At 48.2% G+C, this 59,600-nt stretch overlaps 1 protein-coding gene and 1 non-coding gene across 5 annotated transcripts; both read right to left on the reverse strand.

Moving 5' to 3' along the window:
- Nucleotides 1–15,309: 15,309 nt before the first annotated feature.
- Nucleotides 15,310–15,437, reverse strand: LOC115063541. The gene has a single exon (XR_003843387.1). It is a non-coding gene; the product is annotated as a small nucleolar RNA SNORA17 (small nucleolar RNA).
- Nucleotides 15,438–19,683: 4,246 nt separating this feature from the next.
- On the reverse strand, nucleotides 19,684–50,778 carry Tmem40 (transmembrane protein 40). 4 transcript variants are annotated; one of them, XM_021191335.1, is made up of 12 exons: nucleotides 47,547–47,602; nucleotides 31,234–31,311; nucleotides 30,468–30,593; nucleotides 27,908–27,979; nucleotides 25,611–25,664; nucleotides 24,025–24,060; nucleotides 23,402–23,434; nucleotides 23,060–23,107; nucleotides 21,648–21,719; nucleotides 21,469–21,543; nucleotides 20,892–20,954; nucleotides 19,684–20,238 (listed from the first exon to the last, which is right to left on the reverse strand). In XM_021191335.1, the coding sequence occupies exons 1-12, from the start codon at nucleotides 47,563–47,565 to the stop codon at nucleotides 20,219–20,221; spliced, it is 696 nt and encodes a 231-aa protein (XP_021046994.1). In that variant the 5' UTR covers nucleotides 47,566–47,602; the 3' UTR covers nucleotides 19,684–20,218. The 4 variants fall into 4 exon arrangements, with proteins under 4 accessions (XP_021046994.1, XP_021046995.1, XP_021046996.1 ...); XM_021191336.1 differs by lacking the exon at nucleotides 47,547–47,602 and adding an exon at nucleotides 50,585–50,778 and having other exon boundaries at nucleotides 19,688–20,238; XM_021191337.1 differs by lacking the exons at nucleotides 27,908–27,979; nucleotides 47,547–47,602 and adding an exon at nucleotides 50,585–50,778 and having other exon boundaries at nucleotides 19,688–20,238.
- Between the last annotated feature and the right edge of the window lie 8,822 nt (nucleotides 50,779–59,600).

The raw sequence follows: 59,600 nt of genomic DNA on the forward strand, positions 1-59,600 counted from the left end.
GAAGAAGAAGAAGAAGAAGAAGAAGAAGAAGAAGAAGAAGAAGAAGAAGAAGAAGGAGAGGAGGAGGAGGAGGAGGAGGAAAAGGAAGAAGAGGAGGAAGAGGGGGAGGGGGAGGAAGAAGAGGAGGAAGAAGGGGAGGAGGGGAAAAGAGGGGGAGGGGAGGGGGAGGAAGAGGAGGAAGATAGAGAGAAAGAAACAAAGAGTGCTTGAAGGCCCATGAGTGGCTTGCGTGGGGGCTACATCTCAAGTCCTCTAGGCTGGTAGTTCCTGGGAAGAGTTCATGAGTCATATGCAGGCCAAAGGACCACCTCAGCTGCCTCAGGTATGCCATGATATTATCTGAGATCTAATTTTTAGATTGTACTAGTTTGGTCCTCTGTTTCAGTGAGAGAGAACAAAATCAACTTGGGGTGGTAAAGGTCCATTTAGCCTACACGTTCCAATCACAGTCCATCACTGAAGGAAAAGTTAGGACAGAGGCAGGAACCATGGAGGAACAACGTTAACCAACTTGTTCTCCATGGACCCCCTGCCCAGGAGTGTCACTGCCTACTGTGGCCTGGGCCCTCCCTCATCCATCATGAGTCAAGAAAATCCCCTACAGACATCCCCATAGGCCCATTTGATGGAGGCGACTCCCCAGTTAAAGTTCTCTCTTCCAAAGTGATTCTAGTTTGGAACCAGTTGACATAAACTGACCAGCACAGATTGACTGAGCCTCTGCATCCCGGAAAGGTAAACCCACACCCCAAATACACATCGGTCCGTGTCAAGACGACTTACTTATCCTTCTAGGCTAAGAAAGATCTCCCGTCATTACTTAGTCACCAAGCGCTGTGGTCTTCCTTGAAGGATGAAAGCCATACTGAGGGATCCATTTCAACCTTTGTTATTGGTAAATCAGACATCCCCACTGGCCGTACCGAGACATTTTAGTGAATTCAGAACCTCTAACCCTGCCGTGTGGTTCCTTTGTCCACGAGCCCACCAGTGTGGCTAGTGACAGAGGCCTGTCTGAGCACAGGTGGACTCACTAAGTCAGCTTGCTTAGGTGGTTCCAACCAGTGATGGATGCAATCACCTGAATTCAGGCTCCTGAGCTCGGCAGCAAGTGCCTTTACCTCCTGAGCCATCTTGCCCGAGTAACCCTGCCTGTTCTCATCACTGGCTCCCTCTCGTGCCCCGGAAGGATGTCTATGCACACCGCCCTGAAGCTGGGCCTGTTGGTAGATCATTCATTTTTGTCTTCATCAGTTACTTCAGTATCTTGTCTGGTCTCAGTTTGCACACACAAACCACACACACTCATCTGTGCGTCAAACGCGGCTGCCAGCGTGAGGAGCCCTGACTGTGGTCATGGTGACTGGAGGAGACAAACTGGCATGGTGCCGATCTGGGGGATGAGGCTACCCCGAGGGTCGTGGGAAGCTTTCTTGTGCCCCAAGACCCTGCTCAAGCCTGATCTCACCCGTACTGTCTTACTATGGAATACTGTAAGCCTGTGACAGTACTGGTCACTGGGACAGTTAAAACCTATGGTCAGATGTGTCCATGTCTCTGAGGTTCCAACACTAGGAGAAGTTTCCCTGTCTTTTTTTTTTTTTTTTCTTGAAGTCCCATTTATTCTTTATTTTTATGTGTTGGTGTCTGTGTGAGTTTATGTACATCACATATGCGCAGAGGCTAGAAGAGAAGGTGTCAGATCCCCTCGAACTGGAGATACATGCAGTTGGGAACTGCCACATGGGTGCTGGGAGCCTGGGTCCTCTGCAAGAGCAGCAAGCACTCCTAACTGCTGAGCATCTTCCCAGTGTCAAGAAGCTTCTCGACTGGCAATAATTTATGCCGCAGGCTGAATGGCCTTGCTCAGAACTCCAGAGATGTGGCCAGTGCCTGTCACCACAGATCTCACTGTGACAAGACAATGTGAGAGAAGAAAGATTTATCTTGGCTCACTGTTTTAGGGGGTTTCAGTCCATCACAGCTGGGAAGGGGATAAGGAACAGCTCAACGGTGGAGGGTGGGAGTGTGTGTCCAAGGCTGCTCACATCACCGTGGACCAGGAAAGAAAAGGCCACGTCAGGGCCAAAGGCTGGGCTAAACCCTTCAGAGGCAAAACTGATCTTCTACCAGTGAGGTCTCATGCCCTGTTGCTCCCACAACCTCCTAAAGTAGAACCTCAGAAACAAATGGGAGCTGTGAGTAGAGGGGGAATTTCAGGTTCACTGCAACCTTCTGAGAGCACCCGACCTTCCAGGTGACATAGAGAGCTGCTTATTCCGAAGCCTGGAGTGACCTCAGAGCTTTGGTTGGCTCTGGGATCATCTCAGACCCCTTATTGCTCAGAAAATTAATTATAGGATTAGACCACTTCTCAGTAGGTATGGACTGCTTCCAGGATTGCCAAGGAGGTCCAAGGCCACACTCGGTCAAGTTCATCCTATAAAAACAGAGCAGGGTTCCCATGTCACCTGGGCATATATTCTCATGTGCTTTAAACTTTTAGAGCAGTGGTTCTCAACTTTCCCTGTGCTGTGATCCAGTAATACAGTTCCTCATGTGATGCCCAACTATAAAATTATTATTTTTCATTGCTACTTTACAACTGTAGCTTTTCTATTGTTATGAATCATAATATAAATATATGTGGTTTTGGATGATCTTAGGAGACCTTGTGAAAGGGTTGTTCGACTCCTCAAAGGGGTAACAACCTACTGCTTTAGAAGATTATGTAATGCATCCAGTGTAAATGGCACATAAATAGTTATCATACTGGATTGTTTGGGCATTGGAATAGTGAAAAACGTGTACATGTTCTGTACAGACCGGGGTTAGCCTTGAACTCACCACAGTCCTGCTTCAGAGTCCTGAGTGCTGGAATTACTGGAATGAGCTGCCGCACCTGATCAGATGCAAACCTTGCCTTTCAATCTGTGGTTCATTGAATTCAGGAATGTGGAACTCACAGACGTAAAAGGTTGACTGAATTCCTGAGAATAGAACGTGCTGACTCTGGACCCTGAAGTTGTCCATGGGTATTGTGATTTCTTCCAAGGGAGGCATGGGAGTGGTCACTGGCCCAACCCTTCAGAGAGAAGAGCCTGTCAGCTCTCGTCCATACACATCTGTTATGCATTTTAATTTAATTTAATTATTTACCCATATATTTTGAGACAGGGTTTCTCTGTGTAGCTCTGGCTGTCTTGGAACTCTCTGTAGACCAGGCTGGCTTTGAACTCAGAGTTCTACCTGCCTCTGCTTTTTGAGCACTGGGGTTAAAGATGTGAGCCACTATACCTTGTTTGTACTTTAAGAAAACAAAGCTATTTTTATTTTATATGCCTACATGTGTGTAGTACCTGTAGAGGCCAGAAGGGGGCATTCGATCTCCCTGGAACTGGAGTTACAGGCAGCTGTGAGCCACCCCGTGGATGCTGGGACTTGAACTTAGGTTCCTTAGAAGAGCAGCCAGTGCTCTTAACTGCTAAAATCTCTCTCCAGCACCCTCAGCCTAACTCTTGAACGCAGTAACTCAGGAGTAGAGAGATGGCTCAGCAGTTAAGAGCACTCATGACTCTTCCAGAAGACCCAGGTTTGGTTCCCAGCACTCATTCGGGTGGCAGCTTTCAAGCCCTGTAGTACGTCTTCAGGGGCTCTGGCGCCCTCTTTTGGCCTCCATGGACACCTGCAGCACAGACAAATATAAATACAAATTAACAAATAGTCCCTAAAAGTGGGAATCAAAGTCAATGTAGAAAGTGTTAGCTTTTACTCCTGGAAGTGTTTGGACAGGCTCTCTCTCCCAGGCTATATGACAGTACATTCTGTCATTTGATTTGTTTCCAGGATTGTCCTGGAAAGGAGAAAGAGGAGGTCATCAAAGGGGCAGAACATAAGTTGTACCCAAAATGAAAACACCTACACCCCTCAAACCAGAGAGCATCCTGGGGCTTCTGGAGGCTTCTAAAAATAACATTTTTCCCTCACCCAGACAGGTTCTGTCTGTACATAGCCCAGATAAACATAGAACCTACTATGTAGCCCAGGCTAGACTTGCACTCCAAATCCTCCTGACTTGGCCTCTCCTGGCTGTAATCCTCTGCTGATATTATATGCAAGCATCCCCACCTTCAGTTCAGAGATGTAGAAATGCACCAGTGAGGGAGCAGTCACTAGCAATTCTTAGGCAAGTCACCTCCCAGGACTCAGTTTCCTCATCTGTCCAATGGGCATAATAATAATAGTACCTAACTCCTACATCTTGCTCAACCCTGAAACTCCAAAGTATTTGATATCATTTGATCAGTACAGACTGCATTAATTAATCAGTGGCTTTCGAGTATTAAATAAGATGACACATAGAGCCCACAGTGCGTGACACTTGTAGTCTAGGGACTAAAAACCATCCCTATCTCTCCCACCCCAACAAGGTCTCACTTATAAACCCAGACTGGCTTTGGAACTCACTGTGTAGCCCAGGCTGGCCTCAACTTGGCAGTAATCCTTGTACCCCAGCCTCCCCAGTGCTGGGCTCACAATAAGTGCCACCACACCCAGCTCATGCCTGTCTCCTGACTCAACAGCTCTCTACCTGTAGAATTGAAAACAATAGCAACCATTTAGGTAATTAAGGGAATAAATGAACAATTATGATAATCTTATTCAGGTGATTGGTAATTAAGGACACACCAACAATTTAGATGTAAGGGTGCCACTGGAAAGACAAGTGCCTATCTTTTGAGGGTGAGAAGTCTATGTGTGTAGCACACAGAAAATCACACATGTTGGGGGGGGGTGTGTGGTAAAGAGGCCTTATGTAGTCCAGGCTAGCCTCCAATCATATGTGACTGAGAATGACCCTAAACTCCTGATCCTCTGGCATCCATCTCCTGAGTGAAGGTGAATATCACCATCGCCATTGCCATCGCCATCTCCATCGCCATCACCATCACCACAGTTTTTATTCAGAGCTTCCTGAACACAAGCTACAAACTGGGCTACAACCTAAGCCCCCAGAGAGACTCTGTAGATGATGCACTAAGGAACCATCCATCCTCAAAGTGGATCTGAGAATAGCATTATCAATGAATGCTACTTGGGAATGTGTTAAACATGTAAATTGTTCACATTTTAAAAATATTTTTATGTCTAGTATATGTGCATGTACACGCTCATGAATGTGTCGCTTTGTGTGGAGGCCAGAAACTAGTGTCAAGTTTTCTCCTTGGAGATGGAGGTCTCTCACTGAGCCTGGAGCGCATTGATTCCTGTAGGCCGGGTAACCCGTGAGCCACCCTCCTGTTTCTGCAGCCTCAGTGCTGGGGTCACAGATAGCAACACCACGGCCATACCTGAAGGCTCCCGGCAGGCCTTGGCGTCTGCCTAGCAAGCACATTACTGACTGAGCCATCTCCTTACTGCCCTTAATTTGTCTTTGTTTCTTTTGAGAGAGGACCTCACTATTTAGCCCAGACTGGATGGCATACACAGTGTAGCTCAGGCTATCTCAGCCCTCTGATGTGGTTGGATACTAGACATAAGCCACCACTCCCAGTTCAAGACTTTCCTTTAGCCGGGCGTGGTGGCGCAGGCCTTTAATCCCAGCACTCGAGAGGCAGAGGCAGGCAAATTTCTGAGTTCTAGGCCAGCCTGGTCTACAGAGTGAGTTCCAGGACAGTCAAGGCTACACAGAGAAACCCTGTCTTGAAAAACAAAACAAAAAAAAACTCTTTTAGGGCAGGGAAGTTGTCCTCTTACCACTGAGCTGTGTGTGGCAAGTACACACACACACACACACACACACACACACACACACACCAGAAATGCACACATAAATAAATAAGCAGATAAATGGTTTATGTATGCTTTCTTTTAAAAAGGTGATTGTGATTGTGTCCAGATTCAAAGACCACAAGCCCTAGCCCTAACTAAGGTGCTTCTTAGAGTGTTTCCTTATCAAAGTAAATGTGGATTTTTTTAATTTTTTTTTTTTGCTTTGTTTTGTTCCTGGATTACAATAATGGTGCCAGTTTTATTTATGCTGTCCCCTGACCTGAAGCAGAGGCAGGGGGTGGGGGTAGGGAAGTGGGCTGCACAGTTCCAGGCTATGGGTGTGGTGCTCAGTGGTAAAAGGTGTTTACTGCTAAAGACCTGAGTGAGATCTCAGGACCCACACAGTGGAAGATGAGAACTGACTCCTTCAAGCTGTCCTTCAACACACGGACCCCAATTGAAAACACACGTAAAAAGTCACTTTGCCAGGCCCGTAAAGGTACAGCCTACTCTCCTGACTCTACCCCTTGGGTATACACTGCACCAGCTTGCCCCATCACAACCAGCTAGAAGCTGATTTTTTAAAAGATTAAAAACATGTTTTATAGTATAGAATAGAGTTTATTCAGGGCATGGGGAGGAGAGCTGAGAGAGGAGAGACAGAGAAAGGCAGAGAGAGAGAGAGAGAGAGAGAGAGAGAGAGAGAGAGAGAGAGAGAGAGAGAGAGAGAGAGAGAGAGAGAGAGAGAGAAGAGGCCAGTTATGAGCACCTGGAGAGAGAGGGGGGAAGGGCAAGAGCAGATTTTTAATTTTTTTTTAAAGAATTTTTTTGTGTGTGTATGAATGTTTTACCTGTGCCACATAAATTCTTGATGCCCACAGAGGTCAGAATAGAATGTCAGATCCCCTGGAGCTGGAGAGGTGGGGATGGCTGTGAGTTGCCACACGCACGGTGCTGGGTCAGGGGACATCATAAAGAAAACTGGCATCAATATTGTCATGTGGAGCTGGAGAGATGGCTCAGCGGTTAAGAGCACTGACTGCTCTTCCAGAGATCCTGAGTTCAATTCCCAGCAACCGCATGGTGGCTCACAACCATCTGTAATGGGATCTGATGCCCTCTTCTGGTGTGTCTAATGACAGCTACAGAGTACTTCTATATAATAAATAAATAAATCTTTTAAAATATATATTGTCCTGTGTACCTTTCGCCACATTTCCAATTATGTCTGAAGCACTGTCACTGAATCAGAGAAGGGTGTCTGGGGACAGGGTCTCCTGGACGTCCAGTGGACTTCAAACTTGATTTGATGCCAAGGGTAGCCTTGATCTTCTGCCTCTTGTCTACACCTACCAAGTGCTGGGATTACATGCACACACCACCACACTGTCTAGGAGAGACATTTTAGACATGTTATGGCTCCTGCTGAAAGACCCCTGTTCCCGGGGAGACCCTCGTTCAAGTCCCAGGATGAGACGATGCCCCAATAACTCAAGAGAAACCATTCTTGATGCAATATGCATGAGGTTTAATCAGGAAAAATCAACACGAAGCAGTTTCAATTGAGGGCTTTTAAAGGAAGGGGGGGCGGAGTTCACAAAGAATGAGAAGCTGAGTAAACATTTCAGCTCATCTCTTACTGAAGAGTTACAGGCTATCTTTGGTAAACATTCTTGGTGGGGATCTGAGTAAACATCATAAGAGTGGGGATAATGTATTACAGCCCATCTCCTACGGAAGGGTTGCTGTCTTATCTTTGGCAAACATTTTTAGTCCCTTACACAAAGAGGCGCCAGGGTGAGTTTAAGAAGAGCCAGTTCCAGAGGTCATCAGTAACTCAGGCTGAAGGCGAAAGAACAAAGAATTCTTTGCTGGGCTTTTTTTCTAGGGGTCTAAGAAACAAACTGAGTTGGGGTCTTACACTGCTAGTGGTAGCCAGACAGCTTTCTCAAAGTGAGGCCCCAATACAACTGCAAGTTCCTCCCTACCAACATGCTCTTGCTTAAAGTGGTTTTCTTCACTTGCTAAAGAAAATACTACCTCCCCAAAGTTTTAACATTAATGTATCTAGTTATTAGAGTCAACAAACAGCTTCACACCTTTAAAAATAAGCGTTTAAAATAATAAAAATAATGATAGGTTGAGCACACCTTTAATCCCAGCACTCAGTAGACAGAAGCAGGCAGGTCTCTGTGAATTCAAGGCCACCCTGGTCTACACAGTATGTCCCAAGTCAGTCAGAGCTACAAAGTAAGACCCTTTCAAAAAATAAAATAAATTAAAATATGGTTTTAAATATTTCTTTTATAAATTGGACTGGGGAAGAAATCTGCATGTCATCCTGTTTAGTCTCTGAGTCTCAGGTGGTTTTTTTTTTTTTCGCCTCTTTCTCTCTTACAGATTTGTTGTTAATTACATGTAGACTAACATGTAGGGAAGTGGAGACATGCATGTAGTGGTGATGTGTTTATAAAAAGATAAAGAGGGGGAATATGTTTTATGACTGTGTGGTGAGGTATGGGGGAAGGAGCCGACGCCCATGATGAGGCATCCCTTCCCCTTGAGGGACCAGCCATAGTACCATAGTGTAGAAAAGAGTTTATTCAGGATATGGGGTAGTAGAGGTGGAGAAAGGCAGAGAGAGAGGGCAGGGGAGGGGAGGGCAGGGAAGGGGAGAAGAGGGGAGGTGGGGAGGGGAGTAAAGGCCGGCCATGAGGAGGACTGAGCAGGAGCAGGAAGGCAAGAGCAAGAGAGAGAGGAGGGGGCAAGCAGCCCCCTTTATAGTAAGTCAGGCATACCTGGCTGTTGCCAGGTAACTGTGGGCGGAGCTTAGACAGAATGCTAACAGTGGGCATCCTAAAGGTCCCCTCAGAGGCCAGAACCGTGCATTGGATCTCTGGAGCCGGTGTTGCAGGCCGCTGTGAACTAACTGTACGGGGTGTGTGTGCTGGGAACCCTGTGCAGGAGTTTGACTGTGATCCGTCTCAGTTTCTTTCTCCATTTGTTAGCCAGATTTCTGCTACTTTGACAGTTCTGTAGAGAACCAAATTAAAAAGAGGAAAGCTTCGTTCTGGCTCATGGTTTCAGACATTTGGGTTTGTGGTGAGGACAAACATGGAAGCTGGAGCCAAAGGAGGCCGGTTGCAGAGCGGGTGCGAGAAGGGCAGGAGAGGGCTGGAACTGGGCGGCAGATTCCTCAGAATCCAAACTTTCCTTGCAGGGTCGGGGGCCCTTGGGAGATCACGGAGCTAAACAAGAGGTCACCTTCTGGGAAAGTGGAAACTTGCGAGACTCTGGAAGGCCCTTCTCCGGCTTTCCAGAAGGAATGAACAGCTGTCGGAGGAGACGCTGAGCAGCCCAGCTGCAGAGAGGAGACGCCGTGGATCTGTCAGCTGCCTGCACGGTGTACAGAGCGCTCCAGGGTTGCCGCTTTTGTGAGTCGTCGTCACCCTGCTGGGGCTTTTTTGGCGATGCAGCTGTTTTTGCGCCACACCTGGTGCTGTAAGTACCCCTCACCCACACTCCTGTTAGCCGACCAATAAAGCCTCATTAGTTTAACCAAATTGCACCTTGGCGTGGATGTTTCTTGATTCTGTCATGGGGTTGGTTCCCTTTCTAAGAGAATAGATGTGTGTGTGTGTGTTTGTGTGTGTGTGTGTGTGTGTGTGTGTGTGTGTGTGTGTGTGTGTGGTGTCTCCCCAGGAAAAGTCGGCCACACACAAGGCAAGGACTGGTCCAACCAGTCCCTTCGAGGCCGAGCACCTAATGATCTCACAGCTATCCAGGTAAGCCCCACCTCTTAAAGGTCCCAGCACCTCCTGCTAGTGCCACAGGGCCAGCCAAGATCCGGGCAGCAACGCCAGCACATTCAACCACGGAGCCCCAGCCCAGCAGCTTTACAGTGGATTCTTCCTGTGTTATTACTATTCCACAGGATTTACCTAATACTTATTTACCCAATACTTATCTGTTAAAATACAAACCTAAGAATGGCCATTGCAAACCAAATCTTTCTTTTTTTACAACCTGAAGTCTCAGCATGCTCCAGGCAAACTCCTTTCTTTCCATGCCTTAATTGCCTCTGCATTTGAGGGAAACACCAAGGGGTTTGGAGTCCTACAGAAAAGACCAGGGTAGAAAGGCGATCCGGGGCTCAGCACCCCAGCCCTGCCGACCTGACCTCATGTTTAGGAGAACTCCACTTTCCCACAAAAGGTCAAGGACGCTCAAGACTCAACAGAAGGCTCCCGGTGCCAGGAGCGAGCCTTGCTGCCCCAAGCAGGTGCAGAGCTGAAACCCATCGACGGAGTCTTAGAAACTTCCCCCTCAATGTTTTTCTCTGTTGCTAGGAAACCTGGTTTCCTTAGCTGGTCACTGGTTAGCACCCCCTCTTGTGTCCAGAAGAGCAAAAAGTTTATGGTTTCAAACTTCCTCCCTCCACTTCCCTCCTGTCTCTCTCTCTCTCTCTCTCTCTCTCTCTCTCTCTCTCTCTCTCTTCCCTCTCTCTCTCTCTCTCTCTCTCTCTCTCTCTCTCTCTCTCTTTCCTCCCTCTGTTTCTTACCTTCTCTGACTTTCCCTCTCTGTCTGTGTGTCTTTGTCATACACACACACATACAAGAGAGAGACAGTGACAGAGACAGAGAGACAGAGAGAGATTTAAATTTTTAATGCATGGTTTAAATATTTTTGGGTTTGGTACTGGGAATCCAACCCAGGAATCTATGTATGCTGGACAACAGCCTCAGCCGTTAATTTTTTTAAAGGCCCTCTTTTCACCACATGTATGTTTGTATCTGTGTGCTGTTACGTGTGCATGTGGATGCAGGTGGCCTCAGAGACCAGACATGTTGGGTCTCCTTGGAACTGGAGTTGTAGCTCATTGTGAGCTGCCCGATGTAGGTGTGGGGAACAGAACCCAGGTTCCCTGGAAGAGCAATATGCACACTTAGTCACTAACCCACCTCTCTACTTGCAGCCCTTAATTTTTATCATGGAATATATAGAAAAGTATCCAGAAGTCTGGCATGGCACATGCCTTTAATCCCAGCACTCAGGTTTCAGAGACAAGAGGATTTGAGTCTGAGGACAATCTGTGCTACCTGTAGATACTGTATCTTAAAAACCAAAGAAATGAGTAGGGCGTGGTGACCCTTGGGAGGCAGAGGTAGAGACAGGTGGGTCCCTGTGAGTTCAAGGGCAGCCTAGTCCAGGACAGCCAGGGCTTTGTTACACAGAGAAATGCTATCTAAACTAAACTAAACTAAACTAAACTAAACAAACAAACAAAACAAAACAAAACAAAAACACAAAGAAAGAGGTCTCTGCAATTACCTTATTCAACCAGACATTGACTGCCCAGGCAATCATACATCTCTCAGAACTGCAGGGCTGTGCCTGCATCTTTTTGTTTTGTGCTTAATTATCAGAATACATATCTTAAAAAATGGGAAGTTTGTATAAATAAAGTCACACATTTTCACTCAATATTATGCTTATGGGCACTGGAGAGAAGGCTCAGCCATTGAGAGTGATTACTGATCTTGCAGAGGCCCAGAGTTCAATCCCCAGCACTCACTGGGTGGTTGGCTCACTACTGCCAGGAACTCCAGCCCCAGAGGATCTGACACCCTCTTCTGGCTTCTGAAGGAACCGGGCACTCACATATACATACTCCCACGCAGACACACACATAATTCTAAAAAATTAAAATGATCTATCATTATGTTTGTGAGGTTTATCAATGTTATTGCATGAAAATGTGTTTCCTCATTTTCTTTTAAAATTAACTATTAGTGTGTAAGTGTATGATGTGGGGGTTCAGCTGTCCTCGCCACAGCGTCGACTTGGAGGTCAGAGGGCCATGCCGCAGAACTGGTTCTCTCCTTCCACTGTGTGGTTCCTGGGGATGGAATTCAGTTTGCTAGGCCTGGGTGCTAAGCTCTCTTACCTGCTAAGTCATCTCACTGGTCCTGATAATTTATTTGCATTGCTGCATAATATTTCAGTATATGACTATACAATACTTTCATTCTGCTCATGGACATTTGGACTACTTTCAGATTGGGGCTGTCTTGCACAGCACTGCTTCGAATCTTCTAACTGTCCCTCCTTATGCTCTGTTGCATGAAGTTGTGCCTCCCTCTCAGATACCGACGTGACAGTGTATCTCTGACTGTACTAGATAATGCCAGAGAGTTTTCCAGAGTGGCTGAACAAATGCCTGGCTGTTCCTGCCCAGCACACTGCTCCATTCAGCAACATTTTGTATCACCAGATAGTAATTGTCACCTATCTTGAGGGTGTGTAGTCCATGGTCATTTTAATGATTCCATATAATACAGTATACTAAGTGTGTATCTTCTAGTTTTATTGTTATGAAGAGACACCATGACCATGGCAATTGGGGTTGGCTTACAGTTTCAGAGGTTTAATCTATTACCATCATGGTGGGAAGCACGGCAGGGTGTATGCAGACATAGTGCTGGAGGAGCTGGAGAGTTCTACATTTTGATCTGAAGGCAGCAAAAAGACTGTCATCCACACTGGGCGGAGCTTGAAGATATATAACCTCAGAACCCCCGCCCCCACAGCGACATACTTCCTCCAACAAGGCTACACCTCCTGATAGTGCCACTCACTATGACCAAGCATTCAAATACATGAGTCTATAGGGGCCAAGCCTATTCAAACCTCCACAGCATGCCTTCACATGTTTGTCAGTTGCCTGACTTTCATCTGAACTGAAATGTCTATCAAGAGTTGGAAGTTTAGGGCTGGTGAGATGGCTCAGTGGGTAAGAGCACCCAACTGCTCTTCCAAAGGTCCGGAGTTCAAATCCCAGCAACCACATGGTAGCTCATAACCATCCGTAACAAGATCTGACGCCCTCTTCTGGAGTGTCTGAAGACAGCTACAGTGTAATTACATATAATAAATAAATAAATCTTTAAAAAAAAGAGTTGGAAGTTTAGCTCAGTGACAGAGCAATTGCCTAGCAAGTACAAGGACCTGGATTTAGTCACCAGCTCTGAAAAGAAAAGGCAAAATTACACACAAAAACAAATGAACGAGCAGAAACAACAAAAAATGAATCAAGGAACCTTGTTAAAGTTCATAAAAATTAATTTTCCCACTCTGTGGAGGCAGAGAGAAGCAGATGTCTGTGAGTTAGAGGCCAGCCTGGTGCACAGAGAAACCTAGTCTCATAAAAGGTGCTTATTAATTTTCACTGCTCTTCGAGGGGTTTTTGTTTGTTCCGTGTTTGGTTGGTTTGGTTTACACATGTGTGCTTGTGTGGTGGTACCTGTGTGTGCTGTATGTGCAGGCTAGAGGCAGGGCATCCTCTTCTCTTGCTTTCTACATTTTTAGTTTGTCTCTGACAGGGTCTCTCGATATAGCCGTGGAACTCACAAAGATCTGCCTGCCCCTGGCTTCCCAGAAATCCCAGGCCCGCACTGCCGTGCCAGTTTTAGTTTAAATTTTTTATTTGCTGTGTGCCTTAGGTTTCTAACCCCATGACAGAACACCATGACCAAAACCACCTCCCTGGAAAGGGCTTATTCAGCTTACACTTCCACATCACTGTGCATCACTGAAGGAAGTCAGGACAGGAACCTGGAGGCAGGAGCTGATGCAGAAGCCATGGAGGGTGCTGCTGACTGGGTTGCTCCCCATGGTTTACTCAGCCTTTCTTTCTTTCTTTCTTTCTTTCTTTCTTTCTTTCTTTCTTTCTTTCTTTCTTTCTTTCTTTCTTTCTTTCTTTCTTTCTTTCTTTTTGGTTTTTTTCGAGACAGGGTTTCTCTGTATCGTCCTGGCTGTCCTGGAACTCACTTTGTAGACCAGGCTGGCCTCGAACTCAGAAATCCACCTGCCTCTGCCTCCCAAGTGCGGTGGGTCATGCCTTTAATCCCAGCACTCAGGAGGCAGGTTGATCTCTTGAGTTCAAGAGCAGCGTGGTCTATATTGAGTTCCAGAACAGCTGAGCTACATATCAGAGAGACCCTGTCTTTCCTTCTTTCTCTTTCCCTTTCTCTCTCTTCCTTTCTTTAACTTTTTATTAGTTCTTCGGGAATTTTACATTATGCACCCCAATCCCACTCATCTTTCCCTCCCCTCATACCTGCCCTCCCCTCTCGCAACTTCCCCACCAACAGAGAAAAAGAAAAGTCTCCTCGTTGTGGAAGTTGAAGCGGGTCACAATGTGTCCCACAGTAAATCCTTCTGTCCACCCTGATAGCAAATGTTCATTGCAGTGAGCCACTGGTCTGGTATGAGGCCCCGGGCTTCTGCTACTTCAGCAATACTGGATCCTCACTGGGGCTCTTCTCCGACATCCTGTTGTTGCCGTGTCATGGAGAGCTGTAGTTTTGGTTCTGTAGGATTGGCTCCTTCACACACCTCAGCAGGGTAGATGTTGGGGTAGGCCCATTCAAAGCCCTGGATCTGGGCCAGGGCGGTATCTGAGCAACCTGTCGGCTCTCCTGCTGTCACACCCTCATCCCTACCCCTGCTACCAGGGTCACCTGGCTGCCCAGAGGTACAGGGCCTGCTCTCTTGAGTGCTGCCACTGGTGAGGGCCAAGGACTGCTCTCCAGCTTTCAAGACCCCAGGGATAGGTCTCCTCCTTGATGCTGAAGGTGGTGAAGGATGAGCGGGGAGGAGGTTATCTCTCCCACATCCACACCAGCACATGGGAGATGAGCGGTAGGGCCAGCTCTTCCACACTCACATTGGACTGGCTCACCCAAAACGCCTGCAGTGTGTGGAGCCCTTTCTCCCAAGCACTGCAGCTGGGTAGGGGCAGGTTCAGCTCTCCTGCTCTCGTGTCCCCAGGGTCAGCCCTCCCACAGTGCCCAAGTGAGAGGTAGGGCCAGTTCTGTACAGCTCAGACATCAGCATGGCCCTAGTGGCAGCCCAGCCCAGGGACATCCTCTTGACCTTTGATGAGTACAGATCCCTGCTGCTGCAGGTCGACAGACCAAGACAGGCATGGTCCCTGGTAGCTGCACAGGCAAGGACCCCACCGTGGTCCCAGGTGGCATCCCCAGCTACTCACACCAGGCTGTTCTTCTGTATCCTCGAGTCTCCAGTTCTGCCTCTCTTCAGTGGGCCCGCGTCCTTCTGGTTCTCTTTCTCCTCCGTTTCTCCACACTGACTTGCTTCTCTTAGTGGTACCCAGGATCTCTGAGTGTCAGTGTCAGTCATCTCAAGAGTGCTATGTGTGTTACGGTGCTGGGCAGGGGTCTCCTCAGACACGGTCTGCCCAAACCCAGGCCAGTGTGGTTCTGGACTGATGGTTATCTCAGGCTAGCTCCCTGACTGGACCCCCTGGCGCTGGTCCAGTAGTCATTTCAAGCCCACTCTTTGCCCCGCTTGCCTGAGTGGCCCCTTTTGAGAATTGTCTGTCTAGGGCCCATCCCTGCCGGGGGGCCTACAGTTGCAGGCTGGGTTCTTCTAGTCTCTGGCTTGCTCCCTGTCCTGGGAGCCCATCTGGGCCTGCCTAGCGCCAGAATGGTGGTTGTCTCAAACTTGATTTTTTTTTTCAGACATTCAGGTATTCATAGGTAGAGCACTGGGCATAGATATGGCCTCTCTCCTCTCTGCTACCTACTGATGACATGCATGTGACACAGCCGCCACACCTTACTTGCTGTGTCGTAAGCAATAGAAAAAGGGGAAAGACAGCTTACTCTGGTAGTCTGGATCCTTCTGGAAGCCAATGCCAGGGCAAGGTTAAATGGTCAGAGACTTGTTAAGGGAGAGTCTGGGTCTGAGAGGATGTAAGGAAGGAAGGGGAAGTTGGAAGGCTATCCCGGAAGTCCTCAGGTGGGGAGAGTGGGAGGGGGGGAGTATGTGGGAGAGGCCTCTGCTTGCCACCTAAGGTGGGTGTGTCCATCTGCCATATTAGGGAGCCCGTGAGCTAAAGGTGAGTGTCAGAGGTGTCTGTGTCTCCGGGCATGGGTCTGCCTCAGGATCCCTCTCGTGCTAGTGTGGCCAAGGCCGAGTGTGGCCTTGGTCAATTCTGATCCTGATCTCGGGGATCTGTCTACAGGACCAGGGTCTTGTTCACACAGCCTGAAGAGGATGGCTAGAGAGATCTTTCTAAAGCCATCTTGATATGCCATCCTCTACCCACTGATAGGCTCTGTAGGCTCCATTCTCTCAAGATTTCACCACTTCCCAGTAGTTCCACCAAGGGGACCAAGCATTCAACACTCAGCCTTGGAGAACAGGAACATGTGAACTTGGTCCCTTTCAGGAAACTGGGACAAACAGCTGTCATTGTTCTCCCGGGCTTGACCTTTTTCCCAGTGCTGGCTGACTTGCATGGTCTCAGCGCACACTCAGTGCTCCTTTGGCCTGTGGGTGGATGACTACACAAGTTTGGTGACCAGGGTCCAGGACAGCCAAGGACCAACGCCCCTTCATTTTCAGTCCTGTCTACCCAGTTCAGGATTCCATGCTTTATTTTTAGACCCCACTTTGTTCTGGAGCTCCTGGAATCCATAGCCTGAGATGTAACCAGCGACCAAGCTCCGGTGGTACAGAGGAGCTGAGAACCATCAAGGTTAGTGCTGGACTGGCTGGAAGGGAGTGCACCACTCAGACCCTTGGCAGAGCTGGGAGACCTAGGGGCATAAAGCACTGAACTTGTCTCTCTCTGACGCATCCAGGCTGCCAAGGACCAAAATGACTGTGTCTTCCATCTTCCTCTGGCTCTGTCTCATTCTGTGCCTCCTTCAGCTCCAGCTTTGCCCTGTGGCAGCCCCATGCCTAGGGGGTTTCAACCTATAGGTCATGTCCTGCTTTTATGGCCACTAATAAGTTGAGATTGAAAAAAATACAAGGTAAAACATAGATTTTTACCTTTTTTAAAAATCCTTTTATTCAATTTATATGAGGAAACCATAGCTGTGTTCATGCACACCAGAAGAGGGCATCAGGTCCCATTACAGATAATTGTGAGTCACCATGTGGTTGCTGGGATTTGAACTCAGGACCTCTAGAGGAGCAGTCAGTGCTCTTAACCACTGAGCCATCTCTCTAGCTCCCTAGATTTTACCTTTATAATCTCTTTGTTTTGAGTGCTGGGTATTCAAAGCCAGGATCTCTTGTATACCAGGCAAACATTCAACCACTGACCTATACTTTTAGCCCCTTAAAACATTTTGTTTTGCTTTGTTGAGTTAGGGATTCACTCTTTAGCCCTGCTGGCCTAGAACTCACAGAACTATGCCTACCTCTGCCTCCTAAGTGCTGGGATTAAAGGTTTCTGTCACACCTGGTCCTTCAAATTTTTTTCTTCTTAAATTTTACAATGTTTTGGGTTTTGTATGGACTCGTGAATATGTTCGTGTGTGTGCACAGCTATGCATGGCATTCTGAAGTCAGTCTATTAGGGACAGAGTCTCTTACTAAGTCTAGGGGCTGACTGGTTACCTAGCTGGACGGTAGGCACCTGTTTTCTCCCTACCCCGAGGGCTGGTACTACATACCACACTTGGCTTTCTATGCGGGTGCTGGGATCAAATCTGGGGCCTCACGGTGACCTGGCAAGCATCTTACTGGGTGGGCTATCTCTTCAGACTCTAAAGTTTGTTTTTTTTTGTTTGATTTATCATTTTTACAATTTTGACACTTTGAAATAGGATCTTGCTATATAGCCCAGGTTAGCCTCAAGCTAGTGACTTTCCCGGCTCAGCCTCCTGAGGGCTGACCAACTACAGGTCTATTCCTACAAATAGCCTATTGTGAACATTTCTGTTGTGAATGAAGGTGTCCAAATAGCTCTTAAAATATCTTTTGCATATATTCCCAGAAGTGAAGCTTCTGAGTCATGTGATAATCCTATCTTAAATTCTTATTTTATTTCTTTTTAGATTTTAATAAAAGATGTAAAGAAATAATTTTATGTCTTTTTAGATTGGTTTTCTGTATATGAGTGCTCTGTCTGAATGTATGTCTATGTACCACATGTGTGCCTCATATATCCTTGGAGGTTACATGTGTGCAGTGCCCGAAGAGACCAGCAGAGGGCATCAGATCTCCTGGAACTGGAGTTACCAATGTCTGTCAGCAACTTTATGAGTGAGTGCAGGGAACTGAACCCAGGTCCAACTCAGGAATAACAAGCGCTCTTAACTGTTGGGCCATTTCTCCAACCCTATTTCATTTTTAAAGTTTTTTTTTTCCCATTCTGATTTAGGTAACGGTGTTCATGCAGACCAGAAGACACTGATCCCCTGAGACTGAAGTTTCGACAGCTGTGAGCTACCATATCCTTGAACTACCTTAGCTACTTCTCTATTCCTGTGATAAGACGCCATGCCCAAGACCATTTACAAAGGAAAGTATTTAGTTTGAGCTTACACTTTCAGAGGATTAGAGTCCATGATGGTGGGGCAAAGGCATAGTGGCAGGAACCACTGAGAGCTGTGTCCAGGTAGGAGGCAAGGAAAGGCGCAGTGGGAAAGGTGCCAGGCTTTTGAAACCTCAAGCCTGCCCCCAGTGACACACCTCCTACCAGGAGGCCACACCTTCTCATCCTTTTCAAGCAGCCTGACCAACAGGAAACAAAACTTTAAACACAAGAGCTTACAGGGGCACTGCCATTCAAATTACCACCACGGGAGCTGAACCCAGCTCCTCTGCAAAAGCAGCCCGTTCCTTTAACTACTGAGCCATCTTTCCTGACCCTCAAACATTTTTATAGTCTACTCTGGTCTCATCTTCTGTGTGGTTTTTAACTAACTTTTTAACTTAGATTACAAAGAAATAGGTTCCAGCATCTTTTTTTTTTAACTCCTAAAAAAAAAAAAAAAGAAAAGAAAATCTCGTTAAGTAGCCATTTCCAGTTTAGAACATCCTATGTAGACCAGGCTAGCCGGCCACCAGCTTGCAATGACCCTCCTGCCTTTGCCTCCTGAGCACTGGGGTTACAGACACATGATGACATGTGTGGTCTCCTTGAGTGTTCTCTAGTTTCCCATGGTCGCCCTTGATATAAAGTCTAGAGCCGAGTCAGTAAGAGAGTGCAGGGCCAGGCTTACATCCCCGAGGCTGAGCCCCCTCTATCCCAGCACTCAAGACACAGAGGCAGGTAGATCTCTGAGTTCCAGGCCAGGCTGGTCTACGGAGTGAGTTCCTGGTCAGGCAGGGGGCTATACTCTCCTTTAGTATTTGTTGAGTTGAAAATACTAAATTTCCCACCCCAGGTATTTGTTTTGGCATAGGATCTCGTTGACCTAGATGGTTCTTGAACTCCCTATGTAGCTGAGGCTGCCCTTAAACTCCTGAACCTCCAGCGTCCAGTTCCAGAATGCTAGGATTACCAGCATGCAAAACCATGCTCAGTTTGTGTGTGTGGTGCTTGGGATAAATCCAGAGCTTTGTGAACTCGAGGCAAGTACTCTAACTAAACCAGGCCTCTAGCATTCACAAACACACAAACACATACACACACTTTTTTTTTACAAGAATGTTTGCTACCCTCACCTGTGCAAAAGAAGTCTGAATTTTCTTCGAGCCACTATACGTACATTCTCGTTTATACTCTATGCAATTGGATAAGTGTTCACCCCATCTAGATGGATTCAAAGGAGTCCCCAGATGTGTTCTCACGCTCAAGAAACCTAAAGGAACTGTAAGGATGTACAGCTCAGCTAGTAACATGCTCACCTACCAGGCACGAGACACAGGGTTCAAGGCAGCCAGTACAGTAACACATACCTATGATCCCAGCATTCAGGAGGTAAAGGCAGGAGGACCAGAAGTTTAACATTAGTCTTGGCTGCATAGAGCGTTTGAGGCCAGCATGGGCTACATGAAAGTCTGTATTTAAAGAAGAAAAAAAAATCCTTAAAATAGAGGAGGGGTGGGGTGGGGAAGAAATCTAAAGGAATATTAGTCGACTTTTTTTTTTTTTTAAACACAGGGAACAGAATATTTATTTGGTTTTAGGAGTCCAAGGGCAACAGGGTTGGTCACTGGATGATGGGTCTGCAGCTTTGGTCCATAGCGTCTTACCTGTAACAGGTTCCCCTGGGGACCCAGCCTCCCTGCCTCAGGATGGCTGTCCCAAGATGGCTCTGCAGGAACTGTGAGCTCATAGGTGTGGCCTGGGGACACTAGAGAGACCCAGGCTCGCAGATGCCAGCCTGAAGAGCCCAGGACTCATGTTGCCCTAAGAGCAATGGCATCCCAGCTCCTTCGCGCCAACCCAGACGCTATTCCTCTTCTCTTCCCCACGGAGACTGCGTGCTAATCTGCAGAGCAAGAGCCTGCCCACTATTGCCGCCACTCAGATCACATGGAAGGAAAGAGCTCTTTATTGTGTGGCCTCCTGGTGTCTTCCAGCACAGTCGTCGGTCTATCTTCTGGGCTCAGGCATGGCAGTGGTTACAGTGGTCACATTGGGGACTGGCTCAGCTGCTGTCAGGCAGTGATCTCAGTTGGTTCTCCTGAACCCTGGAAGGCAAAGCCAGACGAATGACATAGGACTCTGTAGGCAGCCAAGTCTTGCTCCAGCCACCACCTCAAATGCCCACATATCACTGGGATGGCCTCAAAGGACTCCTCCTGAAGGCACTGTGGGTCCCCCACGATTCACAATTGTGGAGATATTACCACTCCCATCTCCAGCAGAGAAAAACACCATCCCTGGCTTCTAGGTTCTGAGGCACAATACCATCAAGTCCAAAGCCGACAGGCTGCTGGTCAAAGACAATGTGTGGGGGGTATGGCTCTGCAGTAGAGCAATTTCTTAGCCTGTGTGAAGCCTTGGGTTCCATCCTAGCATCTCTCTCTCTCTCTCTCTCTCTCTCTCTCTCTCTCTCTCTCATAGAGACTCTTCTTTAGCCCAGGCTATCTCAAAGGAAACTACAAAGTTACTTAATACAGGCAGGGAGGAGGTAGCATTTGAGGAGTACAGAGGTACAGAGTTCCTTGCTTTTCTTTAATGCTGACACCTCTCTGCTGTCTGGGGGGTCACAGAACACAGGCGGAACTTGAACCCGAGCCTCCCGACTCCGGGACTTTCCGTAGATCAGACAGATCTTTTTCCAAGAAGAAAGCCCCAATCGGGAGACAGTTTTCGATGGGGAAATGTGCGGCACCATTACCTGGCAGCCTGAACTTCTGAATGAGGGGGATGAAGCCCTGCAGTACGCTGTGGATCCGGTACACTGCTCAGAGAACAAGGAGGAAATGTTGATAAGGACGGTGGCCCCTCAAGGGCCCAGGGTCAGGCTCACTCCCCCGATGTCCCAGAACCCAAGCACACCCCACGCAAACAGAGCCCTAACATGCAATTTCAGGCTAACGTCAACAACAGTGCTGCGGTTATTACACGGAAAAACGAGTCACAGGCCTTAATAACAGGGGCAGGAAACCCCGCGACCTCGATGCCTGGCGCTCGCTACTCGCTTGTTTTCAGTATCTGAGGAGCTACGCGTGTTTGCCACTTTAAACTGTTTTTGTGGAACTAACCCCTTTTTTCCACAAGGTTTTGCCAATGACCTCCCTTTGACTTCACATGCGGTCAGGAAGAAAATACAAACATAAGGAATTTACTTAAAAAAAAAAAAAAAGTTTAGATTGTGACTCTTAGCCAATCTAGAGGGTGATGGCGGGCCAGCCCAGCTGCCACCCCTCCAGGAGCCCGCAGGGCTGTGTAGTTTTTTTGACAGGATTACTTACCCAGCCCGAAGTAGATACCTATGGTCTCCAGGGAAGCAAAGGTGAGCAGGCCGACCCCGAGGGACATGAACCAGTCTGCGAGCGCAGCCAGGAGACAACAATCAGCTATTCATTGTAGGGGTGGAGGGTGACTCCTGTCCTCCCACACAGCCCCTCCCCGGGTCCCCGGCAGGCCTCACCTGCATAGTAGTGGTAACACACCAGCAAGGCTCCGATGGCAAAGCAGAGAAGGACAAAATGGAAAAACTCGTCTACAAGAAAGGATGGTGGATGGCTTTCTCTCTCTTTGTCTCTCTCTCTCTGTCTCTCTCTCTGTCTCTCTGGTCTCTCTGGTCTCTCTCTCTCTCTCTCTCTCTCTCTCTCTCTCTCTCTCTCTCTGTGCATGCATGTACATGAACATATGCATGCACATGATACATGTGCATCAAGTAAGTACCCACAGAAGCCTGAAGGGGACGTTGGAGCTGGAGTTACAGGCATTTGTGGGGGACCTGATGTAGGTGCTGTGCTCCAAACTCCAGTCCTCTGAGAAAGGAAGGGGAAGCACACTGGACAGCGAAAGCACCGGCCCCAGCCCCTTCTTGTTTTATACAGGACAGTGCCCCTGCTCCTGACCAGCCAGGGTTAACAGCACCCAGGAGGCCCCCTTCCAGCCCCACCTCTCCTCTTTATTTTTGGAAAGTGTACAGCCACTCAGCTTGGGGTTTATATCTGTGTTTACGGGTTCCCTCTTCCCTGGCTCTAAGTCTCAAGAGGAGATTCTCAGTCAGCTCCGGTCCGAGGAGACTGAGCCGCCGGCCCAGCCCCACGGGGGTGCTCAGGAATTAATTTCTTGAGTGAGCATTAAACCAAGCAAAGGTGCCAAGTGTGACGTTCTGAGGCTAACAAGCATGAGAGGCTAGATCTCTGGTGCTTCTTAAAAGGGATGTCAGCAGGATGTCTCCCTTCTTTCTCACTCAAGGGGAATACAAAAGAGAACTTAAGGGGAGTCCGGGGTGCACTCCTGCATCCTGGGGATGCTGAGAGAAAAGGACCCTAAGTTTGAGGGCAGCCTGGTCTACAGAGCTAGATCCATGAGAGCCAGGGCTACTCAGAGAAGCTGTGTCTCAAAAATCTAAATAAACGAACAAAACCCCAAGGTCGCTCTTTCCTTCCCTCATGGTCTTCCCGGAAGTCCTCGTGGAGTCCATGCTTGGAGCGGAGGAAACCCTAGAAGCTCTCGTCACTTCTCCGGGAACTTCCGCACCCCCACACCCTAACTGTGTCCCGCTCTCACATACAACGAAAGGAGCGTAGGTCGGCGCCAGTCCTAGGCTGTGCCAAGCCCAGGCTGTGCCAAACCCAGGCCGTGCCCTTCAGTAGGTCTGAGGCCCCCAACCCTGGGCTTCGGTTCCTACATGGGAAGCTAGACGTCACTGCTTGTCCCCCTCACCCCCGCCCCCACCAAGGGGATTATTGCCGAGGACTCTGCTGACCGTGGGACCCCTGGCAGAGGTGACTAGGGTTATGATCATTCCAGTCGCCAGCCATCTTGGATCCACAGAAATCGGGACCAGCCAGGAGAGGACGGCTCTGGGACACAACGACTTACCGTCCTTCTTTATGTTCAGCCTTCTTAACTGAGAAGCCTCCACTTCTCCTTAAGAATGAAAGACAGAAAGGTGTGTTTCGGAGATTACCACTCCCCACCTAAAGACTCGATCCCTGGGTGTTTGTCTGTGGGTCAGAGGGTGCTCACAGCAGGGCCCCTCCCTGACTTCCTCATCCCTCCATAGGCTAGCCCTCTTCTTCCTTCCCTCTCTCCCACGATGGAGACTTCTTTCAGAATCATGCATGGATTGACATCCCCGCCAGAACTGGTCTCAGGTCATTGGTGGCCCCCTCTGGCCCCTGGCAGACAGCATCCCGCTGTCCTGGGAGCTTGTATATTTACCCCCCGCTGAGCCGGAACCTCTCCTTCGGAGTCCTGGAAATGAGAAACTCAGTGTTAGTGTCATGTCAGCCCAGGCACCTTGCCAGGAGCTGCCACCCTGGGGAGAGGCCAGAGGTGACAGAGAAGAGGCTCCAAGACAGTAAGTTACAACTGTCCTAATGCTGCGACCCTTCAAAATAGTTCCTCATGTTGTGGTGAACCCTCTCCAACCATAAAATTATTTCATTGCTACTTTAAAACTATAATTTTGCTATCGCTATGAACCATAGTGTAAATATCTGGTGTACAGAATATCTGATATGTGACCCCCAAAGGCGTTGACACCCACAGGTTGAGAACCACTTCTCTAGGTAACGTTTCAGTCATGGGACCCAAGGGACCTTTCCTAGCTGGTTGATACCTGCTTCCTCTTGCCTGGACCTCCATTTCCATGTCCCATAACCCCTCTCCCGTCTATTCGTGCAGTCAGGTCCTTAAGTGGGCCCGGAGTTGCCACGTTTCATGGCTGTGACCCTGAGAGTGCTCCACCAGGACAATGCCCACTGACAGTGCTCCACCAGGACAATGCCCAGACCCCACTGAACTCCAGAATCCTTGACTCCCTCCCCTTCCTGGGTACTCACCTGACTCCCCAGCAGGCACCATTTCCCCAGCAGCGCCTGCACGGAAGGAGAATCAGTGAGCACACACATGGTCGGTGGCTTCCTGAGAAGGGGGCCTAGGGAAGAGGGTGGGGCCTACCTGGAGACCTGCACTGATCGGGTGTAGGCTGGGCAGGGACTGGAGCAGGCTGGACGGTTCCTGCTCCATCTACCAGGAAGTAATCCCCACCACAAGCCATGGGAAGCCAGTGCTTTTTATTTAAAACAAAATTAAACAGTCTGGAGAGGTGGCTGAGTACCAGATGTTCACAAGCTCCCCCAGCTCTGGTTTGGGGGAATCTGCTGCCCTCTTCTGGCCTCTTCTGGTACTGCACTTATGTATAAATCCACACTCAGACACACACATTTAAAATTAGGGAGCAGGAGAAACAGCTCCTCTTGATTCTCTTTCAGAGGACCTGGGTTCGGGCCCCACCCTCATGACAGCTCATGTCTGTTTGTAACTCTAAGTCTGGGAGAGCAGACCCACTCTTCAGCCTCTACAGGCACACACATGGTACACAGACACACATGTAGGCAAAACACTCATACACATAAAATAAACAAATCTTTAAAACAATTAAATAAAACCAATATTTAAAAAAGCAAAACAAAATGAAATAACAACAAAGAAGCCAGCCTTGGGTTCGATCTCTAGTACTAAAATAAATAAATAAATAAATAAATTCAGATAAGCAAGTGAAACAATATCAAGATCACCTACAGTGCCAGCGCCCAGAGTCAGCCATGTGTGCTGCGTGGTCTTCTTGCTCTGAGTGAGCCTGTGATCTTGCTGTTTTCCTGGCTCATTACTCCGAGTTGGGGGAGTGGGTGGATATTGGGGGTCCTAACTCTCTCTCTCTCTGGATAGTGTGCATCTGCCAGGCTCTTTGATGAACTAGGCCAATCTGTGAATTCTCCCTCTTAGTTGAAGTGCTACTGACCGAAGTTCTCTGTCATTTACACTCTCTCTCTGTGCTCTCTATGTCTCCTCACCGTCATACAGGGCTCTTGGAGACAGTTCCTAAATGTGGACAGGGTTCTGAGCCATTCTTTTTTATTAGTTATTTATTTTATGTATATGAGCACACTGTAACTGTCTTCAGACACACCAGAAGAGGGCATCAGGTTTCATTACAGATGGTTGTGAGCCATCATGTGGTTGTTGGGAATTAAACTCAGGGCCTCTGGAAGAGCAGTCAGTGCTCTTAACCTCTGAGCCATCTCTCTAACACACTGAGCCATTCTTAAATAATGCAGGGTTTCAAGATAGTGGAATGGATCACAACCCATCTTTTCTGCTAGCAAAACTGAGGGTCAGTTGTTCGGGGTGACCAGTCAAGACCATGCTGAAAGTCAGGGTTTCAGTCAGCCAGGAAGGGTGACAGCCCTTGACCCACTGTAACCATGGTAGCAGGGACTTCAGTCCCACCCGAATGGCTGCAGTCTCACCCCCCCATCTGTATCTGCCTGGGAACCTTCAGATCATGAGACGCTACCCCTCGTGTGCCCACTGGGCTCTCGGCCCTCACGGTTCTCTTCTCCAAGGTCAGGAGACAAGGAATTACCTTCGTAGAGCTGAAGCTCATCCTTTAGCACCTCCAGTTCCCCGTGGTCAGCACCTGGGTGGAGACAAAGCTTGGTGAAGTCCCTCCAGTGTCTGAGAACCACCGCCATCTCCCTACATCTGAAGTCTCCAAAAGGCAAAACAGTGTCACTGTCGCTGCCCTCAGTGCTCCTAGAGGAGCTATGTTCCGTTACTGAGAAGAAACTGCAGATCTGACAAGACGTGGGTCTCAGTCAAGAGTAGTTATGGGAGGGGCTGGAGAGATGGCTCAGAGGCCAAGAGCACTGGCTGCTCTTCCAGAGGACCCAGGCTCAGTTTCCAGCACCCACAGCAAACAGTTGCAGTTTCAGGTGACCTTACACCATCTTCTGGCCTCTGCGGGCATTTCTATGGCACACACACGTACAGGTAGGCGAAACACCCATACACATAAATAACCTTTACATCTTTATATAAAAGGAGTAGTTGCCATTTATTAAGGTGCATAGTGCTGTACTGGGAGATTTATACAGGATGTCTCCATTTGATTCTCATAGAGAATGGAGAAGGCACCAATGCATGCCGCCTACCTGTTACACAGGCAAGGCAACAGGGGCTCAAACGTTCAGTTAGAGCTCAGGGGACAGCATAGTGCGAGAGAGCTTGCCTGGCCTGTGCGAGGGACTGGTCTGATCCTGACACAGAGATGTGGGTGATGGAGGGAAAAAATTAAAATGATTCTACCAAACTTACATAGTAAGGAGTGACTCTACAGGTCTCTCATAAAACCTGCATTCCTGCTTTTTTTATTTGTAGTTGTTGTTTTATTTTATTCATTTATTTATCATCACCACCACCACCACCACCACCATCATCATCGTTGGTACTGGACCTTGAACACAGGACTTCTGCATGCTCAGCACCAACTTCATACATTGAGCTACATCCCAGATCCCCCAGCTAGTTATATCTCTAAAAATAAAACCCAGGCTCAACTCCAGCACCATAGGCAGCATTTATTAAGCACATTTTGTATACCAGGTTCTGCATTAGACATTCATTCGTTAATTCCCATTCTCTCCATGACGTTCTCACAAAATTTATTTATCTGTTTAGGCAAAAGTGATTTCCTAGGGCTGGACAGACGGCTCGAGCCTTCAGAGCACTGGTTACTCTTGCAGAGTACCTGGATTCCATTCCCAGTCCCCACCCACAAGTTGTCTCAGAACAATCTAGGACTCCAGTTCCCGGGAATCAGATATCTTTTCCTGGTCTTCATGGGCACCACACACGCACAGAGTACACATACAGACATGTAGGCAAGCCCTCACACACATAAGTGATATGGTTTTTTAAAGGGGGGATGTTGAGGTTGTATCTCACTGTAGCTCAGTGGGAGAACAAGCCCTGGGTACTACTCCAGCATGGCAAAAACAACAAATAAATAAAAAATAAACAAATAAACAAACAAACACACACATCTATCTCACACTTCACCATCATAATTACTATCTATATTTTTATGTTTTTCTGTTTGTAAACTGTTCTTTTTTAAATATTTATTTACTTGCATGGGGGCATGGAGTTCATACCACAGTGCACATGTGGAGGTCAGAGGACAGCAAGTTTTGGAAGCCAATTTTCTTTTTTTTTTGGGGGGGGGGGAGTCCCAGGCATCCAGCTCAGGGCATCAAATTTGGCAGCAGGTACCTTTAACCCATTGAGCTAACTCAAGAGTCCCCTTCTTCCTGTTCTCTGTACGACTTTTTTTTTTTTTTTAAGATTTATTTATTTATTTTATGCATGTGAGTACACTGTAGCTGTCTTCAGACACACCAGAATAGAACATCCATTAGAGGTGGCTGTGAGCCACCATGTGGTTGCTGGGAATTGAACTCAGGACCTCTAGAAGAGCAGTCAGTGCTCTTGGCTGCTGAGCCTTCTGTATGATTTTTTTTTTTTTTTTAACAAATACATACGCAACCAGTTGAGTTCTGTGACTTGATACCTATCACGTCAGAGCTAGAGAAACGCTCATCAAAAAACGAAGCAGGGAGTGAAGATGCAGGCTTTCCTGGTCTACATGGAGAGTTCTAGGATGGCCAAGGCCACACAGTGAAATCCTGCCTCAAAACAAACAAAAAACCAGACTATCACCAAGGCAGAGCCCAACTTTCTGCTTCTGTCTGGTGGCTGTGGTGATCGTAGGGTGTTAAGTAGGCTATTTCCCCTTTGTCCTGTACGAACAACACTGTGAGGTACCTCTTCACTGGGCCCCACTGAGTTCAGCAAAGAAAAGATGGGAAGCCTGCTGCCTACCACGCGAGCTGTCCCTGCGGGGCTTCCTGTGTTTCCTGGGACCTCTGGAGGGCTGGTCCTCATCGCTGCTGTCTGTGAGGAGCAAACACAAGCTGTAGGGCTTCAGTCGGAAGGAGCCACAACCGCAGTGGCTCTGGTGGACATTCGCAGTCTTCCCACACTTATGGGGGAAGGAGCTCTGGCTGGCTTGCGGGTTAGGACAGTGGCCTCTAACTTTCTGTCCCCCCTGTGTTTTGTGATGGAGCCCTACCTCTGCTGCTGCCTCGAGAGGCTTTCCTGAGGAGGCAACCGAGTTCCATGACACACCATCTTACGGAGTCCACTAAGCACAATGCTGTATCATCTCTGTCCTCATGGCGTCATATGACCCTGGGCATCTGTCATGTGTTTTACTTGCCTGGAATGTCTTTCCAACTTGTCTCCTTGATTGTGATGTTAAGCTGATGTCACATGTCCTATAGAAACCCTAATCATATTGCTTAAACTCTCACTGACTTTGTCCTCCCTGCCTCGAGTCAGTCACCATGATGGCTGGGTGGTCTGTCTGTCTGGCCACCTATGCTCCTGAAGGTCACAGCCTAGCCTGGAGCAGGAGCCTGGAGTTGGTAAAGCTTGGTTGAGTTGTGCACGCCTTAGACTAGTGTGGACAAAGAATTCAGAGCCAGGAGTTTCTGGCTACAGGGCTTTCTCCTAAGACTACCAAGATGGCCCTGGGTGAGTTCCCTCCATATGCTTGGGGGCTTCCTGGTCAATTGTATTCAGTTTTTAAAAAGCCAGGAAATCAAGCTAACTGTGCTTCTAAGTCAGTGTTCGTGTAATTTCACCTGACACAGAGGAAGAGTTGTCAGGTACTAAAGGTGTCCCGCGGATTCCATGACGAGAAAATTCTAAGACTTGCCACGTGTACCAAAATCCGCTGCCATGCCAGTTCCGTACATACAACAGTGTGGTGTTTGCGTAGAAACTGTACATGTCCTTTTGTGTTATTTTTCTTAATTTTAAAAATATTGATTATGAGCTGGGCAGTGGTGGCGCACGCCTTTAATCCCAGCACTTGGGAGGCAGAGGCAGGCAGATTTCTGAGTTCGAGGCCAGCCTGGTCTCCAGAGTGAGTTCCAGGACATCCAGGGCTACACAGAGAAACCCTGTCTCAAAAAAATAAAAATTAAAATAAAAAAAATTATTATGTGTTTAGGAAGCACATTCAAATATATGCTTATCTTAATGAATAAGATTTTGAGTGACTTTATTCCGACTTCTTTTTACTGTTGGAACAGGGTCTCACTACATAGTCCTGGCTGGTCTAGAACTCACTATGTAGACCAGAATGTCATCAGATTTGTGTGCTGGAATCACAGGCACGTGTCATCATGCCCAGCTATTTCCCTCTTTCCTATATTTTACACATATACATCAATGAGAGAGAAAAAGTATCTTGACTGAAAAATATCAAACAATATAGAAAATACAAATAAAATGAAACTCCAGCTTCTACCAACCAGGGACTACAACCATCAGCAAGTGACTGACATTATTTTAGCTTTGCCTAGGACTTATTCATATCATAAATTTGGGTTTTAGATGGTTTGATTGTTTGTTTTATTTTTGCTTGCTTTTGGCAGGTTTCCTATGTAACCCAGGCTAGTCTGTTCATCTTTCGGTCTCTGCCTTCAAAGAGCAATACAAGTGTATACACATGGTACATGTGTATACCACCATGCTTGGCTTTATTCATTCATGTAGCCCAGGCTAGTTAAGGATGACCATGCACTTCTGATCCTCCTGTCTCTATTTCCTGGGTGGTAGGATTATAGATGTGTGTCACCATTCCAGGTTTGTGCTGTGCTGTGCTGTGCTGTGCTGTGCTGTGCATGTAACCCAGGGCTCTGTGCTAAACAGGTACCAGAAGAGCCTCAGCCCAAGCCTAGAAATCTTTCAGCAAATAGAATTGGAAGCTCAGGCCCATGTAAACTAGACCACAGTGCGGAAGCGCCATTCGAACAGGCAGAACGGTCGCTCCCATACCCTGTCCAGTCACTGAAAGACCTTCAAGGGCTCTCAAGTTTGTTACCGAGACTTCCTTCTTAACGCAGGCATCGTAGCCTTCGTGTGACGCACCTATAAAACGAGACTACCAATAGTACTCCAACTTCTTCAATGGGGTCCTGTGACAATTGGTCGAATTCTTATGTACAAAGTAATTGGAAGAGTGTCTGGTTACATAAGCACTCATTGAATGATAGCCTTGATGGTGTTATAAACTCAGCTCTATATGTTTTGTAAATTTATTTTTTTATTTTTTATCTTTTGTTTTTTTGAGGCAGGGTTTCTGGCTGTCCTGGAACTCACTCTGTAGACCAGGCTGGCATTGAACTCAGAAATCTGCCTGTCTCTGCCTCCTAAATGCTGGGATTAAAGCACTGCCAAGCTACTAAATTTATTTTTATTTGTGTGTGTGTGTGTGTGTGTGTGTTACTGGGATGGAACCTAGGGCTCTTCATATACAAGGCAAGCACTGTACCATCAAGTCACATTCCAGTCCTAAGAATGTTTGCTATACCTGAGGAGGAGGAGGAAGATGAGGAGGAAGAGGAAGAAGAGGAGGATGAGGATGAGGAGGAAGACTTGTCTCTCTTATATCGCTCCCGGGCCTTCCCATGTTGCTTGTGGAACTCTGTCTCTTGGTCTGGAGGCACACAGGGAAGGTATAAGTTTTTCTTGTCCCTTGCCCTATCCCTGACACAAGTACAGTCTCTTGGGGAGGACTCATCAAGCCAAGAGGGAGGGCTACTCTCTTGAAAATCCAAGGTTGTTGGAAGATTATAAGATCAAGGTTCTCAGAGACCCTTAGGTCAGGGTCAGGGAGTCAATGACAGCCCGAGGCAAACGTCCCTCTGCATACAGACTCCAGAAAAGAGGCTTCTAAGCCCCGAATCCTACCCCACCCGGAGACATTCAGCCTCAGTTCCGTTCCGATTCAGGGTTCTCTAAGTCACACAGAGGGTAGCCTATGATCAAGCACTAAACTCTCCCTTCCTTCAACAGCAGATGCATAAAACCTTTCCCACCTTCTAGAGACCCTCCCCACTTCCAGCACAAGCTGCCCAGAAACTTCTCGAGGTCTGGGGAGCGGCTGAGGACCTGCCGGACTAGGAAGTGTGGGGAACAGGCAGGAGCAAGCACGTACGTGGAAAATCGCTTCTCTGCTATAGCTTTGATGTGGCCATCATGACACGTGACCTAAGCAGGTCTTTGATGACGGCCCCACCCACGCTGGAGTCTCCCCAGGGGGCTGTGCTCAGGGTCTGAGGAGGAGGCAAACTTACAGTGATCTTCTGTTTCCCTGTGGACTCCACCGCTGTCTTGAGACTGTGAAGAAGATCCTGAAGCCTCCATGGCTTTCCCTAGAGGAAGAACAATGAGTTGTTAACTTCGCTTTAGTTAATGTTCTTCATATGTAAAGAGCTTGACAAATAAATAAAGATAGGAAGGGAAACATCCAACTTTTGACATCATGAGGATTTTTTTTTTTTTTTTTTGTTTTTNTTGAGACAGGGTTTCTCTGTGTAGCCCTGGCTGTCCTGGAACTCCCTCTGTAGACCAGGCTGGCCTCAAACTCAGAAATCCACCTGCCTCTGCCTCCCAAGTGCTGGGATTAAAGGCATGTGCCACTACTACCTAGCCAAGGATTTTTTTTTTTTTTTAGGCAGAGTCTCTCTGTGTAGGTCTGGCTGGCCTGGAATTTGCTATGTAGACCAGGCTAGTCTTGAACTCATAGAGATCTGCCTGCCTCTGCTTCCTAAGTGCAAGGACTAAAGGCATGCACCACCATTCCCAGAACCATTTTTATTTTTAAAACATATTTATTTGTTGTTTTGTTTAGTATGTTGCCTTCAAATGCATAACATGTATGGAAGCCAGAGGACAACTTGCGGAACCGGTTCTCTTCCTCCATCTTCCTCTCAAGGGTTAAACTCAGACCATCATGATTGACAGCAGGGACCCTCACCCACTAAGCTCCTCAGCTCTAGGAAAACAATTTAGAAAAAAAGAGGAGACCAGAGATACACGGCAGTATGTTGTCTCAAATCAATGAAACAAAAACAAACAAATATACCTGAGGAAATCCGAATATTGCTCATCTTTTGATAACATTAACATCTTTTAGAGGCTGGATAGATGGCTGGCTAGCCTCTTAAACCTGGTAGCCTGAACTCAGATGCCTAGAGTCTGTGTAAAGGCAATTTGAATCTCTGTCATCCTAGTGTGCCGCTATGGTAGGAAGGTGGGAGGAGTCAGAATTGCTGAACTGTCCATCAGCTAACACAGTACACTCAGCAGTGAACAGCAGGGACGCCCTGTCTCAAACAAGACGAAGGCAAGGATCAAAAGGTAAGGTGTCTGTTCATCTCCCATTACACGCGCGTGCCTGTGCACACACAGAGCTTTTCTGAGCTGGGCATAATGGCAAATGCCCGCAGTTCCCATTTTCTGGGGGGCTAGGGGCAGAGGCATTGTCTGAGGTTTGGAGCTTGACGCCAGTCTATGAAACAGAACATAAGACTCTCAAAAGCAACAACCACAACAAAACCCTTTTAAAGGTGTGCTGTTTATACTAGTGCTAGGATTTCATTTTATTTTGTTTTCTAAAGGCAAGATCTCACTGCATAACCCTGGCAAGTCTTGCTGTGTAGACCTGGTTGGCCTACAATTCACAGAGAGAGATCTGCCTGCCTCTGCCTCCTGAGTGCTGGGATTTAAGGTGTGTGCCGCTTACCCAGCAGGTTTTGTTGTTGTTGTTGTTGTTGTTGTTGTTGTTGTTGTTGTTGTCATCATCGTTGTTTGTTCCTTTGCTTTTAACACTATTACTTACACAAGTGTATGTGGGTATGTGGGCGTAGAGATCAGAGGTCAGAGAACAGCTTTCAAGAATTGACTCACTCCTCAACCATGCCGATCCTGGGAATCGAACTCAGATGCTCAGGCTTGGCATCAAGTATTTTTACCCCAGAGTCATCTCACCAGCCTCTGTTTGATTGCTATGGAGTCCAGGTTAGCCTCAAACTAATGGCAAGTCTGCTGCTTTAGCCTCCTGAGCCTTCTTACATCTCTACTTTTTACTTAAAAAAAAAAAAAATTATTATGTAAAGAGAGAAAAACAACAGGAGTTGGAGAGTTGGGTCAGCATTATGCACGGTGGGAGGCAGAGGCCAGGGGGTGCCTTTAAGGTTGGTCTGGTCTACATAGGGCGCTCTAGGCCAGCTACATAGTGAAGCTGGGTCTCAAACAAACAAAGAAACAAAACAAAATAAAACCAAACGAGCGAAGAACACTAGCTACTCTTGCAGACAACCTGGGATCCATTCCCAGCACCGGTGTGGTGGCTTACAATGTTGCAACCTCCAGTTCCATGGGATCCTCCTGTAGCTTTGGGGGGCACTGCAGGCACAATGTGGTTGAAATGGCACTCATCAGGCTGGTGAGATGGCTCAGTGGGTAAGAACACCTGATTGATCTTCCGAAGGTCCGGAGTTCAAATCCCAGCAACCACATGGTGGCTCATAACCATCCGTAACAAGATCTGACGCCCTCTTCTGGAGTGTCTGAAGACAGCTACAGTGTACTTACATATAATAAATAAATAAATCTTTTAAAAAGAAAAAAGAAATGGCACTCATCGCCTCACAGGGAGTGGCACTATTAGGAGGTGTGGTCTTGCTGGAGTGGGTGTGACCTTGATGGAGTGGGCGTGGCTTGGTTGGAGCAAGTGTGCCACTCAGTTCCCTTCCTGATCTTGATGTAGAACTCTCAGCTCCTTCTCCAGCACCTGTCTGCCCAAATGCTGCCTTGTTTCCTGTCATGATGATAATGGACTAAACCTCTGACCTATAAGCCATCCCCAATGAAATGTTTTCCTTTATAAGAGTTGCCTTGGTCCTGGTGTGTCTTCACAGCAAATCCTAAGACACACATGGTGCACAGACATACAGACAGACAAAACGCCTGAACACATACAACAAATTCTTTTTTAAATGCCACCTTATATGTGTATTGTCTCAATCATTTTACAAAGGGCATACGTCCCTGAGTCCCTGTGCACTGGTGACACAGTTGCCAGGATCAGCCCTCGCCTGTGAATCGTCATTTCCAGACAATAAAAGATCTTTTGAAAGGTGGTCTGACCCTTACAATAATCCTGCAGGGTCAGCTTTGCCATCCATCTATACGGGGGAGTGTTGGCTCACAGAAATGATGGTCTTGCTGGGATTTCAGAGCTCAAGTTCCGTCTGTCACACCTAAAAAGAGTGACCAGGGACACTAACTAGCTCATGAGCCACCGTGGAGGCAGCTCAGAATGCTTATGGGTAAAGTTGGTGAAGACCAGATCAAGAGTTCAGAGCTGAGTCCACGTTCTGCTTTCCTGAGCTTCTGAGAAGTCACTAGGGGTTACCAGAGGTGTGTCTGCAGGTGGGGGATTCAGAAAATCCCAATGTCTAGAAGAGCAGATTTTGGGGGTATGAGGGATATGACTGGGTCCAATAGCCTAATTTTAGATTGTCAGGAAACTACCACTTGGAGACTACATTTCCCAGAATCCCTTGAAGTTGGGTATAGTCACGTGTTTCATTGGAACAGATGTAGAACAGACAGGAACAGATGTAGTGAGCTGATAGGAAATGTTTAGTAGTTGTGGATGAAGACGGAATGCAAACATGTGGGTGTGTTGTGTGTGTGGTGTGTGTATGTGTTTCTGTGTGGTGTATATGCAGTGTGTGTGTGTGTGTGTGTGTGTGTGTGTGTGTCATAGGTATGTGGTGTATGTATGTATGTATGTGTGGTATGTGTGTGTGTGTGTGTGTGTGTGGTGTCTATGTGGTATATGTGTGTGGTGTCTATGTGGTATATGTGTGTGTGTATGTATGGTGTGTATGTGGTGTATGTGTGCATAGTATGGTGTGTGACTGTGTGGTGTGAGTGTATGTGTGGTGTGTGTGGTGTATGTGTGTATGTGGTAGTGTATGTATATATGGTGTATGTAGGTGTGTGTGTGTCTTTCATTTGCAAATCCAGAGAACTCTGGCAGTTGGCTAGAATCATGAACACCCTCTGGGAAGGGCTCAAAGCAGATTAACTATTCCTCCCCCTCAGCACTCACACTGCCAAGCTCAAGTCACCCTCCCGTCTGAGTAGCTGGGGTGCAGGTGCACAGATCAAACCCAGCCTTCCTGGGCAGTACAGCACTGACCCATCAGGAGGGGCAGATGGAAACCTCTCAGAGGTAGGGCCTGAGTTGGCCCTTTCTCTTTTAATATCTTTGTCCCATTCTTCCCCTGTATACTTTTTAACTACAAGAAAGCATACATAGTTTGTTTTTTGTTTTTTTTTTAATTTTACAGCCAAGATTTTATCTGCAGGGCACTGCCCAACACTCTGGGACATGAGTTCACCGAGACTCAGAGCTTGCTGGGAGGAGGAGCCTCACAAGCCTCAGGGTCAGAGGCCATGACCTGGGTGAAAGACCCTGGATGCCTTTGCCAGCACCACAGAAACCAAACCAGGTACCATGTGATTCCCTCTGAGCTGAACTGGACACTGGGTGGTGAGAAAAAGAGAAGCAAAGAGAGAAAGGAGGAGAGAGAGAACAGTGTGCAGGGCTGAGCAGAGATGTGTTGTGTTGTGTTTTGCTTTGTTGTGCTGGAGCTCCAACTCATGCTAAGCAGGCTCTCCACTCCTGAGGGACACCCCGGATCCTACTTGCACCCTCTTTTCTGTTTGTTTGGTTTATTGCAGTTTTGAAACCAGCCCTGGCTGGTCTGGAGCTTACTATGTAGACGGGGCTAGTGAAGAACTCACAGAGCTCTATCTGCCCCTGCTAAAGTGCTAGGACCAAAGACGTGCACCCCCACGCCACCTCTGTTTTGCCGATGTTGTTTGTTCAGTTAAGGTCTTACAATACAGCTCAGGCTCGCCTAAAAAGTACAATCCCCCTGCCACTCACTCCTGAGTGATAGGATTACAAGCACGCATCATGCCTAATTTCTTCAATCTTATTTAATTCCATGTAAATAAGTCTTATTTTGTGCAGGAGGAAACTGAGGCCCGGGTAGATGGAACAGCCTGTCCAAGGTTTCCAATTCATACTCAGATCCACTCATTGCCCTACAGAAAAACCCGCTTCCAATCACCACCTGTCCTGGTTAGAGGTCCCTAGATCCTGAGGTGACCTCTTTTCTGGCCCTAAAGGACATGGCGCATCTTACTCATGGGCACTTCTTTCCAAAGCACCCAGTATGTCTTCATTTTTGTTTGCTCTCCAAGACAGTGTCTTGCTGAGTTTCCCAAGCTGGTCTTACCCCTGAGCTAAAGTCATACTTCCTTACAGGAATGAAGATGCATAGGCTACAGCCTGGAGCGTTTAGAGACTCTACCTATCAGGAGGAGACAGATGGAACCATCACAGTGGTAGGACAGCATCCGGTCCCTTGGAACTAGTTCCAGGATTGACTGGGAGCCACCATGTTTGTGCTGGGAAGCAAACTCAGGTCTTTTGCAAGAGCAACAGCGCTTTTAGCATCTGAGCCATCTCCCCAGCCCCAGCCCCAGTCCCAGCCCCAGCCCCAGCCCCAGCCCTTTTTTTAAATGTTCTCATCTTTGTCACCAGGGCATCTGGGCTCAGGACTGGATTTCCCCTCCAGTTCCAGCTGTTACAGGTCCACTAAGGCCCACTGGGGGTGATAATGACCCCAACAAACCCTCTCAGCCTCACAACTTGCTCCTTCCACACCACTGTCACACCACTCAAGAGGTACGTGTCACAGGATTCTATTTCACAGAGGGGGAAGCTGAGGCCAGGAAATAAAGAAACCTGTATTGAGGCCACTGCTGTGGTCTGAATGTGCTGGCAGAGGTTCATTGGGAAACTTCATCTCAAAGCAACAGTGTTGGGAAAAGATCTAACAGGACCAGATCAAACCCCGAGGATCTACCCTGGTCATTATGGTGACTTGTAAAAGCAAATTTGTAGGTATGGTGGTGCAAGCCTGTAGTCCCAGCACTCAGGAGGCAGAAGCAGGTAGATATATGTGTTTGGGGCCAGCCTGCTCTACATAGTGAGTTTCAGGACAACCAAAGCTACATTGTGACACCTGTCTCAAAAAAGAAAAAAGAGGAGGAGGGAGGGAAGGAAGGGAGGAAGGAAGGAAGNGAGGAAGGGAGGGAGGGAGGGAGGGAGGGAAGAAGGAACAGAAAAAAAGAAAAAGGGGAAGCTGGGTGTGGTGGTGCACTCCTTTAATCCTAGCACTTGGGAGGCAGAGGCAGGCCGACTTCTGAGTTCGAGGCCAGCCTGGTCTACAAAGTGAGTTTCAGGACAGCCAGGGCTATACAGAGAAACCCTGTCTCAAAAAAAACAAAAAAGAAAAAAGAAAAAAAAGAAAGAAAAGGGGGCTCTGACTCAGTTGGCAGAGTTTCCACTTAGTATGCAAAAGACCCTGGGTTCACCTCCAGCATCATATAAATAGTTATGGTGGAACAAGCCTATAATCCAAGCCCTGGGGAGACAGAGGCAGGAAATTCCAGGGCTTAAGGTGATCTTTGGCTCCATAGAGAGCTGAAGCTAGCCTGGGCCACATGAGAATCTATCTCAAGTGAACAGCAATAGCAACCAAACAAAAATAAGGCGAGCCTGGCCCTGGCTTGTTCCCCACCCCTACCCCCCACATGTTAGGAGGCACAGAGGTCTTTGGGCTCACAGATAAGCACACAGGTACACTGTAGTGTGCCATCTGTGTAGGGTCACCCACAAGGCTTTGTCATGTAGCTGTGCCTGGCCTTGGTGATCTTCAGTCACTCCTCCAATCCCTGGATGGATGCCCCAGTCTCTAATCTTACCTTGTTTTCATCTGGAGATCCCCCACAGCTTCCAATGCCCACCTAGCTATTCCCCCAATACTCAGTAGGATGCAAAGGCACAGGGGCCTTTGGGATATCAGGGATTTTAGGAATGTAGGAAAATCAAATAGACTTTACAAGATTAAACCACCCGTGATCTGGCTCAACCGCTTGAGTATGTTTTTATGGCTGCTGTAAGAAATGTCCACACTTACAGTGGCTCACAACAAAATACATTTAGTACTTCAATGCATTAGAAGGTCAACATGGGCTTTTCTTTTCTTTTGGTGCTGGGGGTTGAACCAGGACCTCAGCATGCTAAGCAAGCATCTACTGAGCCTGCATCCTCCATCCTGCTTTTACTTTACTAACATGTATATTTGTGTGCAGAGAAGGGGGGGGTACAGCCAGGTTTAAAATGGATATTCTCAGACTAAAACCTAGATGTAGACAGGGCTACATTTCTCACTAGAAGCTGTCCTGGAGACCTTTTCTTTCCTTTCCTTTCCTTTCTTTTCCTTTCCTTTCCTTTCCTTTCCTTTCCTTTCCTTTCCTTTCCTTTCCTTTCCTTTCCTTTCCTTTCCTTTCCTTCCATTTTCTTCCTCCTCCTATAATTCCTCCTCCTCCTCCTCCTCCATATACTGAAACCAGATCTTATGCAGCCCAAACTGGCCTTGAACTTACCAGGGCTGACCATTGAACTCCTGATTCTCTCGACTCCATATCCCACATCCTAAGATTACAAGCATGCAGCACCATGCCCACCTTGCCCAGCTTCTATTTGTTTTCATAGTTTTTTTTTTTTTAAATATATCATTTGGAGTAATGTCCCCCATTCTCTAGCCTCATGCCCCACCCTTGCTCTAGACCCCCCAGAGTAGCCTTTTGCCTTTAGGACTTACAGGGTCAGCTCAAGTCCTTGCTCTGACCTCCACCTGCTACCGCTGTGGTCTACCTTTAAGGACCCTTGTGGGCACACTAGGCACACTCAGATCACCCTACATCAAGATTAGCTGATGAGTAATCTTCATTCCACATGAAACTCTGGCCCAGGTTGGCATGCAGTGGCTATTCATGGGTGACCCCACTACTGATCAGCTCTGGGGTTTGACTTGCTCCATTTTCAGCCTTGGTTGGCTCCCAACTCTTTGGCAACCTGGTGGTCCTTGCTCCTGGAAAGCCATTCTATTGATGCCAAACAGTGCAAACATCTAATCAGCATAGTACACTACAGCCTAGAGCTCCTGGATCCAGCTTCTAAGGACTAAAGGAATGTACCACCATACCTGACTTGTACAGTGTTAAATCCCAGTTGCTGTCAACCCGACCTACTATTTCTGGCCATTTAAATGTGGACACTATAGAAGACCTACTTAACCTGTTTGGGGTTTGTTTGTTCTGTTTTTAAACAATATTTATTTTAAATTATGTTTGTGTGGGTATGTACACTGGAGTACAGTTCCCATGGGGGCCAGAGGTGTCAGATCCCCTGGAACTGGCTGTTGGGAGACAATGGGAACTCAGGGCTCCTACAAGAACTGCACAGTTATTACTACTGAGCCACGGCCTCAGTCTTAAGAAGCTACTCATCTTTACTTGCTGCCAAACTTCTTCCAAACCCAGGTATCGTGCACGTGTGTGTGTGTGTGTGTGTGTGTGCGTGTGTGTGTGTGTGTGTGTGTGTCCAAGTTAGATGTGTGCATACAGATGTGCTTGCCTACGTGTGCATTGTAGAAGCAGAGGTTGACAGTCAGAACTGTCTGTATTGCTCCATTTTATTGTTTTTGAGTCGGGTCTTTCACTGAACCTGGCACTCCCCACTTAGGCTATAATGTGTAGCCATCAAATCCCTAGGGTCCACCAATCTCCACTCTCCCAGCTCTGACCCATGCCAGCTAGCCTAGGTTTTTAGGTGAGTGTTGGGGATCTGAATTCAGATCCTCTTGTTTACATGGCAAATCCTTTGCCTACTAAGTCATCTCCCTGCCCACCAGGTTTCCTCTCTGAGCCCATCCTGCTCCTGGAAACCCAAATTCTAAGGTCAGGAAAATCAAAAGTACTTTCCTCCTCACTAGCTGGCCATAGCCTGAGAAGACACCGGAAATCCTGGTCCACCACTCCTTCCCACAAAGCCCTGGGAGGGGAAAAGCTTCAGAACTGTTCATTCCAGACTATGCTAACCTCAGTTTCCCCACCTGTACAATGGGATGCTAATCTCTGTTGTTCAGAACACTACGGGAATAAAACTATAAAGCTAAAATACTGCACATAAAACACAAGCCCCTTTACCTTCAAGATACACTATGGCTCCTCCCTTCCAGACACAATGTCTTCCAAATTAACTAATGATCTGGTTTCCAGGGAGCATAGTGACCAGGAATTCCTGAGACTTCCTGGAGATTTTCAAGTCAGGGATCCAATGTCAGGAGCAAAATTAGGTGAGCATGTGATTATCTAATTGTTCCTCACTTGTAGACAGACTGTAGCCCACTGCCAGAACCATACGGCTGGTCTGCTTCCATCCTCCCTCTCCAAACACTACTGGATTGCTTTGGACCTGTTTCCCCATCGCTGCAATACCCTCCCAGCTCTGACACTCAGGAGCCTTCTAGACAAAGCCTTGAGGGTTAACCTGTCCCATCACAAGAACCTTGGGACTCAGGCATGATGGGACCTGTCAGAGAAACTAGAACAACCTTTAATAATCTTATGAGGACAGCAGTTCTTTAACAGGGAGCTTCTGCTTGGGTGGGTAAGGAGGCTTGTGCAATATGAATATTAAAGGCTCTGAGGTCTGCAAAAGAGAACACTCCCTCACTTGATTCCATCTGGTCTTTCTCCTAGGCCATGCAAGAACCCAGTCCTTGTCCCAGGATGCAGTCCAGTGCTTTCCACTCAACCCTGCATCCCCTGGGATGCAAGCCTACTGTGGACAGTGCCCTCCTCTTAGACACATCAGTCAGAACCGCTGGGGTACACAGACTCAAACATGACCAGTGAGGCCTTGGGACACAGACCCCAGAGGCATTTCACCAGCAGCAGAACCTGAGGTATGGCCTTCAGAGCCTACCTCAGAGCAGGACTGCAGAGCAAGAGCTGCAGGGGAAACTGAGTCAGCAGCCCACTAGTCTGGCCCTGGAGGATCCTGAGGCTGCCACCATCTCCTCTGAGCTAGTGGACATGTCACTTGCCTGGTAGGGGCAGGGCACATAAAGCCCAAGTGAGTCCCCATTTCACTCCCCCTCTGCCATTTCACCTTTGCAAGCCTGTCCCCTCTGTGTGAGATGGTTGATGCCATCATGTCGCAAGGGCTGCTACACCGGTTGAGCTAACAAGGTCACCGAGCTCCTGTGAGTGGGAACCATGTGTTTCCCACATATAGAAAGTGCTTCATTAAAAGCAGTTCCAAACTTCAGATCTGAGGAGCTCTGAGGAGCTGAGCTCAGTCAGCAAAGCTCTCGCCTAGCAAGCATGAAGACATGATGCTAGTGCATCATGTCTTCATGCTTCATCTATACAAACAGCCAGGCCTAGGACATACATACACTCCTCGTCTCAAGGCAGGAGAGGCCTCCAGAGACAGTCAGATCCCTCAAGCCGATGGCCAGCCATCCTCACCTAATCTTCAAGCCCCAGCATCAGTAAAAGATCCTGTCTCAAACAACAGGGTGGGTGGGTGGCTGGAATGGTAGCTCAGTAGTTAAGAGCAGCCTCTGTTCTTCTAGAGGACCTGGGTTCAAATCCCACCATCTATAAGGAAGCACCCGACTATCTGAAACTCTAGTCCCAGGGGATCCAATGCCCACTTCTGACTTCTTAGGGCACTAGGCGCTCCCATGCAGGCAGAACACCCACACACATAAGAAAACAAAAATAAGAATTTAAAAGAATTTAAATAAGAATTTAAAAGAGGAAGACCTGAGCTTGTCCTCTGGCCTCCACATGCACACAAAACCTACATGCACGTGTGCAAACACACACAAAACTGAAAAAAAGAAAAAGAAAAAGAAAAGAAAACAGGGCTAAGCTGGCAAGGCAGCTCAGTGGGAAAAGGGACCTGCTGCAAAGCCTGACGACCTGAGTTCGATCCTCAGGACTGACTCCTGTAAGTTGACCTCCACCCTCCACATATATGCCCCAAAATACTCTCCCAGATGCAAGTGTGAGAGAGTGCACACATGCATGCATGCATGCATGCATGCGTGCGCGCGCGCGCGCGCACACACACACACACACACACGCGCACACACATGTGTGCATGCACACAAATACATAAATTAATGTAATTAAAATATTTTCTATTGTTGTTTTTGTCTGCTTTTAAAAGCAGGCCTGCAGGGAGGCAGGCCCTTGACTGTGGAACCCGGGGCTCTCTGGCCTCACTCTCCCTCATGCTCCTTGTTCCTGCCGTGTGATACCTCTGGACCACAGGCCCAAATTGAGTTGTTCACGAGCTAAAACCTTCCCTCACTCCATAGCAGTTTTTTCCATTATTGCTTCAGGATGCCCTCAACTTTTTTTATACATCTGAAAAATGCCCTTGAGCTTCTAGCCATCCTATCTTACAGTGCAGGAGACCAAACGTGGTCCGCATGTGCACTAGGCAAATATCTACCAAGCCAGCCCCAGCCAGTTTTGTTGCTACTGTTTTGGAGGTAAGGTCTTGCTGTGTAGTACAGGCTGGCCCCCTCCTGCCTCAGTCCTCTCAGGGCTGGGATTATAAGCATATATAACATGCCTGGCAAACCTTCTCTGTGTAAGTAGATTAGCTCAGGTGGTTTGTCATAGTGATGGAAAGCTGACTGGTAGAGAACTGCCCTGAGGGAAAGAAGGAAGGCCCAGCAGTTTCTACTTCTTCTTCTACTGCATTGTCCCATGTCAGGCTCAGGGATTGAACAGGGGTGACAAACCACACGGTCAAACCAACTTTCCAGACTAGATGGAAGCTGGCAATCCCTGGGAGCTACAGAGGATTTGAGAATGGCACCTGGGCTGAATGAGATGATGAAAGGGACCATGGAAGGAAGGTGACACCCCTGATTGTAGCTAAGTGGAGAAGGATGGCCGACCAGCTTAAAGATGATGGGTTTATTTTTTGTTGTTTGTTTTGTTTCATTTTCTAAGGAAGGAAAGGTTTCTCTGGCTCCTGGTTTGATTTCCCCATCACCATGGGGAAGGCACAGAGGCAGGATCCTGAGGCCTCTGCCCCCATCGTCCCTGAGTCGGGAAGCAGAGGGATGAATACTTGGTGCTCTGTTTGCTTTTGTTTTTTTTTTAAAGACCTCTGCCCATGAAGAGGATGGGTCTCCTTTCAGTTAAACCTTTTTGGAAACTGTCAAGTTAACAATCAGATTAAGCATCTCAGGAATGTTTTTGTTCTGAGACAAAGTCTCCACGTGGAGCCCAGGCTGACCTCCAATTTATAACCTTCTTAACTCAGCCTTTCAGATTCAGGGAATTATAGATCTGTACTACTACACCAGGATTAGATCTTGTTTGAGAATGGGCTTCATGTAGCTGTCTGGCCTTGAATTCCTGAAAAGCTAAGATTGTTAAAGGATAACTTGAAAGGTAAGATCTAGCATGGTGTGCAACACATAGTAGGTAGCTAACCACTGCATGCTCAAATGGCAGTATAGGCCACCTGTGTGCAACACATAGTAGGTAGCTAACCACTGCATGCTCAAGTGGCAGTATAGGACACCTGTGTGCAACACATAGTAGGTAGCTAACCACTGCATGCTCAAGTGGCAGTATAGGCCACCTGTGTGCAACACATAGTAGGTAGCTAACCACTGCATGCTCAAATGGCAGTATAGGCAGACAGGGCAGTAAGAGCACAGAGCCATAGGTCACATTAACAGAAGCAGAGAAAGACAATTCACACCTCCCCAGCCTTCATCCCTGGGGTTATGCTCTGCACAGCTCAGGATCTGGAAAGACCAACAGAACCCAGAGAGTGTGGGGTCCTGAGACTTCATCCAGTAGGAATCCTGGAGAAGCAGGGACTAAGTCTGGGGTTGGGCACAGTCTGAACAAGCCCAGGCTGGTACCCAGGGTCAGTGCAGGTTCACTCCAGGACAGGACCCATAGGGCTGTGAAACCATCCTGCTCAGTACATGAAGTCATTTTCTCAGAACAACTGCTTTTGGGTGAGCCTGAGCACAGTCAAGTTTGCGGAAACAAGTTTGTCAGCAGTAATGGCTAGTGACCATGTCGAAGCCCAGAATCATCTCCAGGACAGAAACAAAAGACCTACTTGTCTTTTTCTCCTTTTATTTTTTTTTATTTTAATTTTTTTATTTTTTTGAGACAGGCTCTCACCATGTAGCCCTGGCAGTCCTGGAACTCATCGTGAAGCAGGCTGGCTTCGAGCTTAGATACACTTGACAAGTACTGGGATTAAAGGTGCGTGTCCCCACACAGGTCCTTCTTCTACTGTACTTCTTAATGAAAAGCAGCTAACAGCACCTAGCATAATCCTGATGTGCACCCTTGGCCCATGTCAAGCAGGGCACAAGTGTCTCTGTCCTCCAAGGACACTGGGGAGCCCCACAGTACAGGCGAGGGGCAAGCAGTGCACAGGAGTCCCACTGGGTAGACAAGAGGCTCAGAGGACACAGTTGTCACTGAGTCAGCCCCAAGAGTGAACACGTGGCTCCAGAGTCCCCAGAAAGAAACCGCGGATGGAGATAGCGCTAATCATGGAAGTCCACGAACAGGAAAAGTGCAGCCTGCCCAGCGCTGCTCTCCCAAGTCCTCTGTCAGCCTCATTCCCATTGAGGACACTCAGCTCTCAACTGTGCCAAACTGGTTATTGGACCAATAATGAGAAGAGTGCTTAAAAAAAAAAAAAAGTGGCTCCTTCCCCATACCCCCCCACACCCCTCCTCCACCCTCCAGTGGCCAACTTCACTCCCTGTGGACACCAGGCCTCAGGATGCCAGTGCACAGCACCTAATGTATAGACCCTGATGGTTACCAGCTTGCAGTGGGATCAGTTCAGCACATTGTAAGTTGAAGGTAAATTGAAAACACATTTGTGCCTAGCCAGTGGCTCAGCGGCACAGCGGCACAGCAGCACAGCGGCACAGCGGCACAGCACACTGAGTGCTGGGTTTTCATAGAGTGGCTGATATGGAGATGGCTGCTCTGTCTTCAGGCCTGGACTAGAGTTTTCTCTAGATGTCTACAGAGCAAAGGCTGGCTTGTGTTGTTGCTGGTGAGTGTGTGTGTGTGTGTGTGTGTGTGTATGTATTAAAATAAAATGACATCTAGCCCAGTTTAAAAGAGGGCCAAGGATATGAATGGAAGTTTCTTATACACATGGCCAATGGATTTCCACACCATCATTCATTTGTGAAACACAAATCAAAACCACAATGAGATTCCACTTCACTCCCACTAGCGTGGTTAAAATGCTAATCAGGAACAAGTGTTGACACGAATGAGAAGACACCAGAGAGTGTCCTTAGAGCTGTGGAAGCAAGGTAAGATTGTGTAGCCTGCCCTGGAGAACAGGTTTGCAGTTCCTCGAAATGCTAATCGTAGTTACCAGCGGATCCAGGGTTTCACTGCTAGGTGTATACTCAAAGGAACTGAATTCTGGGCTGCTTACTGGGCAAAGGCGCCTGCCACGGAGCCTGACAACCGGAGTTCGAGCCCCAGGACTTAACAACAGGAGAGAACCAACTCCAGCAAGTTGTACTCTCACCTCTACACATGCGCATGCACACAAACATGCCCACTCCCCACACGAAGTAAGTATAATTTACAAAGAAAGTTTAAAAAGAAGTAAAAACCCATATGTACACAGGGACCAGTGCCTGAACAATGGTGGCCGCATCACTGAAAATAGCCCGACGGTGGAAACAACAGAAGTCTCTGTCAACTGGCCAATGGATGCACAGCCACGCAGGGGAAGGCAGGGCGATCTAGTGCCATGTGGATGAGCATCCAAGTCAGAAGGGACCAAATACTGCACACATACAGATTGCCCAGCCAGGGCTGGTGAGGGGGATCGGTGGGTAAAAACACTTGACACCAAGCCTGACCCCCTGAGTTCACATCATTCACATAGCGGAAGGTGAGAACTGGCTCTCAAAAGTTGTCCTCTCATCTCCACATTTGTGTCATAGCATGCACACACGTGTATTACACACACACACACACACACACACACACATATTAAACAAACAGACACATTTTTTTACAGGCTCTGAAATGCCTAGCTACATCCATGGGGTCAAAGCAACTAGTTCCTGAGTGGGGAGCACCCGTTGTATGGGACCAGGTCTATCCTGGGATGAGAAGTGTTTTGGATTTGATAGTCAAGGTTGTCAAACTCAGTGAGTATATGGGAAACCTCTGAATTGTACCTTGTAAAGAGGGAAAGATTACGGCAGATAAAGCGCATCTGGCAATAAAGCAGTTTTCCTTGCCAGGAGGCAGGTGAGACAGGGTCTCATGTAGCCCAGGCTGGCCTTGAACTTATTGCATAGTTGAGGGTGACTTTGAACTCCTGATTCTCCTGACCCCATCTCCCAAGTGCTGGGGTTACAGGTATATGTTGTCATGCCATGATTCAACAAAGCTGTTTCAGAGAGAGAGGGACAGAGACAGAGACAGAAAGACAGAGGAAGAGTGTTACACACACACACACACACACACAGACACACACAGACACACAGACACACAGACACACAGACACACAGACACACACACACACACACACACACACACACACACACGGGGCCGGGGGAGAACAGACATGGCTGAGAAAGCAGCTTTAGGAGAATTTCAGAGCCAGATGGACTAGTGTGGCAGAGGCCACATTACCCTGAGTTCTAGTCCCACTCTCTACAGATCTGCTTCCTTGACCTAAACAGGACCCCACCACCACCACCATCCCACACAGTATCTTCACCATGCCTCCCCTAACACATGCGCCCACCTCTAGGTAGGGCCCTGGATTATCTAGGGCGGTTTTAAACAGAACAAAAGAGAACAATAAGCACTCTTGGATAAACCATCCTGTCCCCTTTAAAAGACCTGCTGGAGCCTTGAGGACCAGGATACTCTGAGCAGAAACCACCAGGGAAGGATGGCTGTCATGGGGAGAAGTAACCCCAAGAGGGCTGAGTGAGTTTCCCTGGGGTCTGCCAGCACCCTCTTCTCTGGGGCCATCCCTCGCGATGAGAGGCTATGACTGGTGGCGGCCTCTGTCCCCCATCCCACCCCATCCCCGCTGTCTTTACTAATTTCACTCTACAGGTGCCTTTCAGCACAGGGTTCTCCCAACCTAGCGAGGGAGGGTGGTGGCTTTACCTGATCTGAACCAGAGGCAGAGGCTGAGGGCCTTGGCATTCCCTAAGCTTCTGGCTTCCACCACAACAGGCTGAGAAAAGCCTCTAGAACCTTAGCCTAATCCTTCGCTTCCAAATGGGGAAACCGAGGCCCAGTGAGGCCAGGGATTTCTAAAAGTCCACAGCAAGCCAGGGATAAGAGTCAGAGCTGGTCAAGTCTAAGCTATGGACGTGTCAGAACAGCTATGAGGGGCAAATGGTTCATCCTGCCCCGATTCCATCCACAATGGCCAGGGAGGTGCAGAGCTGGGCTTCCATCCCGGGCCACCAAGGAAGCACAGGGGGCCAAGCCTAAGAATCAACCATGTCTCCCAATCCTCCTGAAACCACCACACATACACCCCATGTTCCCTGCTTGACCAGTCCCATGTCCCCTGTCCCATTACCTGGAGTCCCTGGGCTCATGTGAGCTGCAAGGCGAGCTGTGTGTTGATTGTGAATGTGGCCGGGCTGGGGAAGGAGAGGCCATGGCACGGTGACAGCAGAGGGCGGGGCAACCATGACGTTGCCCCTGGGCCCCCACTGGCTCACCCTGGTGCTGTGACATTCCTTCCTGTGGTGCTATCAGCCCCCAGGCCTTCCTGTCTGACTTGCCTCTTCCCCAGCATCCTAGGAGGGGCCCGATGGTGGCAAACACCCCCCATCCCCCACCCTCCACCCCAGGATCACACTGTAACCTGAAGCCCCTGAGTGGCAACCATGTTGGACCTCCCCAGGCCATGACAAGCTCCAGGAAGGGAGGAGTTGAAGGTTTGTCTTGGGTTCCCCCTCCTTGCCCAGGAGGTTGATTCAGGCTCCAGCCATGTGTCCCGACCTGCCCTGCAAGTTAGAAGATGCTGTCATGTTCCCCGCTCGGGGATACCAAGGCTGGAGTGGTGTATGGAGAGGACGAGGGATCATGGAGAGGGGCTGAAAACCATGCAGTGCTTCCCCTTGGGGAGGGAACTGGGTCGAAGCAAGGAGGCAGGTCAGGGGAGCAGCCACCTGACTAGGATGGGTAGGAACTCAGTCCTCAAGAGGCAGGAAACCAAGGTTACCTCACACAGCTGCCACCTCTACGTTGGGCTCACTCCTCAGTCATTCTGAGCAGCAGGACAGGAAATGTTTGCTGCCACTGTCCAGGGGAGTACCTGCCAGCAGGGATAAAAGGCAGGGCCAGGAGCTTCCTGGAAAAGCAGCCTCATCCTAGGCTCAGGCCCGACCCATGACTGTTCTCTCAAGCTCAGCAAGTGCTCGACCTGTGAAGCAAGTCCTACAGGCCTGCCTCTGTTGTCCCCCAAGCCCCACCCCTGCCCCCAATCCACTTCCACAGCCACCATGTGGTTCTTACACCACCACTCTTCCCCGGCTGCCCCTCCCCCCCCCATCGCTGTCCAACTGAGCAGCTAATTCAGCTCCATACCCACTATGAATAACTGTCAGTTCTCAGGGCACAGCCCATTCTCAAAGTCCATCTGCCCCATGCCTTAACTCCATGACAGCCCCTCTCCCTCAGCCAGTGCTATCCCAGATAGGCACCTACCTCAGGACCTTTGCACTGGCTGTCCTGGTCAGAACTCTTTCCCTTAGAAAGACTTCTTCCTTCACTCTTTAGGTCCCTATTCAAATGTTATCTTCCCAAGGGGCCTGCTAGGACAGGAGTCCTGGCTCTAGCTCCACCTCAGCCTACCTCAGCCTGCCTTATTCTGCTACAGCCTGCCTCAGCCTGCCTTGCTGTTCCACACTCCACGCATTATTTTCTGGCGCAGATTTCCTCATTAAGCATGTTCTCTAGGATCTGGGACAGGGACCAAGGTGTAGAAGGCATTCAGTTCAATTTTGCTGCATGAGAAAGAGGTCAGAAGGTTAGCCTGATGTGCATATGGTGGCAGGGAGGGTGGAGGGCACACTCCAGACATCACTCCATATGGTATGAGAACAAACAAACAAAACACAAGACATTATTTATTCTCATAATGTACTCACTTCAGATGAGCAAGAGACAAAATCACCTGGAAACCTCTTAGAAACTACTAAGCCCTGGGCCCCTTCCCAGCCACGTGCAGTCACAAGTTGTCCCCAGGCTATCCTAGCACATCTGCGCTGACACCTGCTCATGTCAGAGCCCCACCAGTCTGAATGTTTTCTGCCATCTGAAGGCTTAAAGGCCTGGCCCACAGGGAAGTGCTTTCCCAACGGAATAGTCTAACTTTGGTTTCCCTTCTGATTCTGTCATGAGGCACTCCCCCACCCCGCAGCTCCCCCTCGTGCCTCAGTTTCCCTCTCTGCCTCTCCTGTAGCATCTGCTTGGATATTTACCTGGAGCCTGACATTGGCACACCTCCACGTGGGCAGATGTCATAGTCAGGGTGGACCTGTCTGAGGTGTCAAGGAGCCCCCGCCCCAGCTTAGCTCCACCCAGGTGGCATCAGTGCCCAACGTGTGGGTGACTCACAGCCTCCCACCAGGATGGAGCACAGCTGACAGCCCCCGGGAGTAAGCACAGCAGCTGGGCTTGACTGACAGCTTTCCTGCGTTCCAGAACTGCTACCCAGGCCCCTGACTCAGCAGGCACGTGCACCCTACAGACAACAGTCAGACAGCCCAGCCTAAGTTTCCCCATTTGTTAAAATGATAAGGCAGCAGCTCCCTACACATGACAGGGGTGCTTGTGTCTGCTGGCCAATGACACCCAGCCTTTGCTATGCCTTAGTGTTCTTGGGATTTGACCATGGGATTCTTGAAGAAGCCCCAGTGACTTGTTAGACCTGATACATACATATGCCCTATAAGGATAGAAGGAAAAGAAATCTCCCCTGCTGTGAGCCTGGGGGGGGGGGTCTGGCGGTTTACACCCCCACCCCAAGAAGGATTGCCTGTAAAATGAATTCTCCAAGGCCAGGGGTAATGGCTCACACTTGTATTTCCAGTACTCAAGAGGCAGAAGCAGGAGGATTTCTGTGAGTTTGAGGCCAGCCTCCTCTACATAGGGAGATTTTAGCTTTAAAAGTCAATTGGTTTAATTAAATTAAACACACACAAACAATTCTAAATCAAAGAGTATTGTGCCCATTTCCTGGATACAAAAAGTGAGATGAAATTATTTTTCTCAAGGTCACAAGGCTGGGCTGAGATTGGCACCAAGGTCTCCTTGGCTTGAAACCCCCACCCTTCCCACTCCATAGAGAAACTCTAAGTTAATCCACAGGCTTACACAGCTCCAGTTTCTGCTATTCAAATGTACAACTGAAACCTGAGCTCTCCCCTCCTCCCCCTTCCTCCTCCTCTCTCTGCTCCTCCCCCTTCTCTCCCTCCTCAATCTCTTCCTCCTCCTTTCTTTGGTGTTGGGAACCAAACTGAGGGCCTTGTGCAAGCCTGCCACACTGAACCACGCCCCCACACATTAGATCTCCTTTCTAACCCTGCTGGACATCACCCCACACACCTACTTTCCTTTCTCTGGGTGAGACGCCAGTCCGTGCCTCTGGCCTGCTTTCTGCTTGCTCTTGCCTTTGCTGCAGAGTTGATGGAAAGATTCAGATCCTTTGTCAGCTCGTGGTGGGCAGATAGTTTCTGTGTCCACAGGCCACCCACAGAAAGTGCTGACTAGCCATTCCCTTGTCTAGTCACAGCGGCGAAGCAGACGGAACGAACAGGGTTTTTTTTTTTTTTTTTTTTCCCAGTGGTTTGGATTCTATCCCCCTCCCCCCAGTGCAGTGACTAGAATGTAGGCCTCCCGCATGCCAGGCAAGGGTACTGCTGAGCCACACCCTGAGTCTAGCACCTCACTAGTGGGTGCGGGACAAGAGCTCTCTGGCTGAGTCAAGTCCTCAGGTCCTGAATAGTCATTCTTTTTCAAAACAAAGTCTCACTATGCAGCTGTGGGTGGAAGTATTTTTGGATACCATGCTGGCCTCCAACTCACAGAGATTCCCCCTGTCTCTGCCTCTCAAGGGCTGGGATTAAAGGTGTGGGTCACCATGCTTGACCCTTGAATGGTCATCCTTAAGCTCATTTCGTAGCTGAGAAAGTCTAGGCCTGGAGGTGGAAGGGAACTGCCTGTGGATGCCAAGGACGTTGAGGGCAAAGGTAGGACCGCAAGCCAGATCCTCTGCCCTCCAGGGAAGACCTCATGGGCTCTCTGTGGAAGGAGACACTTCCCTTTCTCTTCTCTCTCACCTCAGACAGGTGTGCACTGCAGAGCCGCTCCATGTCGAGCTCATATTGCCAAAGCAAGAGAAGGCAGACAGGCCACTGTGGCGGGGAAGGGCCAACTTCCAAAAGGACCCATTTGAGGAAACACCTCCCTCCAGTAGAGGGAAGGGTAAGACCCCCCAAGCAAATGAACTTTAGGGAGACCCTGAAGCCAGGGATTAAGTAATTTATTTGAAGTCACACAGTCATTACCAGTAAGTTTCAGAGGTTTCGAAACAGATGTGGTGGTGAAAGCCCCCAATGTTCGTATGGAGGAGGTTGAAGCATGATGACGGTGACTTTGAACCCAGCCTGGATAATATACCAAGACCTGGTCTTAATTCAAACAAACGAACAACAAAATGGAGGTTTCAGTTAACCAAACTTACAGTGGCTTCCTCCTCCATCCCGCACACAAACACTGGCTTTCTATAGGGGAAGGAAAATTGAAAGCAATAAATGTACCTGACTGAGGGGACAAGGTCAGAGAGAGGCAGATGTATCCAACAGGTCCTGGAGGAACCAATGTCTGGGTTTCAGGGAAGAGGGAAGACAATAGGTACAGCCATCCAGAGGCCCTCTTTCCTGGGGACCAGTGCACTGCTAGAAAGGGGCAGGGAAGCCTGAGGTGGCTCAGCAGATGAAGGCCCTTGCCAGGAATGTCTAGGGGCCTTAGTTCAATCCGCAGAACCCAAGTGAAGACAAAAAAGAGAGCCAACTCCGTAAAGTGGTCCTCTATCCTCCATACATGCACCGCCGTGGCACCGCTCCCAGCCTCAAATCATAAGTTTTCATTTTATTTTAAACTGGGGAGGGAGTGGTCAGGTTATAGGCCTTCGGGTCTTTAAGACTTCAACTTATAGGTAAAAGATGGAGCAGCCGTAATTGTGTATGAGTGTAATCCCAGCATTCAGGAGCTTGAGATAGGAAAGTTCTATGCCTCTGCTACATAACAAGCTTGAGGGCCAACTTGGGCTACATGAGATCCTGCAAAAACTGGAGTGAAGAAAGGAAGAAAAATCCCTATGAGATTGTAAGATGTCTTTGCCTAGGTACTGGGAGCCAATAGAAGCCCTCCCACTCCCAGTGTGGAAGCCACGTGGACTCTTCTGAACCCTGTAGTTCTGCAGAGGCCACCGATCTCCCAGGAGACAGAAAAGCAGCGCTGATTAATCCCAGCACTCGGGAGGCAGAGGCAGGCGGATTTCTGAGTTCGAGACCAGCCTGGTCTACAAAGTGAGTTCCAGGACAGCCAGGGCTACACAGAGAAACCCTGTCTCGAAAAATCCAAAAAAAAAAAAAAAAGGAAAAAGAAAAAGAAATGAGAAGAATCCCACTGACCAGCGCGGGTTCCCTCCCGCAGGTCGCAGGCCGCAGGCCGCAGGCCACAGATCTCAGGTCGGCTGTGAGCTCACCCGGCCTCTTACATGGCTGGGCTTTACAGACCGGGCTGTGCCAGCTCTTGTCTCTGCAGCCCTCACAGCGGCCCCTGGAAGCAAAACCAGACAAGGTGTCTGAGTGAAAGTCAGAGCCCAATGGCATCACGTGGTCCATCAGTCCATCAGCCAGAGGCTGCCTGGAGCCAGCACTTTAGAGGGGCTCTGCCTCCCTGTGCAGGAAGGAAGTGAAGTAAAACAATGAGGCTGGGGGAGGGGAAATCTGCTGGGACAGTTCTGCTCTCTAGGAGATGCCTGGCAATCACCGGGAATAAAGAACTGGCTGGGAGTGGGCTGGGGCTTAGTGGCAGAGCCTGAGCCTAAGCCTGAGCCTGAAATTTGAGGGATCTCGCGCTCCACCCATAATGGAAGTGGTCCTTTTCTGACAAATAGAAAGCGGGGCTGGAGAGATTGCTCAATGGTTAGGAACTCCTATTTGATCTTCCAGAGGAGACCAGCTCAGTTCCTAGCACCTAGATACGGTGACTCCACCTCCAGGGGATCCCGCACCATCTTATGGCCTCCAAAGACACATATGACCTACATATATACATTAATGCTTTTTTAAAATTTCAATTGAGGTGAGGAAGGGAAAAGTTACAACAGAAGGAGGGAAGCAGGGAGGGAGGAAGGAAAATCAAAAGAACATTCTTACAGTTCCATTACATTCATTTATTGGGGTGGGGCCACAATGCCTGTGAGGAGGTCGGAGGACAACTTGCAGGAGTCAGGTCTCCCCTTTACCATGTGGCTTCCAGGGATCAAACTCAGGTTGTCAGGTTTGACTGCAAGCACTGGCTGGGCCGTCCCACCAGCTATGAAAAAAACCCCTTAAGAATATTTTGCGAAATGCTGGGCGGTGGTGGTGGCGCACTCCTTTAATCCCAGCACTTGGGAGGCAGAGGCAGGCAGATTTTTGAGTTCGAGGCCAGCCTGGTCTACAGAGTGAGTTCCAGGACAGCCAGTGCTACACAGAGAAACCCTGTCTAGCCCTGAGATCCTCCCGGAAGTGACTCCATTAGAAGTGGTGTCTCAGCTCCGTTCAAGCCTGGGCAGGCAGCCTACAGCTTCCCACGGTGTGGGCGCCAGGAAGGGTTTGAGGTGTAAGCCTGTGTAATCTCCCAAGCATGTCTCTTCTCCTCCTCCCAGGTCCTGGTCCTGTCTCGAGTCACTGCTTTCCACAGAAAAGAGCTACGAGATCATAGAGGTAAATGGTGGTGTGACTCTTCCTGGGAAGACGGGCACGTACATCCGTTCACCCCGCAACGGGCCGGACACCCGTGACAAACTGAAGATTCCACCCAGCTTCAGTTGAAAAGAACCAACGAATTTATTGGACTTATCTAAAGGAGCATGGTGATGGCCCTCAGACAGCTGCATTTCCACCAACAGCCACTCCTGCCAGGGTGACCACCTCCCGGAAGCTGCCTAGACTGAGTTCTCTCCTCAGCTAACCTCCTACCTTTGGTCCACTACAGTGCCTCCCAAGACACACTGCAGCTGGTGTTCCATGAGGGAGAAAGGGGCTGGGATCTCAAGCGAGTCTAACATTCTACATCTGTCCTGTGTTATCCGTCCTGATCTTGTGAGGAGAGTCACAGCGTCTCTGATTTCAAGATGCCAGAAGAGAGGATATTGTACAATAAATACAGAAAGGTGTATGCTGGGGACGTGGGTGGGATGGGGGTGGAGCGGGATAAAGCACTTACTGTCCAAACATGAGGACTTGAGTTTGGACCCCTAATGCTAACCTTAAAAATAAGCCAGAGCCAGATATAACAGTATACACCTCTAAGTCCAGCACTTGGAGAGTCAGAGGTAGGAGAATCTCAAGTGAGTTCAAGGCCTGTCTGGTCCTCATAGAGAGTTCTGAGCCAGTCAGGGATCTATAGGGAGAGTTTGTCTCAAAATGAAAGCAGGCCAGGACAAGCTTAAGAGTAAGGCTAAGACAGTCGCTTGGGGCTCGCTAGGCAGCTAGCTTAGCCAATCATGGAACTTTAAGTTCAGTGAGAGACCTTGTCTTAAAAAAATAATATAGAAGGGTTGGTAAGATGGCTCAGCAGGTGAGAGGACCTGCCACCAAACCTGATGACATGACTCCATCCCTAGGTTCTCCACGGTAGAGAGAAGTGATCCGTGGAAGTGGGCCTCTGATCTCCACTGGAGTGCCTTTGCACCCATGCACCCACATGCACCTCCCCAGAACACACACAATAAATAAGCTAATTGAATTAAAATGCTCTAAAATTTTGTGTGCATGCATGCGCATGCTTGCTTATTTATATGTGTCACAGAAGCCTACAAGGTTCAGAAGAAGGAGTTTGACCTCCTGGAACAGGAGTTGTGAGCCACTGTATGGTGCTGGGAACTGAACCCCGGTCCTCTGCAAGAGCAATACTATCCTTAACTTCTGAACATTTCTCCAACCTTAAATAAATGTAATTCTAAAAAATAAAATCAAGCTGGATATGGTGGATCGGATGAGAATGCTCCCCGCAGGTCCTTGTGTTTGAATGCTCAGTCCCTTGTTGGTGGGACTGTTTGGAAAAGATTTGGAAGTATGGCCTTGTGGATGAGGTATATCCCTGAGGGAGGCTTTGAGATTTCAAAAGCCTAGGTCTGACCCAGTTGGTGCTCTCTGTCTCATGCCTGTGGGTCAGGATGTAAACTCTAAGGTACTGTTCCAGTCTCATGCCTGCCTGCCTGCCAGCTGCCGTGTTCCCCACCACGATGATCATGGACTCTAGTCCTCTGGAACTGTGAGCCTCAGCAAATATTTTCTTTTATAAGTTGCCTTGGCCATGGTGTCTCTTAACAGGAATAGAAAACTAAGACACTGGACATGGTGGCACATACCTTTGATCCCAGCATTTGGAGGCACAAGAAGGCAGATCTTTATAAGTTTGAGGTCAGCCTGGTCTACAGAGTAAGTTCCAGGACAGCTAGGGCTACACAGAGAAGCCCTGTCTCAAGATACATAAATAAAAGCCGGGTGTGGTGGTGCATGCCTTTAATCCCAGCACTTGGGAGGCAGAGGCAGGTGAATTTCTGAGTTCAAGGCCAGTCTGGTCTACAGAGTGAGTTCCAGGACAGCCAGGGCTACACAGAGAAACCCTGTCTTGAAAAAAACAAAACAAAAACCATAGATAGATAGATAGATAGATAGATAGATAGATAGATAGATAGATAGATAGATAGAATTCCAACTGGTAATAATAATTTAGCTAGTAAGTGCACTTGCTCTCCGGGCTGACCACTGGTGTTTAGTCCGTAGGATATGCACTCCTGGAAGTTACCCTTTGACCTCCACATCTATATCACAATGACTAGGGAGTCCTGGTAGCAAGTGGGCAGAGCAGGAAGCTGGCAGATGACATCCAGGCAAAGAGAGTGAATCTGAAATAACACAAGACCATAAATTCTCAAAGCCTGACCCCACTGACAGACACACTTCCTCCAGCCAAGCTCCACGTCCTAAAAAGTCCATAGCCTGCCCCAGAGAGATGGCTCAGCAGTTAAGAGCATGTACTGCTCTTTCGGGGGCCCACGTTCAGTTGCCAACATTCATATGGTGCCTCAGAAACTATCCATAGCTCAGGTTCCCAAGGACCTGGTGCTTTCTTCTGACCTCCTTGACATCAGGTATTCAGATGGTAGACATGCGGGTACCACAGCAAACATAAATTAAAATAAATTAAAATCTTAAAAAAATGTCCATAACCTCCCCACACAGGACCACCAATAGGGGACCAAGTGTTTAAATACGTGACCCTATGGGTGACATTTCTCATTCAAACAACCACACGTGGGCTCCAGGATTGGACTCGGGTTGCTGGCTTGCACAGCGAGAACTTTTACCAGTGGAACCATCTTGCAAGCCCTACACCGTTAGGCTTGAGGCTAGGGCCTTATCAGGCTATGCCCACTTGCAGCAGCCTTTCTTGTAGCTACTATACAGGAAATGACAAGGCCTGCTCCAAGATCCTGTCTGTGAGGCTGTAAACAGACTCCACAGCTGCCCAGATTCCAGGAGAATGACAGGTACCAACTACACTTCCTCAAGGAAGTGTAAACGCGGACCTCAAGTTGCCAGACTCGGAGGTACCAGAGAGCTACCGCACATCCCTGGCCTGGCACATCACCATCTATGTGATGAAAACACCTCACCTAGGCGTGCCCCTCCTCCCGCACATCCTCAAGGGGCACATTCCTTCCTTCCCTTGCTGCTTGGGAATCAGGGTGAAACCTGGCCTCTCTCCCTGAGACCACCTATAAGAAGCACTCGCTCTGCCTCCAGGGCCAGAATTCTCATCAGAGCTTCTGCCATATGCTAGCTGTGTATCTGCCCATAGCATACATAACTCTTCTAACAAGCTTCTTCTTTTTTTTTTTTTTTTTTTTTTTTTAGGTTTATTGAGGCAGGGTTTCTCAGTATAGCCCTGGCTGTCCTGGAACTCACTCTCTAGACCAGGCTGGCCTCGAACTCAGAAATCCACCTGCCTCTGCCTCCCAAGTGCTGGGATTAAAGGCTTGCGCCGCCACTGCCCAGCCTAACAAACTTCTTAACCAAGAGGACAATCCACCTCAGTGTGTCCCTTAAGCCCCCTAAGGAGGCCTTTCATAAATCTACAGTTTTGTAGGAATCACAGCAGAAACCTTTTCCACAGTAAAGGATATGTCCTGAATCCCTTGTGGAACTCTAGTGGCTCCTGGTTTTACTTTTTCAGATTATAATTACATCCAAAGTACCTTTGAATATACCATAGAACCTTGGTTATTGAGAAGGAGAAGGACTCTCTGCTTCCTGGGCGTATGAAGTGTGGTCTCTTTGCTTCCTGATTGATAGGCTCCGGCTGGCACGATGGACTGTAGCCAGTCTGGAACACATTCCTCAATGGCTAGCAAGTTTCTTCAGGTGCAGCCCGGGCCAGAAGCAGGCTGAGGACTGTGCTCAGATTCCAGAGACTCCCTAGTCCTTGGGCTAGCAGACCTCTTTCAATTGCTCCTTCTAGTGCCTCAAAACTCTAGGCGCCACATGTGCCTTTTACCAGCAGGAAGCTTGAAATCTTCAGGGTTGAGACATCAGGGGTGGAAGCACACCTGCTCACCTTCAAGTTCTACAGCACTCATCATGGTTTCTCCACACAGGCAACAAAGAATGGAAAACAGTTCCAGGAGGATAAGTTTCTGACTTTCCCACAGGTCAAATTCAGTCACCTGCTATTGGATACAGTTTGATCCCCAGAGTCTCCACAGGTATAGTCCTGTGACCTCAATCTTAATTAGGCCTCCGTTGCTGTGTTAAAACACTATGACCTAGGCAACTAATAGAAGTAAGAGTTTATTTGGGTTTATGGTTCCAGAGGGACAAGAGTCCATCCTGGCTGAAAAGTGACAGCAAACGGCAGGTCTGGCAAGAGGAACAGGAAGTGAAGTTCGGCGATCACATCTTTCAGAGAAACTATGCTCTGTCAAAGTCCACACCTCCTGACATACTGTTGCCATCAAGGCTGCACCTCTTAAGCTTCCCCAAGCAGGTTACCAACTGAGGACCAAGTGTGTAAGTACCTGAGGCCATTGGAGACATTTCTCATTCACAGCAGCACACTTAGTGGTGTTTTATTTAGAACCCTTTTTGAGGTGTCAAACTCTTCTCTTGTCCTTGAGACCTAACTGACTTTGGAGGGCAGGGGATGAATACTGGCTGTCCTTTTTGTCTCTTTATACTATTGATTTCAACCTTTAAGCATGGCTATTGAACACCCAGAAGTTTCATTAAAAACAGTCTCGAAGGAAGAATGATGATGGAAATTTAAATTTTGTAACACATAAAATGAATAGATTTTACTGTTGGGCAGTGGTGTTGCACACCTTTAAGCCCAGCACTCAGGAGGCAGAGGCAGAGGCAGGGGCAGGGGCGGGGGCAGGGGCAGAGGCAGAGAGATCTCTGAATTTGACTCCAGCCTAGCCTACAGAGTGAGTACAGGACAGCCAAGGCTACACAGAGAAACCCTGTCTTGAGAAACCAAAATTAACTAGTTAATTAATTATGGAGTGGAAGGATGGCTCAGTGGTTTAGAGCACTTGTTATTCTTCTTTTTTTAAAAAAAAGATTTATTTATTTATTTTATGTATGAGAGTACACTGTAGCTGTACAGATGGTTGTGAGCCTTCATGTGGTTGTTGGGAATTGAATTTTAGGACCTCTGCTCGCATCGGTCAACCCTGCTTGCTCATTCCCAAAGATTTATTTATTACTATCTATAAGTACACTGTAGCTGACTTCAAGACCAGAAGCGGTTGCTGGAATTTGAATTCAGGACCTTCAGAAGAACAGTCAGTGCTCTTATCAACCGAGCCATCTCGTCAGCCCTGAGCTCTTGCAGAGGACTTGGGTTCAATTCTCAACACCCACATGGTGGTTCACAACCATCTGTAACTCTAGTTCCAGAGGATCTGAAGCCCTCTTCTGGCCTCTTCAGGTACTGCATGCACATGGTGCACAGACATACATGCAAGCAAAACATTCATATACATAAAATAAGACAAACCTCTGAATTACTTTAAAAAGTTTGATTGGGGGGTGGTATAGGGGACTTTGGGGATAGCATTTAAAATGTAAATGAAGTAAATACCTAATAAAAATTGAAAAAAAAGTTTGATTGGAATACAGTAAGATGATGCACTCTACAGTTAGAAATGTATGCTTTCAGTTGGGCGTGGTGGTGCATGCCTTTAATCCCAGCACTCGAGAGGCAGAGGCAGGCGGATTTCTGAGTTCGAGGCCAGCCTGGTCTACAGAGTGAGTTCCAGGACAGCTAGGGCTACACA

Source organism: Mus pahari, chromosome 2, assembly GCF_900095145.1.
Source record: "Mus pahari chromosome 2, PAHARI_EIJ_v1.1, whole genome shotgun sequence".
In the NCBI taxonomy this organism is placed as follows: Eukaryota; Metazoa; Chordata; class Mammalia; order Rodentia; family Muridae; genus Mus; species Mus pahari.

Bases quoted from the DNA above. Each gene is read 5' to 3' on its own strand.
- Tmem40 (XM_021191335.1), bottom strand. The intron at 27,980-30,467 runs GTATAGCAAACA...TGCTCCTCACAG, and splicing joins ATCTTCCTCCTCCTCCTCAG to ACAGCAGCGATGAGGACCAG. The intron at 24,061-25,610 runs GTAATTCCTTGT...CCTTCCGTGCAG, and splicing joins TGAGCTTCAGCTCTACGAAG to GCGCTGCTGGGGAAATGGTG.